This window comes from Gossypium hirsutum, chromosome D13 (genome assembly GCF_007990345.1).
Source record: "Gossypium hirsutum isolate 1008001.06 chromosome D13, Gossypium_hirsutum_v2.1, whole genome shotgun sequence".
Lineage (NCBI taxonomy): Eukaryota > Viridiplantae > Streptophyta > Magnoliopsida > Malvales > Malvaceae > Gossypium > Gossypium hirsutum.
In genome coordinates, this window is record NC_053449.1 from 46,435,754 (window position 1) to 46,507,842 (window position 72,089).

Consider the following 72,089-nt stretch of genomic DNA (forward strand, 5'->3'; position numbering starts at 1 on the left):
CGTTTTTCTTATTTTCTTTCTAAAATTTTCTTTCTTTTTACATATATTAACTAACCTCTAATCACTATATCACATTACTTCTTCCTATTTCACTCTGTTTTTACAAAATTTTCCATAATGTATCTACTTAACCCTCAATACGTATGGTCAGATGTCTATATTCATGCAATTTGGGACCAAAGAAAAAGGGTAAATATAAATTAATGTTTTTGACTTGGGTTTTACATGAAGGTTCGTCAAGAAGAGTTTTCTGGCTCAAAATAAGTACTAGGGATTGATAAATAGGGTTAGCTTTTTGGCTCTAATATTTACCAAACCATACCTTAGGTCATCCCTAGGTATCTCAATATTTACAAATTTAATCAATCAAACAATCATAACTCCAACTATTTATCATAGGCTAGCCTGTGTGACAGTCAGAAACCGTTTAATACAAAGGCCTTCTAACTACCAATGAGGACACGATCGTGTCACTTGCTCATGTGTGGCACATAGTCGTGTGTTAGCCCGTGTATGCAAAAATATGCCTTTTAATGCAAGCCACCAAAACCAATCTATCAAATAAGCCATGCTTATACAACTAACAACTTTTAGACCTGTCTAAAATGTGCAATATCATACCAAAGCATATCACAAATCAATATCCTAAACATCTAACCAATGTGCCTCAATGGCACCATTACACAACATGAATAAACTCAAATGATAAAATCTATCTTATGCCATTTTAGATTATAACCATATACATATGCCCTATATGCAATCAAAACACCAAATTATAACCTTCTATAATTGACCATATTTCCGCAACTAACAATGTATATGTTTGGCACCAAAAAAATTCCTTGTATCATGCTTATATCATCCAAATTACTATGCCTTATATTTTACCAAAACATCACTTATTTGAAAATCTCATGGAACATTAAAACATACCATTAACTCATATGGTTCCACCATATTTCCATACTAAATTACCACAACAATATCCACATATAAGTTAGGTCAACCATATTCAAAAGTTGTCATTCAAAATTTAGCTTCCAACAAAAACATAAATATACAATTCAAACCTTATTTACATGCCACATAACCGAGTTGAACAATTAAAAGTTTACTAAGACTAAAACTGGATAGTGTGACCTCCAAGTTGATCCGATCTTCACATTCTGTAAAAGAAAACTACAAGACAGGAAAACATAACAGGGTAAGCATTATATATGCTTAGTAAGCTCATAGATGTTCAAACAGTAACTTACCTTATTTCATAATTATATCTATCAAAATAACAAGTTTAACTAAGTTTCTTGTCACAACATATCACAACCGTCAGGTGAGTATTTAATATTGTAATACCCAAATTTTGCCCGGCCCGAACCCAATTATTAAAACCTAATAAATACCAGAAAAGAAAAACAAATAAATTAAATTATTAACAGTCCAGTTTTTACAACAGTAAGCCCAGTTAGCCCAAACCCGAATTACAAATACCAAATACCTAGCCCAATACCTTAAACCCAAATTAACCCAATTAACCCAATTATAATGGCCCAAACGGTCTAATTTTTTTCAGAAATCCCTAGGGTTTCTGGATTCTTCTGACGCCACAACATTCAGCCCCAACCAGTACCGCAACCACCAGGCCTTTTCCTCGCACGTGTTGCACTTGCGCGCGTGTAGCCGCTCCACGCCAACCTCTGCCTTCGTACGCGCTGAGCCACGTCACGCATCTCCGTACCCGTACCTGCAATGCAACAAACACCTGTAACACACAAAGCAACAGAGGATGAACGAAAGAAAGGGGGCAGAAATCGGCAGCAAAAAAAAAAAAGAAAAAGAAGAAAAAGAAAATTACATCTTTTGTAATTTTTTTACTTTCGGCTATAAAGCCATTTGTAAAGGTTACGAACAAAGGGGGATATGCATTCAAGATACAAAAAAATCGGAATACAGAAAGGTTTTTTTTTTGTTTTTGTTCTCTTCCATTTCGCTGGTTACTTGATTCATTCCTCTTTTTCTTTTTCTAGTTTTTATATTCATTAATCGTGGGTTAAAAGAGAAATAAGAGAAAGAAAGGGAAGGACCTATCTGGTAGCGTGATCTTAGCCCTCTTCGTCGCCATCGGAGAACGGGCTAAGTTCGAAAGCCGTCTAAATGTCTTCAACACATATAGCGGCGCAGGGTTGTGTTTTAGTTTAGGTTTTGTTTTAATATAGGTGATAGTTTTAGGGTTTATTTTAGTTTTAAATGTAGGATTTAAAACGTCGCTGTTTAGAGCCTATACAATGGCACTGAAACGGCGTCGTTTGATGACCCGATCCAAGCGGTGACCCGATCCGGGGTAGGATCCGCGCATACTGGACTAATCGGTCTATTTGCTTAATAAGTCCCTCCATGTTTAAGGGGATTGCGATTTGATTTCTTTTAATGATTCGTAATTTGTACCTCATATTTACTTCTGTATTCATTTAGATCCCAGTTTAAGCAGTGACGTTTCTTTGATTGGATTTGGATTTTTTCAATGTTTGCGTATAATTGCTAATTTGGTCCTTCGTTTTTGAAATAAATTTTAATTTAATACTAATTTATTTTTTTTCTTTCTCAAAATTCAACGTTTTAAATTATAATCAACTCTATTTTCATATATTATGGTATTTAATATTCTTTATAATATTTACTTTTGATAGTATTTTAATTCATATTTTAAAATGAAATAAAATTATCACTTTAGTTTATATTTTGTATTTTAAATTCATTATACACTAATATTCTGAGTCTATTGTGTATTTACTTATTTATTTATTTATTTTATATATATTGTTATTGGATTTAAAATTTGTTAACCATGGTTCTTGATTTTAAACATGTTTATGTATTTAATTTTGCTTTCAAACCTTTTTTAAGAAATCAATTTTTATCTATTCATTATTTTTAATATTATTTTAATATTGTCTTAATATTATTTTTGAACTAATTATTAGTGTAATTTCTAAGATGTGGTACACTATTCTTCTAAATTATTATCCATATGATTTAAATTTATCTAACATTATTTCAAATTCTTTTACATATACTTTTCGTCAATTTGATACATTATTATTTCTTTTATCGCACTTAATATATTTAAAAGAATTTGATATGTTACTTTATATTTCTCAATAATGTATTTTAGAATATAGTTCCAAATTTTATTTTCACCATGATATCTCGTGATTATTATATTTATATGTATAATTTATATGGAATTATTTTAATACACGTACATGTGTATAAAATACATCATAACTTGTAATTTACAAAATTTTATATTTGTTTTCAAATTTTGTATTCATTTCGATTATTTTAAGTGGTTTACTTGTGATTAAATTATCTTTATATTAATTATTCTCATTTTGTTATTTGTAAGATTGATTTTTAGTTTATTTGATTATCAATGTTGATGTATTATATGTTTGGTTGCTCCAAATTGTAAATTTAGCTTGCTATTCACCATTTGATTTGTATATTGATACTTTATTATATTGTTTGTAAGAACTGCATTTCATTAAAGCATTATAATCGTTTTATTTCAAAATTCCTAGAAAAAGGGGCTTGGTGATTAATAATTCTTGAGAATTGTGCCCTAACTTATTGGGCTTCAATTCTTCTCGATGAATTTATGTCATCATGTATCCATTTTATTAAAACCATACAATTGTTAAAATAAAGCTCTAAAGATTACAAAATGTTGGATCTTAACTTACTGGATGTGGCATTTTGTTGTCTCGATTTTAAAAATAAAGGCAATATTTGATGTTCAATAATTTCGAGAAATTGAACCCTAACTTACTGGATTCTGATGTCTCAATTGACTTAAACAATCAAATAACCTTCTTTAAACTCATGCTTTTCTAAAAAAAAAACACATTTAATTTCGAATATTGGATTGTAACACTCTAACTTACTGAGTGTGGTAATTTATTTCTTTGAAATAAATGCTGCTTATCATTCAATTTAGTTTGTTCAAGTTTTCTCATTAAGGATCGTATTTTAAAATCTTTTCAAGGTTTCGACATTAAGACATTAAATAATCAATTTTGGTACCAATTTTGGGCGTTACGAGGGTGCCAACCCTTCCTCGTGCGTAACTGACTCCCGAACCTGTTTTCTCAAAATTCGTAGACCCAAAATTATTTTCAAGGTGATCCAATCACACCTCAATAAAAGATCGGTGGCGACTCCCATTTTCATTTTTAAAAAAGTCGATTCCCATTTTCAAACCAATCAAAAAAATGGTTTCGACAAATATATAGTCATATAATCCATCAATTCAGTCATACCATTCAATTTAATATCGTTTCATTAGAACTATCAAATGAAATATGCCATTTGCTCAGTCAAAACATATAAACACATATAACTATATGAACACATTAATTTTCAATCACTAAATCGATTTAGTCAATACATTTCCTTCTAAAAATCATTAGCCTGATGAACTATAATAACATATACGGATATGCGGGTAACTAAACCACACCAGTAGGCACCGAAGTGCTTTAATAGTAGGCACAGAAGTGCGAATTAGTAGGTACCGAAGTGCAAAGCAATAGGCACCGAAGTGCAGAGCAGTAGGCACTGTAGTGCAAATTATGTAAAAGCGTGCAAATAAACCTATTGACATGCCAATATATCCTATCCTATGTTCATTCGGGCTTAATACACATATTAGAACAATTCTTTACAATTCAATCATTTATCACTTTTGTACCAATTGCATACAACCCCAAAGTATACTAAATAAACATAAAATATTTAATTCAAGAACAAAAATCACATTTAGGTATAAAAATATATCCCATGAACTTACTAGGTACAAACAACAATAGCAGAACTATCAGGGACTAATCTGTAATTTTCTCTTTTCCCCTATTATCTATCGGTCGATTCAATTTTTGATCTATACAATAATTCATTTTAAATTATCAGTATAAATTACCTAAATAATATTATTCAATGTATATGACAACTAAATTTTAATTTATACAATTTCCCTAAAGTTTTACATTTTATTCAATTTAGTCCCTAAAACCGAAACTATCATATCTTTCACATTTAAGCTCCATTTTTTAATTTGTTTTCAATTACATCCTTCTTTAACCCTCTATAAAAAATAATTATAGAAATCATATATCAAAATTGAAATATTTACATTTTAGTCCTTATTCTCAAAATTAACAAAATTTACTTTACAAATTAGTCCTTTATCACATTTAAGCTTTCAATCAAACTATTTAACACCAATAGCTTCAAAAATCATCCATGGAAACATTTCAAAACTTTAAAAATTTTACAAAATAGTCCCTGGGCTAGCTAGATTAAGTTACAATGATTTCAAAAACAAAAAATTTACGAAAAATGGACTTAAATTATACTTACATGCAAGAACAAAAGCTTGGTCAAATCTTAAGCTTCAACACTGGTTTCATTAAACGTAGGGGACGGTGGAGAAGAAAATAAAAGGATGAAGATAGTGGCCACTTAGTTCTTTTTATGTTTTAACAATTTTTAATTATAATCTAAAATTATAATTAACATAAATTTTCATTTAAAACCATATACTAACCGTCCACTATAATAGATTATGGCATAATTTCTTTTTAAATCCTTAAACATTTACCCTTTAAACCCTTCTAACTAATTAAAATCAATAACGATTGGCTTTTTTGGTTTTTACAATTTAATCCTTGTACCCTAATTAACCATTCAATCAACAAAATTAACAGAACAAAATTTAATATAACTATATAATAGACTAATAAATATTAATAAAGAATATTTACTAACTCGATCATCGAAAAATGGGGTTTCAAAATCACCATTTTTGATACCATTGAAAACGGGCTGTTATGTATTTTGGCTTGGTTGCAATTGGTATGTTGTTAAATTGGCTGTATGGAAATAGTTGTGTATGATTCCAAGTCACCCAAACTTGCACCAGGTTGATTTTTGTAGAAACAATATGTCACATCACGACGATGTAACCCCAACGTCGCGAAGAGGAACAACTCAGGATTCACATCGCGACGATGTGTACTTGAAGTCACGACGAGCCTAAGTCAGAGAGTTGTGTCGCGACGAGGAACCCCCAATGTCGCGACATCAACCCAGAGTTTTGAAATATTTATAGTTTGGTCCTATTTTGATCTCGGGTTAGCAAAAGAGTTTTCGTAAGCTTGTATGAGACCCGAAAATGATTATGTACCATTTTATACATATGTGTTATATATTTGAATCTTTAATGGTTTTAAATCGAATGTAATTTAATATTAGTTACTCTGACAACAAATATGGCAATGGGATGTGACAATCCCAATTAGATAAGTTGATTTTGAACAAATTAATTTAATTATATTTTATACCATTTGAATTTAATTTTTAATTAATGTCATTTTTATTTAGGTTGAAATTAAAAAAGAATAAAATATAACATGTTAAAAATAGTTTTTAATATTCAAAATAAAAAAATTAGTGTTTTAAAATTACATATTAAAATTAATAGTTAACTTGACAATTTTAATACATGAAAGTCATTATTCTTTTTATATATTATCATTATACACATATGAGTTAAATCAAATTCTAATATCAATTCTTAAAATACTTTTTATGTTTTGAAATTTAATTTTTAGGATATTTATGTAAATTTTCAAGATAAAATTGTACACTTACCTTTATTCAAACTAATAAAAAGTTTCATTTTCATTATAATTTAAATTATTCAATTTAATCAGTAAGTAGAATCTTATTGTTTTAAATTATTTTTTATTTAAACTAAAATAATTCTGTTATTAGATGACAAAAACACAAAAACACAAAAATGATGTATACACGAAAAATGCAGAGTATAAAGAGGTGTTACAATGAGAAAAGCACATATGAATAATTTATTTTATAACTGAAAATAAAATTATTATTTAATACATTGTTAATATCATTAATTTATTTACATTGATTTTGTAGTGATAAAAAAAATAAAGATGGAATAATAAAAATATATATATCTGCAGTTAGATTTGATCATGCTTGGCCTGAAGGTCTTTCTAAAAAGCGGGAGGATTTAGGCAAAAATATAAGCTCGAAAAATGGGTTTAGACAAAATAGGAAAATGGGTCGAGCCTCGAGTAAGTCTTTTTTTGCTTGGGCTCGGCCCAAATTTGAAAAAAAAATTGCTACTGTTTTGCTATTATTTTTCCACTATTTTGCTATAGTTTCACTACCATATTGTTACTATTTTATTGTTATTATTTGGAAATTGTATAACTCTTGTTTTATTTTTAATTTTCTACTATTTCAGAGGCATTTGTTTGTTAAGTTGCACTGATATTTAAGTATTAAAGACTTTTTTAAATTTATTTACAATTTGTTGGGAAACATTTATTTTTATGTTTTTAGCGTATTTGATGTATTATATTTTTTAAATTTATTTATATATATAAAATGATATAAAAAAATTAACACGGGTAGGCCAGGCCGGGCTCGGGTTTTAACTTTTTTATCTAGACCAAGCTTGGGCAAAATTTTAGTCCAATTTTTCGATCCAAGCCTGAGCCTATCAAATAGACTTGAAATTTTGTTATGGCCCGGCCCAGCCCATAATCACCTCTATTTGTAGTATCTCCATCTTTTAAACATCATATAGATATATATTTTTAATATTGTAAAATTACTTATTTATTATTTAAAATTATTTTTTTATTAATATTATATAATTTTATCATTTTTAATAATGGTTACATATGTTAATTATATGAAATAAAAATATTTTAATAAATAGTAAAAAAACATAAATGCGTATACTCACGTATAACACATGAAATATTAAAAACTAATATAATATAAAATCACGAGTTTGGAGAAATTTTTGAACTAACCAATATAACCTTTGTTGTTCATTATGTTACTAACTTTGTCATTTTAAGTAATTTTTTATTAGTTATAAGATTTATCATAATTATAAATATAAGTTTTAATTTTACTAAAATAATTGGTTAAAAAAATTAGTTAGTAAAAAAAATTTGTTTTGACTTATCAAAAAGAAACCCGATTTTATTAAAAGACTTCTATTAAATGAATTTTATAATAAATAAAAAATTCAATTGTTATATTAAATGATTTTATATTTAAATTATCATGTTTTCATTAGAAAAGAAAAAAAAACTAGTATTGTAAACAATAAAATTTAATTAGTTATATAACAAGTATTTTTATATTTCTTATATAAAATTTTATAAATAATATATTTTTTATGATATAATCTAATATATTATATTTTTATTAATTATATATTATATACAAATTGTTATGATCAATTTATTGGTTGTTAAAGAAAAAAAATTAAATTGTTAAAAGTTTAATTTATAATATATATTAATTTTTTTATTTCAAATGCTTTAATAACAGTTATAAATTTTTTTATTAAATGACATTATCAATATATACAAACTATATGAGTAAAATAATTTATGTAATAAAATTAAAAAATATCAAAATAAAATTTTGACTGAAGCGGTAAAAAGAAGATTTAATGAATGTTGGTGACATGTGTTTAAATATCATCATATGTAATTGTTTATTGTTTAATTAAAAGCATAAAAAGGCAAAAGTACCATTGTGATAATATAATTAATTTATAGATGAGAAGTTATTTTCGTAATTTCTTTTACAAAATTAATGAATGGTTGCCCAATGACACAAAGTTCGTTAGTGATTTAAATAATACTATAGATATTGAATATGTTAAAATACTTTAATTATGATTTGAATATTTTAATTATAATATTTGAATGGTTCAATAAATTAATATATTTTAATTATATTTAACAATTCAAATAAAAATTATTTTGCACTAATTATAAGAATTAAAAATATAATATCTAAAAGTTAAATGCATAAAATCTATGAAATACCTTAAACATATTCAAGTACATCCTAAAAAACCTTTTTTAACAGCAAAACTAACTAATTCTTAATTGGCTTTACCGACTTCTCCCCAGCATGCATTAAACAAAGTGTATGCCGTGCGCCATGATCATGTTTGGTGTATATAACAAATAAAGTTGGAAGGCAAGGCGAGCAATAGGCAAACGAAGAGACGAGACGAGACGAGGAAGGGAGGCTTTGAAGTAGAACATTTTAAGTGAAATTAAATAAAAAGAAGTAATTATTTAAAAACAGAAGAAAATTCCCAAAAACTCCAATCCCTAGTCGGGTTCGTTGTTTAGAGTAAAGTGGCTGGGCTCTTCGGCTGCTGTTGGCTGTTGGCGCCCTAATTTCAATTTTCTCTCTCAGAAACCCAAACTCTCAATTACTCAATCCTTCCATCAACAATTTTCAAACACCTTTTTGATCATGCCCCAACCGTCAATCCCTCCTCTGCCTCTCGCTCAACAACCACCCCCAGCCCCCGCCGCTGGGCCAGCCGCACCTGGTGTCCAAGTGCGCTGCGCCGGATGTCGAATGATCCTCTCTGTGGGCCCTGGCGTCACCGAATTCGTTTGTCCCACTTGCCAGCTGCCCCAAATGCTGCCGCCGGAGCTTATGACTAGGGCTCGCATTAATAATCCACCGCCTAACCAGTCATCGGTGCCCGCACATGGAATCGATCCGACCAAGATCCAACTACCCTGCGCTAATTGCAAGGCTATCCTCAACGTCCCTTATGGCCTGGCTAGGTTTTCTTGCCCTCAGTGTGGAGTCGATTTGGCTGTCGATTTGAACAAGATGAAACAACTCTTTCCTCCTCCGCAGCCCCGTCCACCTCTTCCTCCTGAGGAAGTCAACGAGGTTTTTTTTTTCATTTCAAAAAATTGTCTTAATATGATTGTTCACTGTTGCTTATTGAATCGTTTAAGCTAGGTTGAGTTTGATTGCTACTTTTGCTTCTTGCTTTTAGCTTCTGGAAATAGAAATCAGAAAGTGTTTTTCAATGCAAAATGAATGTCACTTTTGAATATTTAAAAATGTGAATTGTGATATTCTGTTTTGAACTAAATGATCGTACTTTTATTTAGAGCAATTATTTTATAGTATAGCAAGTTAGTCATTTCTTTGTTTTTAATTTCTTTGTGATTTTTCTTTTTAGTATTTGCGTGTGCTTTTTAGAAATATTTTTAGGAAGCGAAATCAAACAGAAAAAAAGACAGAACCGTAATATGACTGTACTAATGGTGTTTGTTAGTTTAGTTGTTTGATTTTTTTTTTCCACTGCTATTTTTTTTCTCTCTGTGCGTGGTTATGTGCTTACAGTTATATATGTTGTCCAATTCTAACTTTACCGTGTTATTTTTCATGCTATTGTAAGTTTTCCAGCTAACAATAACTATGCTGATACTTTTGCTACAAGTGATGTTAATTGTAATTAGAAATGTGAAAACATGACCTAGTTATTGAAGTTTGCATGAAACACGCCCCTTGTTTGTGAGCCATTTCATTGGCTGAATTTTTAGTTTAGACAATTAAATAATTTTTTTCCATTAGGACCACAGTCTTGTAATCTTAGGATATTCAGTGACAATTTAAATTTATTGCCTGAAATATAAAAACCAAAAATTCTTTCCATATACAAGTGACGTGTCTTGAACAAATTGTTGTACATAGTTCTTTTAGGTTCTAATCGTTGCATTGATGTCAATTTATAAGCTTGAGCTGTTTCATGTCAACCAAATGCATGCTAGAAATAATGGTATTGACATTCTACTTGTAGCATGTAGGTGTATCTTGGGAGTCACTGAAGATAAGAATAGATGATGTTACTCACTCTTTTGTATTTGTTTGCTTCCATAAGATTGCAAGTGCAACAAATTTGCCTGCTGAGCATATTGAGGGCATCTGTATTTAGTAAGACAAAATAATATTATAGAAAGTGTAACCTAGGAAGAAAGCTCCTTCATGAGAGAAAAAGAACTCTGAAATATTTCAGGAAAAATTAACTGATTGAAGGGAACAGTTTTGAAGGAATTGGATACCATAATGAATTACTATGCCTTTTTAAGTGCCAAGATACCAGCTTTTAGTTGGTCTTCATTGTGGGATTGGTGCATCCATGCCCAAAAAATTTCCTTTAGTTGTTAGATATGGATATACCAACCACTTTTACCACCCCTTTCCTTCAGACTAAAAGGAAACGGTAGTACATTCCCCTTCTAGTGGTTCTTCTTTCAGTATGTGCTGCACTTATGAGGATATCCCTGTCCTTATTCCCGTGCTTCAATTTTCTATATGATTTTAAAACTTTTCAGGTAGCAATTGAAGTGGAGAGAGAAGAAGATGAAGGTGGGCCAGTGGGAGAAACTTTTACTGACTATGTGAGATTCATTATAGAGGACTACACAAGTTTTCTTTTACCATCTTTCCATTTCTTTCTTTTTTTCGTGACTTTTCATTTGAAGCCTTTGGAATTGTTAACTCATATGAATTTGATGTGGCAGCGCCCTCCAAAACTATCTATTGGCCCTCCTCATCCAGATCCTATTGTGGAGACATCTTCCTTATCTGCAGTGCAGCCACCTGAGCCTACTTATGATCTAAGAATCAAGGATGATTTGGAAAATTCAAAGACCTTGTCATGCTTGCAGATTGAGACATTGGTCTATGCTTGTCAGGTCTCTTCTATGACAGAAATATGGTTAACAATTGTAAATATATTCTTCTGTTGTAACCTAGTTTTTGATATCCTTGACAGAGACACCTGCAGCACCTACCAAGTGGTGCTAGGGCAGGATTCTTTGTTGGAGATGGAGCTGGTGTTGGTAAAGGTCGAACAATTGCAGGGTTAATATGGGAGAATTGGCATCATGCAAGGAGGAAAGCTATGTAAGTTTTAGTTTGCAACATGTGTAGTCATGCTGACTGCTTTCACCATAGTTTTTACTGCATTCTGGTTGTATTGTAATTTATCTCATGTTCCACAACACATTTTTTCCTTGTCTTCACTATGATGATCTTATACAGATGGATTTCTGTTGGTTCTGACTTGAAGTTTGATGCAAGAAGAGACTTGGATGATGTTGGAGCAGCATGCATTGAAGGTAAATACCTAAAGTGAAGAAATATTAGAAGCTAATATATGTTACAATTGCTCTCTTGAATATATCCTTTAACAGGTTTGAGTGCCCATTAAATTGTTGCACTACTGCTTATGACATAAATATGGAGTGAAGGGATTTAATGAATGGGTTGAACAGATAGAAATGCTTTCTTTTTGTTATCTGTATATTTGTTTCCTTCGGAATTTTGAATATTTACCTAGTTTTGTTTTTTTTTTGTTATATTGTTATACTCCTGTGTGTATGCTTGCTGCTTCAGTAAAATATCTTTTTTTTTTTTTTTGTAGTTTTATTCTAATAACTTCTTATTTATCATTTTGATTTGCAAAACTTACGATAAATGGGGGTAATCATGATCCTAGCAAATGAGTTGTAAAAGGGTATATATTTTACAAAAACACCATTTTAATGATCAAGTTATTTAAATGTTGTGGTTTATCTGGTGGGAAGATCTAGAACATGTGTGTAGCTACACAAAAGTGATTATGTAGGACTCATGAAACTAAAATTATCTGCTTTTTTGTTTTTCTATTTTTCATCAAATGTTTACTACTTAAAATTCATTATAGCTTATCCTTACTCAAGATCAATGCTATAGATGTAAATGATAAGTTCTGAGATTTAACCCTATGTGGGGTACTTAGCTCAACTCTGTCTCTTTCTCAACCTATCAGCATAGTTATATGAAGTTATTGTAGTCTCAGAGGGTTATTTTTTTTATCTTTTATAAATCAAGTTTTCCTTCTTTCATCAAGCATCTGTTTATGAGTATTCCTCCTTCTGGCTGTCTGCTTACTGGTTGAAAGTTCTTTTGGTTAAATTGCATTAGGTAGTTTGTAACTTAGGGCTGCATGAATTGAGTTTGTTAGCACATTCATCATCAGGAGAGGCTATGTCATTCTTATATCAGGAAAGAGTGATAGTACTGTGTGTGCACAATATATTCAGCAATATCTACCTAAATCAATGTTTTGGTTCAAAATTTGGTTGTTGAATAAAAAAGAAAAAGTTTAGCGGTGTGGTTACACGGGTTGGATTTGCCTTATGTGAGATGTGTAAATATTTGTTTCTTTATGCAGTTCATGCTTTGAACAAGTTGCCTTATTCAAAGCTTGATTCGAAGTCTGTTGGGATCAATCAGGGAGTTGTATTTTTGACATATAGTAGTCTCATTGCATCTTCTGAGAAAGGTCGTTCTCGTCTGCAGCAGCTTGTGCAGTGGTGTGGATCAGGATTTGATGGACTTATCATATTTGATGAGGTACACTATTTCCTTTGGAACTGTTATGAATTCTCCCTTGTTGCTTCGGTAGTTTCTTCTATAATTTTTTCTTTTGTCGATTTCATCATGAGATAGTGTTCTGCGGTTTCAATATATTTTTCTATTTTTATTGCTAAGGGTCAATGGCTTCATTGTAGTGCCACAAAGCCAAAAACTTGGTGCCAGAAGCTGGAAGTCAGCCAACTCGCACAGGTGAAGCAGTTCTAGAAATTCAGGTTAGTGCTTTTTTTTATTTTTTATTTTTTTTGGGGGGGGGTTGTTTACTACTCCATTCATTGTACATTATTATTGATTTTTTATTATGGTTCTTTCACATGTTAGTAGAATTTAAGTAGGCTCGAGGAACATTTCTTACTTAGAACAAGTAGAAGAAAGAGATGGCAAATTAAAATTTAGAGGTAATCAGAGATAGACAAAAACAATTAGGGTAAATATAGGAAATGAGGGGAGAAGCATAAGAGTTGGGTGAGAAAACCCAGAAGAATCAGTTCTGGGAGAAAATCATGATTCTCAACATCTCAAATCTCAAATATTCATCATTCAAAAGCTAATTGAAACTAAACTATCTAAAACTAAATCTAAATGCTTGATACATGCAAAGCACTAAATATAACCTAAAGCCCATAATACTTGGTGAAAGTAGAATAATAAGTACTGTAAGATGACATCAGTGTCTTGTTTGGTTGCTTGTGTAATAACGTATGTAAGATGTTGTTTAATACACATGTATTAAAATGAGTTCTAATAACATAAAGGAATAAATAGTCTAATATTTGGTAGATAAATTGAAAGCTATGTATACACTCATTTTACTTTGTTCGGTTAAGGTGTTGGACAAATAATTAACCTATGAAATATAATATTTTCCATTAATAAAAAAGCTCAATAAATCAAACTTAGCAAAATTTATAACACTATCATCAACTTTAATTAGATCTATCCAAGGGTGGGGCTATCACTAAGTTCGATAGACCCTAACTAGCTCGGATTAGACTTAGACAAGATAAATTTGATCTCAAATTGACCTGCGACCTGAATAACTATTTATTAATAAAAAAATTATCCCATAAAACAGTGGAATCAATAATAAATAAAACAATGTCTGTGTCAACTTTTGTATAATAAAAAAATTATCTCATATTCTATAATTACCAAAAGCAAGATATAAAATTTTATATATTGAAAAAAAAAATACAGATAAACACTTTTTTGAAATCAATTGATGATATTCAGTATTAACAGGTGTATTAATTTTTTTGAAACCAAAGTGGGTTATTTTAAACTGGTGTATTAACAGCTGCGTTAAAATTATAATACTTATTCTGCAAATGATCTAGAATAGCCTCAATATATTTAATGAATATAATTGAGCCTGTAAATTTTAAAATAAAGTTCTAGGTAACAAATCCCTAAACAATGTTTTTCCATTGTCATTCTCCGTTGATTGGGGAACACTTGACCTAGAGTACGGAAAAACCTGAGCATTTTGGAAGGAAAATCATGGCATCTTCAGGTCTTTAATTTAGAACAAGGAGAAAGCAATAAATAGAAGTTTGAAGTGAAAATTGTAGATAGATAGCAGTTTAGGTGAATAGATGAAATGTGGGGAGAAAACTAGAAGGAATCAATAGATGGAGAAAATGATGATCCCATCCCAAAGTCTCAAATATCCATCATCCGAAAGCTATCTACTTAAAATAACATAATTATTTTTAATTAAACCCCAAACCCTTCTAAAACAAAAAATACCTAATATAACCTTAAAATCTTAATGCTTGGAAAATAAGTAAAATACTGATCAATATACAATAGCCTATATAATCTAAAATAGTGTAATAATATGAAAATATTACACTTGTATGGTCAAACCCGTAAAATATAAAATAATGGTAGGTAACTTAGTCCCTCAACTGACATGCTTTTCTCGACCAATGCTTTCTTTCCTTTGTTATCCTCTTATGTTTGGAAAGCTTAGCCAAAAAGCTCATAGGTAAGCTTGGAGGCGATCATTGGTATTGAAATACCTATAAAAACAACTACAAGAGAAGTTTGTGCTCCATATTTTTAGAACTGAGTGTCATAAAGAAAAATATACAGGTTGCTTTTGGCATATTTATTTAATACTACTAATGGATAGACTTTTGGAAATATTCAAAGTTATGCCTGACTATATTATAATATTTTGTATTTTTTGATTGGGTAGGAGAAACAAATTTTCAGATTGTAGTTCCACTATTTTAAACATAGAAAACGAAAATATGTAAAATATGGGGAGGGAATTGAAAAGTGATGCTTGTTGCTTAGTGGTGTGTCTTGTCTCGATTAAGTTTAGAGTTAGTTGTGACCTTATACTGACATTATGTCTCTAGCTTGCATTATCAAAGGTTAGTTTTAGGTTAACATGGTATTGAATTTTTGTTTATATTATTAATTGCTTGTAAGATTGAAGCCCATAATCATTGGCGACATGGTAGGCCTGTTTGTTTTAGTTCATATTGGGTTTGCACAAAGAGGGATGTGGTAAGTGGTGTTATCTAATTAAGATGTGTTATATAGCTTTATTTTCAAGTTTAGATTCTTTACATTTATCCAAGTAGTTTATGTTGGATGCTTAATTTTTTTAACTAAGAGCAATTAGTTTAATATTGGATGATCATTATGAGGAATAAACAACTAGAAAGGACGTTGTGAATATCGTTGGAATATGATTGTGATGTGGAGTTCCATATTAGCTAAAGCTTTTGAACCTTGTTATGTAGGATATCTCTAGCTCTTAAAATATTTAACATCTGGCTCTATAATCAGCCATGAAGAAGTCTTAAAGATATACTTTCTAACTAATATGATTGCCTTGGAAAAAGTGTTCATATACCCTCATGCTGGACCATACGCATATGCATGAGCTTCCAATAATGGAAAATTGTCTTCCTAGAAATTCCTTAACTGGTGCTTTGCATTTGCTAAAATTACAGGCTCGACTTCCTGAAGCACGGGTTATTTATTGCTCTGCAACTGGGGCATCTGAACCACGCAATATGGGGTATATGATCAGGCTTGGTCTTTGGGGAGCTGGAACAAGTTTCCCTGATTTCCAGAGTTTTTTAGGTTTAATCTTATGCCCTCTAGTGACAGTTTTCTTCGTTCCATATTCCATTTTTTTTATACCTTGTCATATTCCAGTCAAATATTTTGTACAACCAAGAAAATTAGTACAATTAATTAATGTTATGGTTTGTCAGCAAGGGGAAAATAAGAATAAAATTAAGGGTTATGGTGAGGAAGAAAGTACAGTGATAACTAGATTGTTTTTTGCTCACATTACATTTAGGTTATCTGTTGACTGGGAATTAATTTATCTCTTATTCTGTTTTCATGATATTTCATCTGTAGTTTTCAAAATACTTATAACCCCTCCCCCCCCCCCCAAAAAAAAAAAAACAAAATCAGAAGTAGATATTCATGATTCTTTACATTTTAAGTGAATATGTTGATTTTAAACCTCCTTGAGGGCATGTCAAATATTAAACTACTGAACCTTAGCACATCAAATCCTTTCGGTTGGAAACTCTACTCACCACCTGCCAATGATATTATCCAATATCAAGTAGCATCATTAAGCAAGAGAAATTATGGATTTTTAACTGAGCTATGCAAATGCCTGATGATACTTGTGCTACTGTGTCTTTGGACTTGGTAAATTGATTCTTTATATTTGAATCAATTATCCCTGTGTTTTTTTATTATGTCTGAATTGATTTTAGTTTGTCTTTCATAATTGCAAATTGATTGCTGAGTGCAGTAGATACACCAAGAAATTTGATCAAAGGTATTTCAAGTAATAATAATGACTTTAGCTTGGCATATGGAATGACTATGGTTCTTGATGGGACCTTCCATGTAGCTTTGGCATTATTTTCTGTGTGAGGAAGCATGATGATTCATCAACCATTTACAGGATTGTCCGGCGGTGAAAATTGTCTTATATTGGTTAGAAACTTTTAGATGTTGTACCATTGGCTCTTAGAATTTTGTATGAATGGTGGTCTTCAAATCCTTACTTTTATAGGTGGTTTTGTTGTCTAAAATGTTATGTTTTTTCTATTGCTGTTCTTTCATCTTGGTTTTGCATTTGTTGTCCATAGATAGAAATTGGTTATGAATGTATGTAGCTGATTCTTTCTTTGCTGCTGAAAACAAAGATGTGAAACAAGAAAAAGTTTAGATGTTTTATTCCATATATACTTGTTAAGAAGGGGTTTTCTTTATTTACAGCCAGAAAACTAATTCATTAATATTTTGAAAAATTTTGCTTATTACTGCATTGAAATTTGTTTTTAGTGCAAATTAAAGTTTTTTTAAAAGCATGTTTGTTGTTGGAAAATGTGAATTTGTGCACCATTGAATTCTTGTTCTTAAGATTGACATTTTATTAATTTTGTTTAGCTATATTCTTTTTCAAATTCCCCGTCTTCTCTTTTCATTCTTTCAGTACACATTAGCTTCTCTCTCTCTCTCTCCATAATTTTTTAAAATTCCCTTTTAAGTGTCTCCTACTAAGTGCTAAATCTACAGCAACATCTCTCATTTTCCCTAGTTGTCTTTTTCAGGTTTTAGATTTTTTGTTTCTCTAATCGGATTTGTTTTTTACTTGAATTCATTATTCTAGAATTGCTATCTAGTATTTTATTTTCCCTGGGAAAGTTTGAAAAATGCAATGCAAGAGCAGATTTAAATAGCTGAAGTGGATAGGTGTGACTTTGACTGGAAGATGAAAGTGTAAAAATATATGGCAAAAGATATCATGAACATATTTAGACTAAGTTGATGTTTCTAAATTATTGTTTGTCATTTTCATTCTTAATATTATATGACTTGGTTTTTTTCTTCAGTGGGTTAGTGAGAAGGGGGCATTTTAGTGAATATAAAAAAAAAGTCAGGAGGGAAAAGTGAACATTTAGAACCAACCAGGTGGTTAGTGTCTTTTAGGGTTCTTGAGAGGGGGGTTTCTGGTTTTCACCCTTAATTTTGTTGATCAATGTCACAGCTGTATGATATTGAAGTGCTCAAGAGTCTTTTCCACAGGTACATTATACATGATGTTAAAGTCAAGAGTCCATGTAACATTGCTGAACATTGAATTTTAAGCACTAGAAATCACTTAATAAATACCATATCTAACCTTGCAATTAGACAAATAATGAAAAAAGAAATTGTTATGCTAGTTGCTTTACTACAATTCTATTAGCATGGTGCAACAATATCGATAAATTTTTCCGACTCTCTATGTATTTTGCTTTTGTCCTTGTTTTTGCATATGATTAATTGGATTTCCAATCTCTGCCCTTTCTCTTTTCCTCTGTTGGGTTCGCAAGTATTATTTTGAATATGTACCATCACACATTTTTTTCCCTATTTCTGAATTCCCTGTCAAATTAAAATTTTATGTTTTTATCCTTAATTTTCAAATTCTTTTAACGATTGCATTAATGACTGTGTATATTATTTCTGTTTTGCGTTCTAAAATTGAGATTATTTTAGGCACCTTTTTTTTTGGCAAAGTTATCTCAATTTATTTATGAAAGAAGAAAAAAATTGCCTTCTGCAATTTAAAGTCATTTTTACTCCATGTAACCTTCAAAGAAGCCTATACTATGAAAATACTAGCTTATTTATATGTAGAAATAAGGTTTTGGCATTGTTATTAATAAGCTGCAATCAAATCACAAGTCAATACTGAGATGTATTCCTTAATAATTGTAAATATCTAGTTTTCTCCAATCTCAGTTTATGACTTTTCACATCATATGTGCCTGCTTGAGATCTAGTCTCTTTTGGTTATGTCCTTCTTAAATTGTTTCCCACTAGTTAGAATTTTGGCTGAAACTTTCTGTAAAATGAATATTTTCACAGTTGCTTTAGAGAAAGGAGGTGTTGGGGCATTGGAACTTGTTGCAATGGACATGAAAGCAAGGTAAAATGGTTAGAATGTCACTGTAAAGTAGTTACTGGATAAATTCTTTGTTTCTTACACAATCTTCTTCCAAATTTCAGGGGAATGTATGTATGTCGTACCCTGAGTTATAAGGGAGCAGAGTTCGAGGTTATTGAAGCACCGTTAGAAGCTGAAATGGAGGTATGTAAGTTTATTTCATATGCTTCCTAATGAAATTGTTTTTTGAATTATACCACCTCTTTCCAAATGAGTATGCCAGATATAGTTAAATCAATATCCTTTTATATATGACTATAGTGTATATTACATTGAAATTTTCTGGGAATCTCTGTGATAAGCTATAATGTGCATTTAGTCTCTACAAATTTCTCAGATCGGGCTCTGCTTTTGACGTTTTTGCAATCAAGGACAAATAATAACAGCATTTGTTTTCAACCATTAGTACTTATTATATGGTACTTATGTGAATGTTTTGCTATAAGTTAGAATGTGACATGGAGTTCCTATGACCAAAGTAGTAAACTGCATGCATGGAGCATTATGCCCTTTTGGCCACAAACCACTCATTGTATAGTCAAATTTCTTAAAACAATTAACTAGTGGGCAAAATATGTTTATTAATCCAAATGAAAGCCGTGAAGAGGTTGACAATACAAGACATAAAATGACATATAGATTTGAAATTAAAAGAAATGAAGCAAAGGCCCCACAAGAAAACCAGATAGATCCACACTGAAAGAATTTCAACTCTGTTAACATCCATTTCTGCAAGATGGCCACCTAGGATGTTAGATTCACTCAAAGAGTGTGCATAAAGAACAGCTTTTTGATATTTTCCTTCAAGTTGAACATATGTAGAATATATAAAAAAAAAAAAATCCGGTTCCTTTCCAGTCATAACCTTTCTTTAAACTGGATTCTTTTCTTGCAAACCTATCTCTCCGTTCTCAATTATGTTACTTCTAACCTTTGAAGGTAATTCTCTCTTTTCATTTATCTAATTTTCTCCGGATGTTCACTATATATACAATTCTATGTATGATCCTTCTTTCAGTTTTTCCCCTCTTAAAATATGTTGTACCTTGTCAAAATTTTCTTTTTGAAAAACATTATTGTACTTGATTCAACTTGCTTGATGTAGTTTTGAAAATCCAATGTCATAATTTTGTTCTTTGAAAAGATTCACATAAGGGCACATCATGAATATTGATGGAAAAGGACTAATGGTGTTTATGAGCAACATCAGAACTGTGGTTCTCATTTTATATGTTGTTCTGAATATTTTCTATTTTCTTCTGTTTTGCTGCTTTTTGAGCTAGTATTGTTGTGAAATGTTTGTCGTAAAGCTGCTACTGTTATCAATTATAATCTCCCATCTATTTGCTACTAGATTTTTTATCTTTAATTTTCTTTTAGCATCTGACAACAAGTGGGTGGGAATGGGCTGACAGCATTCAAATTCTTCCTCGTCTTGCTCACTTGGGCAAAAAGATGACTGATGGTCTTCTTAGTTTCTGATCATATATTTTTTCCCTAGGCAATGTATAAAAAAGCAGCAGAGCTTTGGGCAGAGCTTCGAGTTGAATTGCTGTCAGCAAGTGCTTTTCATAGTAATGAGAAGCCTAACCCCAGTCAATTATGGAGAATGTATTGGTCAAGCCATCAGGTATGAGAATTTTCTGGGTTTTTGTGCATGGCAAGCTAATTGTTTTCGTATTCTTTGTCAATCGCAACCTATCATATATGTATATTTTTTCATATAGTTGCAACTGTTCCCTATTTGGTGTTGTAGCGCTTTTTTAGACACATGTGTATGTCAGCTAAGGTGCCTGCTACGGTGAGGCTTGCTAAGCAAGCACTAAAGGAAGATAAGTGTGTGGTTATAGGCCTTCAGAGTACTGGGGAGGCACGGACTGAGGAAGCCGTGACCAAATATGTATGTCTTCTGCTTATTTTCTATCTAGTGATGTATGTTTTTATTTGTTTTTCTTTTTGTTAAGCACTCTTTAATTATTCATCTTTTCTCTTTTCATGAAATAGGGTCTTGAACTTGATGATTTTGTTTCGGGACCCCGAGAATTGTTGCTGAAATTTGTAGACGAAAACTATCCATTACCTGAAAAGCCCGAACCTCTCCAAGGTTTGATGCATCTGTGTTTCTAGGCTGGCTTGTTTCACACTCGGTGCTGATTGGATTATTGGTAATTTGCTGATCTTCTATTAGGAGATGAAAGTGTAAAGGAACTTCAACGAAAGCGGCACTCTGCAACGCCTGGTGTTTCACTAAAAGGAAGAGTTAGGAAAGTTGCAAAATGGAAACCTGCTAGTGATGGTGAAAGTGATGAAGAATCTGATAGTAAGTTTTTCTACACCAGGATAAGCTCAATTGTATTGAATCTGCAATTTAGGGACATTATGTCTTAAATGACAAACACCTCTGCTAGTCTGAAGGAGAAAAGAAAAAGTGAAGGAGAGGATTTACCCATTTATATTTATATTTCCTTTTATACCTGTTTTTAATAATTAGTTTCAATTCCATTTCTAGTTACACTCACAGTACAGGTCATTTACTGTTTTTTATAGCATAATTTGAAACGCACCTTTTTTGAAATTATAATGTGATTTGTAATTTTGATTTCTTTTCTTGCATGGTGATTAGTGCTGAAATTGTTACTCTGTTCATCTTATATTCTAATTTTTGTACTCAATGATATAAAAAAAACTGCTAATTAGGTGTTTTCATAGCTAAGTCTCTGCTTCATCAATGCAGCTGATTCTGGGCATGAGTCTACTGAATCTGATGATGAGTTTCAGATTTGTGAGATATGCAGTAGTGAAGAGGTAATTTGTTTTTTTCTTGATTATGCATTGACTATCTGCAATTCTTTACATCTGCTATGCTATCATTAATCCAGGAGAGGAAGAAATTGCTCCAATGTTCCTGTTGTGGGAAACTTGTGCATCCTGCTTGTTTAGTTCCACCTATTACAGATTTAGTCCCTGAGAAGTGGTCATGTTATTCCTGCAAGGAGAAAACAGATGAATACATGCAAGCAAGGCGTGCATATATAGAGGAACTTTTAAAGAGGTTTTTGTAGTTTGCATGTTGTTTCTTTCGTAAATACGTTCTTCCATTCTCCTCATGATATTCTCAAAGTAGTGTGGATTAGGGTTATTGTGTTGTTTTCATTTTATTTGAAGATGAATTAACAAATTTCCTATAAACTTTGGCTCAGGTATGAACAAGCGTTGCAGCGCAAATCAAAAATTTTGGATATAATTCGCTCTTTGGATCTTCCAAACAATCCCTTGGATGACATTATTGATCAGGTTGGTCACAGTTCTTGTTCTCTTCTCAAAAGTCTACAATGGTGTTTAAGATTGCTAATAATTTGTATGTTTTGGGTGATCTTTTGCCTTTTGAATTCTTTTGCTTGTCATTGACTATGTGAGATTCAAGGCCAAGGCATAGCCTGCTTTGCTTGCAAAATACTTTGAAATTTATTTTCTACCTGTACTTTCTCTTTTCAAAGAATGGTTTTGTTCTGCTTAATCAGTTAGTTTAATGTTCTGGAGGCTTTCTGAAACAATTTTTTACCTGAGTCAGCCTTTACCCATGTTACATAAATTGTTGTGACCTTTAGATGCTCGTAAAATTTCATGATATGTTCTAATTCTTGGAGGATGGTTAATTTGATTAGGGACTTCCACTACAGTGCATTCTGTAACTTTCATGACATGTTTTTGTTCATGGAAAATGGTTAATTCGATAAGGGACTTTTACTGCAGTGTAACATTTATCATGTCTCTTTGGTACAATGCTGGAGTGGCATTTACTCAAAAAGTCAAGTTACCTAGACCTGCAAATTGACAGTTTCTATGGACCCCAATAGAGAACAGTTATGAGTGATTACAAGTTCAAGGGAGTCTCCTATAAAGTAATTTCCTATCTAGAAATTATTGGGGGTTCATGTAACAGCCATGCAGGTCAGCGGATAATGCTAGACATTAAGATTGCATACTTGTTTTTCTTTCCCAAGGATTTAGTGAATGAATGCTATTTATTTGTAGTTATCTCCTGAACAACCTGTGTAGTTATCTCCTGAACAACCTGTTTAAATATTTTGATATTGCAACTTAAAGTATTGTGATACATTTAAAGAAAATTGACTAAAGGCTGAGAAATATATGGCCAAGAAGTCCTAGTTTTACCAAATTTCTGAAGTTTTGTTTGATTTTGGTCTCTTCAATGCAATGTACATAGGAGTCTTATTGCAGACCTTTTTAATTTGTTAGAGATTAGTCTCCTTCTTCCCCCCTTCTTTTCATAGTGGAAATTTTTTTTCCTGAAAAAAGAAATGGTGGAAATTCATTTGAATTTGGATGATTTGTCAGTTAGGGTTCTGACCAAAACATCCTGTTGAGAGAAGACTAGATGAATGCGCTGTAATTTGTCAACTATAATATCATATTAATTTCTACTACTATGCTGACACAAGGTGCATGTTCATTTTTTTTATGTTCCAATGCATTCTTAATTTCTACTCATTTGACTCATATCTTTAAGAGAAATTAATATCTTTAAGAAAAAGGTCAAAAATGAACAGTAAGCTGATTGACCCATCTTTGTTCTTCTCTGTGTTTTGAACCAAACTATGGCTTCAACTAAATCCCTTTGCTCCAAATAATAGATGAGGGAGGGAAGATCCTTCTTCGACAAGCTTAGCCTGTGGTAAATCATTCACACTTGAAAATAAAAGAAATTAAACAAGGAAGCAGGAGAGAAGTTTTAGTCTCAGTTGTCGCTTTAGCATGTTATATTGCTTATCCTGGTTGTCTGCTTTGGGTCCATGATATCTGTTCATTGGAGATAATTTGTCACCAATAAACTATTGTATCTATGTTTTCCTTATATTTTTCTCCTTTTTAACTATGTGTTCAATGAGTTTGCAGCTTGGAGGTCCTGATGAGGTTGCGGAAATGACAGGGAGGCGCGGCATGCTTGTAAGGGCTTCAAGTGGGAAAGGTGTGACTTACCAGGCACGGAACACGTGAGTTTAGTAATTATTTCTCTCAGCTTTAGTTGACCTTATACTGAAGGTTACCTAAGGTGTCATTCTCCCACCTATTTTTAGGAAGGAAGTGACAATGGAAATGGTCAATATGCATGAGAAGCAGCTCTTTATGGATGGTAAAAAGTTGGCTGCCATCATATCTGAAGCTGGATCAGCTGGTGTATCATTGCAGGCAGATAGAAGAGCACTGAATCAGGTATTGCTTGTACAAATAATCTTACCAGTTTTTCATACTGTAATGCACTTCATTTCTGAGAGATGAACTATAGACTCGAGTGAACTTTAAGAAATGTCATGTAACATTTGGTTTAGTCTCCTTTCCCATTGCCGCTAAGTGATATATTTCTGCAGAAAAGAAGGGTTCATTTAACATTGGAACTTCCTTGGAGTGCTGACCGAGCAATTCAACAGTTTGGAAGAACTCATCGCTCCAATCAAGCTTCTGCACCTGAATACAGGTGGGCTTATTGATCTGTCGAATGTGAAAAGTAGGCTATTATAGCATCAACTTGTTTGTCTTGAATTTTGCATTGTATGTCAACTTTTTCATCTTTTAATTTGTAAATCAGAGGTTGCTCTCGGTATTATCTTTTCTTAATGGCTTTTCTGTGCATTCTAGAATCACATCATTATGGTGGCATGTGAAATGATGTCAAGAAATTGGCTTTTTAGCATGATTGGAATGTAGATGTTTAAAAGATGAATGGTCATGGATTATTTTAAGGGTCATGGTTAGGAAGATGGACAAAGTGGCTTTAGAAGGTTTAATGAATGCATAAATATAAGGGTTTGCATGATATGTATTAAGGACTTAAAAACAAGGAATTGAGGGTTGGAAGGAAAAATGTTTATATTAGAATGTGGATCACTGGTAATGTAAATTTATGATCTCAAATATACTGTGAAAATGATAGTTTACCTACGTTCATATTGCTGGGTAGGACTTCATTGACTATAGTTGGTATTGTTTAGTCTGCAATTTAGTGAAGTTATATGAGTGGAATTTTTGTATGCCTACAGGAAATCAGTAGGAGTTGAATTGATCTGTTGGATTATTCTTTGATGGCAGTCTTTCTTTTCTCATGCATTGAGTAACACAAATATTAAAAGTGCTGTCAAACTTGACTAGTCAAAAGGCATATTTTAGTACAAAAATGCAGTTGGTTGCAAAGTTCATAATGGGGACTATACATGTATGTTTTGGCAATTTATTATTTGACTAGATTTGCTTTGCAGGCTACTTTTTACCAATCTTGGTGGTGAACGGCGGTTTGCATCGATTGTTGCCAAGAGGTTAGAATCTCTTGGAGCCTTGACACAGGGAGATCGCAGGTTAGTTCAATTTTGTTTTTGCAAATATGTTCTCAGAGACATTTTTCATCAAAAGAACTTACACTATGTTTGGATTGCATTAAAAATAGGGAAAGGAAAGGAAAGTAACATCCTTAGCTTTGTTTGGATAGTTTCTTCAATTTTAGCAAGGGAGTTGTATTTCCCTTGCTTTCCCTTGGGTTACTTAGTTTTTAACTACCCCAGATTGGGGGGGAAAGTTAGGGAAAGAAAAGTGAGGTTACTTTTAAGATGTAAATTACTTTTTTATCATATCAATTTTTTACGTAAGTTATTTTACAAAAGGACATAATTGGAAAAAAAATTAGAATCAATCATTTCCTTTACTTTCCATAGTTGAACCAAACAAAGATTGTAAATATTACTTTAGTAATTTTAGCTATCTAAACAAAATAAACATGCATAATATCCTTTCTTTAATCCTCCTTTCTTTTCCTTTCCTTTATAATTATTTATCCAAACCTAGGGTTAAGCCATGGACATATATGGTTACTGGTTTGGCTTCCCCCATACATCAGTTAAAAACTAATATTTGAATAAATTGACATTCTAAGTTCATTCACTTCAGTATTCAAATCGCATTTCACATAATCAAGGAACTTTTGGAAATTCGACTGTGTTTAAATTTTCAGGAGGAATTTAACTTTAGTGGTGTTTGATAAAATAGAATCAAGTATTTAATCTTTAGTTTTGGAAAAAAAAAACGTTATTAAAAAATTGTTTGGTATTCTACTGAAAATAAATATTTTCCTTTGTTGATCTTTTATATAAATCAAATGTAGAATGTAAAAAAAAGAAAAAGAAAAAAGGAAAGAACGCAAAGGTTAATGTAATTAAGATGACAAGTTTCCCTAATAAGCATGATTGAATTTATTTTATAGCATTTTAGCTAAAGATTTTAAACACATTCTCATTGAAAATTTACATTTAAGTTGTTTTAAAAATAAGTTACCAAACACATTGGAAATATTAAACCATCAGAAGTTTTCATTTTCGGTGGTTTATCAACTTGAATTTTTTTAAAGTTCTTTCTGCTCAAATTTATGCTATTAGACGCCTTAATCGTTCTATAACCTAAACATCTATATGAATGGCTGGTTAACTTTTATAATTACGGTTTCTTTGATTTTTTTTCTTATAATATGACTGATAATTTGCAGGGCGGGTCCTACATTGAGTGCTTACAACTATGATAGTTCTTATGGTAAAAAGGCATTGATGGTGATGTATAGAGGGATTATGGAGCAGGTTCTTGTAATGTTTTTTCAGTAGAACTACATGTACAAAGAAAAATGATGGGGGAAATAACTTTATTTGTGGTTTCCAGGATAATCTGCCTGTTGTGCCTCCTGGATGTTCATCGGAAAAACCAGAAACAATTCAAGATTTTATCACAAAGGCAAAAGCTGCCCTTGTTTCTGTTGGAATTGTTAGGGATACGGTTCTTGGTAACAATCTTATTGCAATTCAAATGAGTAAAACATTTTTTAATCATTTATGTCATTTTCTGTTGATCTCTAGAAAATAGACCATTAATCATTGACTTCTAATGGCCTATTTATTTGTTTTATTACCATTTATTTGCTATAGGTAATGGGAAGGATAACGGAAAATTCTCTGGCCGAATAGTTGATTCAGACATGCATGACGTTGGTCGTTTCCTAAATCGTCTATTAGGACTGCCACCTGATATTCAGAATAGGTATCTTGTTGGCTAAAACACATTCTTTGTTGTTGTTAGGTTGCATTTAGTATGCTGACTACATGCAATTGAAATGCAGGCTATTCGAGTTGTTCATCAGTATCTTGGATGTCCTGATTCAGAATGCAAGAATTGAAGGAAATCTTGATTCTGGAATTGTTGACATGAAAGCTAACATAATTGAATTACAAGGAAACCCAAAGGTTAATTCTTGCCAGATTTAGTGATTTACTTTGTGTAGTTAGATTAAGCTAACTATTGCCTTCCAACAGACTGTCCACGTTGATCAAATGTCTGGGGCATCAACTGTGCTGTTTACTTTCACATTGGATCGTGGAATCACATGGGAGGTATTTCTTTCTTTTATGCACTTGGCTTTGTGACTGGTTTGTTTTATTAGGACAAGTTTAATGCTCATAGCTCTGTGATTTAATTGTGTGGTAGTCTGCAAGTACCATGCTCGACGAGAAGAAGAAGGATGGACTTGGTTCAGCCAATGATGGATTCTATGAGTCTAAAAGGGAATGGTTAGGAAGACGTCATTTTGTTCTAGCATTTGAGAGGTATTCTTTTTCCTTCTTGCAAGACTTGATCGTGTAGCATGAGTTAGAATTATTAATAACACAAGTCATAGGAATTATGTGCAGGTCTTTAAAATAGTATAATTATTACAGTTGTTTTAACTGTATTTTGTTGGAAACATTGATTGAACTTTCCACTTCAGTTACAAATAACTTTTTCGCACTAAAATCTATTTCAGTTCCGCTTCTGGAATGTTTAAGATAGTCCGTCCAGCCGTTGGAGAGTCAGTAAGGTATTACTTTAAAGCTAAATTGTAACCGAGTCTCAGATTGAACTTGTATTAGAATCTGTTTACTTAACCACTTCAACTTTCCAGGGAAATGACTTTGGCAGAACTGAAGAACAAATACAGAAGAATCTCATTGCTAGAGAAAGCTCGTCGCGGGTGGGAAGATGAATATGAAGTTTCATCCAAACAGGTATGTTTAAATGCTATTATAATTAAAATAAGAACAAGAAACAATTGCTATTAAATGGTCTGCTATGAAGCATTGATTTGCCATTTACCTCATCATACCGGTGTCAGATTTTGTGCCTGACACAGCAGAGTACATACATGATATGCATGGATCCTGCAAAAAATAGGTCAATTGATCTCCAGCGTGGAAGGGATAAGGCTGGAGGTTCCACATTTGGTCTTCCAAATGTGGAATCTACAATTTTGGGCGAAAATGGGAGGAACCACAATGAGTGCAAACCGAACAATCCATCATTAAAATCAATATTTTAAACTCAAAAACATATTAAATCAGTTTCAACTTCATAGAAGTTCCTCTTTGAAACTTTGTCCTTTTATGTTTTAGCTTTTTAAATTTATTCTCTGGCTGATATAAAGATTTATAAGCACTGGCACGTTTTAGATCACATGCATTGCAGGCTTCTGAATATGGATTGAGATAATTTTGGCTTTATTTGGATTGGGCATTTTACCTCCGATTTTTTACACTACAGAATTTGGGGAAAAGAAATTTAATAATTAGAAAGTTCTGTGAAAAAATTGATATGGAAGTTATCAATGTTTGTATTATATTAATTATAAAATAAATATAAAAAAGATTCTTTGTTTCTACTTCTTCATCGCAAAGTCCAAAATTATAGAAATATCATGTCATATCCTTTTACCTGTGTTGTGGGTTCATGTCAAAGCTTCCTAGATGGTCTCTTTTTTGGAATGTTGAGTGTTTATATTTATTGGTCTCTGTTGTATCCAAAGTACTGAAATCTTTCTCTTAGAATAACTAATATCAATATCCTCCTTTTCTTGGATAAAATCTATTATATAAAGAAAATTCCTTGGTTATCTAGAGATGCAGTGATTAGGAAAATCTTCAGTTAATGGCACTTGATAATCTATTTCAATAATAATCAGCCTAAGGATTTTAGCTAGGATGGTTAGGGTATAAGCACCTAAGTTGGTTTATAGCTTACGGGTATTTAGAAAATATCAAATTTCACTGTCTTAAAATATTTTATTTTGATATGATGCAAAACTTCTAATTTTTTATAAATAACAAAAAAATAAAAATGAAAATCAATTGATAATCTTTCAAACATGACTGGTATAAATTCAGCATAATCCGTTTGATGAAATAATATAGTGTAAAAGGTTTCTCAATTGTTGTAAACTTGGTCTTTTAGACTCTTAGAACATGAAAAAAAAAAACAAGTTTTTCTGAATAATGAAAATAATAGTTTTTCAATTGATAACATTTTAAAGACCAGTTGACATGACTTTTATATTATAAATTCACTGTAGTCTGATTAATCAAAATAGTTTAGTGTAAAAGGTTTCTCGCCATTGTAAAACTGGTTCATCTTTATCAACAGGTCTGTATTTTTTTTTAGTTATTTTGATAAACCCAAATTTGCTGAACATGACCTTCCCATGGATTGTTGTTTCATTTGTGTGCAGTGCATGCATGGCCCCAATTGTAAGCTTGGCAATTTCTGTACTGTCGGCAGAAGAATCCAGGAAGTTAATGTTTTGGGTGGCCTCATTCTTCCGGTTTGGGGCACAATTGAGAAAGCCCTTTCTAAGCAGGTAACTTTATGTGTGGTCTGCTCTTAGTAATTAATTCCTTGGAAGTTGCATAATGAAGAATTTTCTTTTCCAATCTGAATTTTGTGTGCTTTGTTCTGAAAACATTTTGAATAATAAATACATGAATTTGGTATCTTTTAAGATAGATGCAGTATTTGTATTTTAGTAAATCAGTCGTTGAATAACTGCCATTTACCAAAATTACAATTTTGCTTTTTCTTTCTTTGTTCATTCCTAGAAATCACTTCGTGCAGCTATTTGTTGTGTGGGGCAAGCCATGTGTACTTTTATCTGCAAAATCTGCTGCCCACAGTTCAAAAGATAGAGCTCATAAAGAATGTCATGGTTTTAGAATCAATCAGTTGTAGGAGGCAATGTCGTTTGGGGATATTATATTATTGTAATTTAGGAAAGAGCACTCAAGAAATTTAGTGTTAGGATTGAGGATTTTCGATATTTATTTGATATATGTCTTGAGTCTTGTCAGTTATCTGGCCATCCATATACTTGTTTGAGAATTGAGATCTGCATTCTCTGTTGTCTAACTAATTTTGCTTCACGGTTTAGTTTGATAACTAGAGATTTTCTTTTGTTTAAATTATATGCCTTATTTAAAATAGTAAAATTTTTAAGATCTTGTGGAAGACTCAAGTTTTCTGATGTTCAATTTTGTGATTTTATTTTGTTAATTACTTTCCAAGAACTAAAACTTATTGTTATCTTTTCAGGCCCGTCTCAGCCATAGGCGACTTCGTGTTGTACGGCTAGAAACCACTGCAGATAACCGGCGAATTGTTGGTCTTCTTGTTCCGAATGCAGCAGTTGAAACTGTACTCCAAGGTTCTTTCTCAATCATTCACCTTTGTCATACACTTGTGAGCATTTGCTTGCAGTACAAACACTCTTCTATAAAGTACACCTTCACTCATGCAGAAAGGGCTAGTGTCAACATTTGGAGTTAAGGGAGATGGTTTCTCTTTAAGAATTAAATTTTCTACTTCTAAAAACAATTAACTTAGTTTAAAATTATTTGCATAGAAACCATTGTATTGTATTTGATGGTCTAGTACTAAGCAAAGAAATGATCATGCAGGCAACTAGAGAAGTAAATGTTAAAAGTGAGAATTGATATGAATAATATGTTTTGATTGCAAGGGGTTTCTTCCAGTAGACATTGAAGAGCTTAAATGCTAATTGAATTTTTTTTATAAAGCTGTTGTGGCCGTGAAACAAGAGTTAATAAGAAAATTAAAGATAAATTGCAGACTCGAAAAACCTGGGGGCATCATAATCCTGGTGCCCTTTGCTTTATCTCTGCATTCAGAACATGCATGCAGACGGCAAAAGGACAAAGTCGAGGATGTTGTTTAATCTTTGTGATTTTGTAAATTTCATCGAGTCTTCATATTTGAGTGGGAACATTTATTCCTGCAGTTCTTGTCTGTTGACCTTACTTCTGATAAACATGAGTAAAGGGCTGATAAGAAAAATGAAGAAAACCTTGGTGGTTAAACAATAAACTTGTAAAAGCCATGGGAGCCATGATCCTCGTAATCCACCAGTTCTATTTCCGGGCACATGCTTGATGCATGCATACTAAATCTGATATATTATGTAATTCTTGTGATTGTGTTGATTTTATTTGGGCTTATTATTCTTTTATTTCACTGTTGAAAGCTCTTAGTTCTATGTTCTTCCTAGAAGAAAGTGAATTGAGTTGACAAATCTTCAAATCTTTTAAATGACATGCATATATATATATATCTCATACTGAGATCTCTGTAACTCTTTGGATGCAGATTTGACGTGGGTTCAAGATATTGAAGATTAAAAGCAAGTAGCGGCCATTCTTCTCCTAAGTGTGAGTTTTGAGACGGCTTTTGTTGAGTTTTGTGACAGGTTTTTGAAGCATAAAAGGAAATTTAGTCAAAGGGACATAGAGGAATCCTATGCTAAGCTTCATAGTGGAAGAAGCACCATTATTTGGAATCGTGCAGCCTTATTCATACTGATTATTTTTTTGCTATAATTTTGTATATCAATATTTTCGCCAAGGGCAAACAGACTGAATAGCTCCCTAGGTTGTGTATTCATTGTAGCAAAACCTGAAATAACTTGAGAGCTAACTTGTAACTAAATGTTTGTTCAAGTTATAGCTGCAATAGATTAATCATTTTTTGTTCAAAATCCATTCATTGTCCAGAAGCACACAAACTGTAAATATATGGATAAAGCGAACAGTGAAAGACAAGCAGTACAATCTCATCAACAACAATTCTCTGACCAAATCATAGACTTTATTTGTTTCTGAAGCTTGCAGATAAAAGACTAGTATTCGCAGACAAATGGAGCTCTGACATGATGGTCGCAGCAGTAAAGGCCGGGTTGCTGAGTGAAGCCCTGTTTTTTGAGCATCTGCCTGGCCTTCAGAACAAGCTCTTTATTAGTAATTGAGCCATCTGAGTCGGCAATTATGGTTTGAATAGCATTGCTAAGTGCTCCATAAGCTTTGCTTGCATTCCCTGATGGGCTGGCATCCGCTGAAGTTTGGTCGGTCTGGCAGCCGCTGATAAGAATTCCACTGTCAGGAAGAGAGTGCTTACCAGCTCCTGCATAAGCCTCTTGCTTGCTACTCACTTCAGTCTCAAGTGCCGGTTTACCGTATCCTTCGTCATCATCCAGCTTTTGTTTAAGAAACTGTAGTGCCAGATTCCCAACCTTCCCCATGAAACCACCCCCTTCACCGTCATCGCCACTCCCCTGCAGTTTGGTCATAATGATGTTCATAAACTTCTTCACTTTGGGGCTTGCATCTTCGCCAAACATATCAAAAAGGGTTGGCCTTAGCTTCCCAACATCAATATCATCTTTGCCAGTTTTCTGCTTGAGCATTTCAATTAGAGTTGAGAGGGGCAGAGATCTGCTTTTGACGTAGCCACTGTCATCATAGTCTTCATTCACTCCCCTGTCATCCACCTCTTCCTTATCATGGTGGTGGTCGCGGTGGCGTAATCTAGAAGGAACATGAATTCCACGAGATTCAAATGCATCTAGTACAGTGTGGTGCAAGAAGCTCCTGAACCCACTTGAACCTGATTCTGATTCTGGTTCTGAACCTTGGGGCTTAGAGCTATCACCAATTTGCTCTTTGGCCTCATCAATCAATCCCCCACTGTGGCATGAATCTGATACGATTGTAATGCGGCTACCTTTTGGGACTTTATCCACCAACTCTCTGAAATCATCATCTGTTCACAACCAATACCACCATTGACCTTTTATCAACTCATTAACCACACCATAGACAAACCATGGGAATAATTATCTATTTAGATCGATCAAAGCAGGCTTTACAAGCCAATCAGTCAGATAACACAGAATTCCAGAACTCAGACCCTATAATCCAAAGCATTTATGTTTCTTTAGCAATGCAATGGAGTATGAGGAGTGCGTGGTTGTTAACCAGAGTCAAGCCCACGATCGTATCCACAAATTCAGTCAAAACCACAAAAAGTATGGATCATACATACTACTCTTTCTTTTCTTCTATTTTCATTTCCAAAAGTATCAGTAACAGAAGAACTGGAATGCCTGAGTCTAACAAGGACAACCTAAACTAGAACAAAACTAAATCCGATGATGAGAAATACAGATCTATAACCTATGGCATGCATAGTGAAAAGAGAGAGAGAGAGAGAGAGAGAGAGAGAGAGAGAGAGAGAGAGAGAGAGAGAGAGGAAAACCAGTGATGAGATTCATATCGCAGGGGACAATGCACTCATCGTAGCCAGTATCATCATCGTCCCCAGTCTCAGCAGGAAGCCTAGTCCCATGGCCACTGTAGTGCACAAACAGAAAATCCCCAGGCTCAGCCGATCTCACAAGATCATTCAAAGCCCTTCTGATGTTCTTCCCTGTGGGCTGATCATAAGAATTATCGGTGTCTATCAATACCGTGATGTCTTCTTCAGAGAATCCATAGCGTTCTATAAGGCATTTGTACATTCTCTTCACATCGTTTATGCAGCCTTTCAGTTCAGCCTTTGTGCCTGGATAGTTGATTCCAATCAACACAGCTTTCTTCCCCATTGAATTCTGGTTGTTTTTGCTTTGATCAAAAGAGGGTAGATTTCAGAAAAAAGCTTTTGTCTTTTGTAGAGGGAGATGATTGACTCTTGGTTGGCAAATATTAATGTATTGCTGTTTTTATCATTTATCATCATTTTTGTATGCCTTTGTATCGCATAATTAGAGTTTTCATGGGCCTCGAGGCCTCTCAAAAGTGAGATGGTTTAGAAAAAAATATAGACTTGATAAATGGATTTAGGTAAAAAAAATTTGAGTTTAGCTCAATTTGGCTCGAATTTGTAAAAAAGAAAATTTGTTGTTTTTTCATTATTTTGTTACCATTTCACAATTATGTTGCTACTATTTTATTGTTATTGTTTGATTATTATATAACTCTTATTTTATTGTCAATTCTGCTACTATTTTAGAAGTTACGTCTATCTTAGTGTTATTTATGTATAAAGATTTTTTTAAATTTATTTTAAATTTATTAGGGAACATTTATTTTAATGTTTTTAGTATATTTGATGTATTATATTTTAAAAAAATTATATAAAATAAAATAAAATAATTTTAATACGGCGGGGCCGAACTGAGGCTGGGTTTTAACATTTTTATCTAGGTTGGGCTTGGGCAAAAATTTAGGCCCATTGTTCTGGTCGAGCCCAGCTCAAGCCTATCAATTAAGTCTAAAATTTTGTTAGGCCCGACTCGACCCATGGACAACTCTACACGTAATTATAGTTCTAGTATTTATTAAGTTACCTAATGGGGAATTAAATTCCACATTGATTTCTTTCTAAAATTTTTTATTAATTTATATATGATTCAACTTTTAATTTGATATATCTATTAAGTAACTGAATAAATGGACATAATTTAATTACCTTGGGATACTTTGTTTTAGACTTAATTGAATTTTAATAGCACAAACATCAAGTGCGAAGCTAGAAAATCATTTTGGGGCCAAAATTAGATTGTATATTTTTACGATAGTATAAATGTAATTTCACTGTTTTAATAATTTATATATTTATAATTTTTAAAGGATCAAACCAAATTTTTATCATTTTTGAGGGGGTTAAAGTACATTTTTACTATTACTAATTTAAAATTTTATAAATTATAAAGGAGTTTAAATGGAAAATTTTCCATTTTAGGGGGAACTGAGGCCCCTACTAGTCCCCCTAGCTTTGCCACTGACAAACATTAAGTACACATAACAAAATATAGTATCCATCATTATTATCTTATTATAATGAATTTGCAAATGTGATATATGATGATTGTATATAGTTTAAGTCCTATACTCTTATCAACCAAACCTATGGTGCAATGGCAAAGAACTTTTGTTGTAATGAAGTTCTAGTTGGTACTAGTGTCACAGGGATAGATTTTTTGTCCGGCGATCCTTTCGCTCAAAACTCGCCTAAGTCAGCCTTTACTCCCAAAAGTGAGGATTCCTTTAGAATTCCTCTAAAACACCAATTTGTATAGCGGAAGCAATTGTGCCAAAAGAAGCTTCAAAAGAACAACAAAAAGCCATAGAAAGAACGCACACAAAGTGTTTGAGTAAATGCTCAAAGAATTCTATTACTCTTAGAATTCAACTTACAATGGATGAGATACAAATGAGGGGGAGGCTCTTTATTTATAGTTGAGCTCCCCAAAACCGATGGTTAAGATCAGATTACATCGACGGACGAGATTAGCCTATCGCTTGATTTTAGGGATTTACAAGATTACATAATATCAAATAAAATCTACAAGATATAATTCTCATGTTTACTAAAAATAGCCTATGTTGCCATATCTTCATTATCGGGTCAACCAGGCTTCAATCTGACAGGCTTCTCCAACAGTTCTTGGAATCAGGCTAGTTCTTGTGGGCTAAATGAACCCCATCTAATCGATAGACCTCCAGAGGGCGCATTCTGTGCCATGGTCATGGGCTTTACACTTTGGCCCTTGACATTCTCCCCCACCCATTCTCGCCACGCCCTCGTTGCGACTTCTGAATGACACTAACTTGAATCACCTTGGAACTCTCTCGTTGCCTTGGCTTCTTCCCGAATTGTCTTGCGATCGAGTTGTCACTTCCTTTGGAACCTTTGCCTTAGCTTCCGTCGCCTCTTAACTTGAATCGTTGCACTCGTTGGTACATCTCGTTGGCAAGAAGTCTTCTCTCTAACTTGCCCCAATTTTGACTTGTTCCTATTGGAATCCCTTTGATTCTCATATCTTGGCTTCGTATCGCCCATAGTCCCTTGGCCTCCTTGCTTAAGAACTTTAAAAGGGCCCCTACAACCTTGCCAAGCCAACAAGTCAGAATTCAAAACACTATTAGAGTGTTCGCAATGTACATTACTTGTAGCATTTACTCATTTCGACTGCTTTTGCATTGCTTCTTCCCCTCTTCGATAGAAAACCTACCTTTCCCAAAGGTGGCGGCTCCACAGTCGACTTCACAGGCCTCATATCGGTCTCATACTCTACTAACTTTTTCGAATGGGCTTTCGTAGCATTTTGTTCTATCGATTTAATATTTCTCCTAGACGAAACATCTTCGACTAGGTGGATTGACTACAACACCTTGGTCCTAACCTTCATATCCTAATGCACCGGCACAATAATTTTTTATAACGGGCCGGTGACAATATGAATTTGATCAGCCCATGGATAAAAAACTGCCTGAATCCTGTCAAGGAAATTTAAGCCAAGCACATAATCGTAATCATCTAAGTGGATTACCTCAAATTCTTCCTTGTCTTTCCATTCGCCGATTTGTAGTTCCACATTTCGAACTACTCCCACAGTTGGGGCCTCCTCAAAATTTACCGTCGTGATCTTCTTACTTGATTTCCTAATCAAGAGATTAAGTTTCTTCGCAACCTTTTCCGATATGAACAAGTCTAATGCTCCCGTATCAACAAGAGCACTCCGTTTCTGACCTACAATGTTGATGTGCACAAACATCAACCCTTCTTCACCATCCATGTTCTTACGAAAGAGCACCATCAAATTAACCTTCGATGTTTTTTTCTCAATAGGCTTCACTTCTTTCAGCTTATCTTTCTTTTCAACAGCCGAAATCATCGATTTCTTCAGACATTTTCGCGCTATATGTGGTTCTTGACAAAGGAAGCATTTTATCTTCTCTTTGTCCCTTGGGTTGTTGGATCCCCACTTCGCATCTTATGGTTTCCCATTGCCACCTGTGCTATCGGTATTGTTGCCATCATCGCTCTATCCCTCTATATCTTCCTTATGGTTTCTCTCACCATTACCCTTTCCATTGGGCTTAGATGACTCGAATTTATCTTTCGTTCGACCAAGCTCAACAAAGGACTCTGCTTTAGCCATGGCTACAATAAGTTTGGTGATTCCTTGCTGATGTGATCCGGCCCGGATTAATTGGGTTGATTCACTTGATTGCCCGATCGTCGACGAGGAATAGTTGAGTTAACGGAAATAGGATGAAATAAGGCTAAAGATGCGGAAGCTTTCAAATGGTTTTAAAGGTTGGCTAAGGTGATGGTAAATTTATAAGGGTAGTAGCTCGATTTAAGGATAAAAATAAGAAAAATGGAAGTTGATAAATGAAGGCTCAGTTTTGTAAAAAGATATTATAGTTGGGTAAAATCTAGGATAGTCGGTGGAATGGATAAATGAGCTTAAACACCAGAAACGATTCAACACTAAAAGTGTCACCCCGATTTCTATTCGGTCAAGGTGGGATTGCGGAATTGTAGAAGGTTGAACGCCACACCAAAGCAAGGTGATAAGTTCAAAAGAGAACGATAGACACCACTAGCACGCTAGATAAGTCAGATCGAAACTCGTACGAATTTAGAGAGGAGAAAACTCACTCTTTGAACAAAGTTCATTCAAATGATCAAAAGTCAAAAGTCCTTTACAAATGAAAGAAAACAAATATTTATAGGCACATAGATGACCATTCAAATTCGGCATCTAGGTGTTCACACAATAATAAAAACGTTCACACTAATGTATTAAAATAGTTCATAAATTCGGCAGATTCATGCACTAGCTGAATGGACACTTTCTTCCCCCTTAGTTTGTGCATGAATGCTTAGTCATAAAGAAAGGCTTCAAGTGACTTGTATGTGCACCAAAAGGTTGCATTCATCTCCTTGGGACGTTCATGCACTTGTATGGACCATGTATCTTCATAATTAAACACTTTAATGGCATGTAAGTTCATAAATGGTAGCATGAACCTAGTAAATTCGTTCTCCCCTTTGTGCATGCACTTAATTCAATCAATGTGTTGAATTATTGAGTTAATTCCTTCCCTTGGACGTTCTTGAACCCATCCATGCATGTGTAGTAGCCTATAGGTCAATTCAAAGTGTGAACATGCTCAAGGAGCTCTATGGTCAACATAGAATTAGTTAGCAGCTACTTCTTGGCCGAATAAGTGCCTTGGAAAGTTAAGAGACAGCCACCATACATGCACTTAAGCCATTCATGCATTCTATCATCCCATGCATTTGATCCATTCATGGACTAGCCTTTAATGTCCATACATGCATTCGACACATGCATGAATTTGTAGAAACATTGCATCTAGCCGTACATGCACCAGCATTTAATACTTCTTCATTCATGAGTGTGGAATGCCCAAAAGAGATGTTTCTTCATTCATACATTGTACCGTCCAAAGGAATGTACCTACATGAAATAAACAAGTCATTAAGACATCTCATGAACACTCATAAATTCGGCATGATGTGAACACATTAATGTCATGCATTAATTCGGCTATGTGAACATAATCAATTTATATAATGACAATGATATATTAATAACAAATATTAATATAAGACAAGTTTAATGCTTAAATGAATATGTGCAAATTTTATTTAATGTATTAAAGACAAAACCGAGTTTAAACTAAAATGAGCTAAGTTTTAGCTCGTGAGCTAAAGTTGAGCTGAGGCTAAACTCCTAAGCTGAAGTTGAGCTAAGGTTTAGCTCGTGAGCTAAATATGAGCTAGGAGTGAGCTCGGTTTAGCTCAGGCAAGTTGGATCGAGCTTGAATAAGCTGGATTTGAGCTAGACGGAGCTCGTGGAGCTGGAAACGAGCTGGGATCAGCTTGCCAACATGTCAATGCTCGGCTTGACAGACTTGCTCGATGAAGTTCGCGGGGCGTGCTCGTATCATTCCCCCCCCCCTTTTAGGCGACTTGTCCTCAAGTCGAGCTGTTTGTCCATGGGAGAACTTTGACTCATGCATGGTTTTCCTCGGTCAAATGGTATGGAAGATGTCACACAAACCTGAAAAATTCTTACCACAGCCAATAAAAAGAAACTCAAAGGAGTCAAATTCAAATGTGTTCGATAGTTCATAAAGTATTCATTCAATCGAACATATGCCAAAAATCTCAATTGGACAAAGCAAGCATATATAAATTTATCAAAGAGTTTCGTTAGACTATCGTTACAAGCATAAAAACTAAGTTGGATCAAGGGATAATTGGTTAAAAACGATGGTAGGCACTTAAACACATTATTCCTCATCCAAAACATTTTAATTTCTTTAATCGAATATAGTAACTCATTTGGTCCTTTGTCTTGCTCATGCAAGGTATGCCATGGCCAAAGGTATGCTAATTCTTCCTTTCGTTTTTGAACAACATAAGGGGAGTCTCCAAATTCCAACGTAATAATCACATCATCACAATTCCAAAAGGAAAAATCCATCACATCAAAGTATAAATAATTTCCAAACAACCAATCAATGGAATTTTCAACTTCAATCGAAGTGAGCAAAGATATTTGAAAATTTTCAGATGACTTACCTTGACGAATATGAAGAGAAGAAAATTGAGGATTGGGTTTACCTTTCTCAGTCAAAATGAATCTTCTCTCTTTGGATAGATAACGTAAGACAAACCTATTACTTCGATAAATTTGAATAGGTGGTGACGCACCATGACATGTCTTGCTCCTCGAGGGGTGGAATTCACAAAAATAAGACGGGTTAGTATTATCGAAAACTATGGACTTAAATGGAAAAGGAAAGTTACCATGGAAATTTGATTCAATTCCAAAAACATAGGTTGGCCTTACCTTCTCGAAATGAAACGAAAATTTCAAATGTGGCCAAACAAGGTGATTAATAAATGAATCAAAATTGAAACCCAAATCATTGAATTTCACCTTCTTATCAAAAATTCGAACTTCAAGCAAACATAATTTCAATGTAAAGGATGCAAAGCGCTTAATGTTTCCATAAAATGAATTCATGTAGCAAATACCAGGCTTGAACACACGAACTTGATTAGGAATTCCAACAAGCAACATATTAGAAGAAGATATAATCAACTCACCACACGAATTATATTTCACTAGTTTAAACACACATGTTGATTTGACAAAACCGAGCATACCAAAATGCAAAGGTTCATACTTCAAGAGTATTAATCGGGAATGCAAATCACTACATGGAAATTTCACACAAAAACTCAAAGATTGTTCATGAAGAACACAATTGCACATATCATGTGAAGATCTTTTAACATGGATGCCAAACAAAGAATTTTTAACGAACATGCAACTTTTCAAACAGGCAGATTTATCACAAATCAATTGAGCAGGCATATTTAGACATAAAGATTTAACACATGAGTTCAAAAAGTTTGCAGGGTCAAACACATGAGAATTTTTACGTGACAGACTTTGATCAAACATGTTCAAAATTTGCTTAGGAAAAACTAATCCAATGTTGTCAACAAATTTGCCAATGTAGTAATCGTCATAAAAAAAACTGTATATGGCACCTTTTAAAACAAAATCGTTAACAACAGTAAGTGAACAAAAATTATCCAAATCAAGTGACTTTGATTCGATAAACAAAGAATCCTTACCTTCCTTACCTTCAATCGCAAGTGGGTGGTAGTCATTCACGAACTTACCTTTTTCGAACAACCTAAAACACCTCTCGTTTGGAAGGTAATGTAGATGGAATTGGTCGCACAAACTTCTAGGAACCTGAAAAGTTAACTCACAAGAAGATCGAACAGGTGGGTTAGTAGAAATAATCCTCAATTGCTCACTTGTTTTCTCACTCGATTCTTTTTCTTCTGGATCACTCGTTTCTTTTGTTTCAATTTCTTTTTCATCTTCTTTTTCACTTTCAAATTTCTTTTCATTTCCTTTTTCATTTTCTTTTTGCTTTTCAAAGGCTTTTTCAAAGGCTTTTTCAAGTTCTCTCAAGATTCGCTCATTTTCTCTCTTACTTGCCTCTTGCCTCTCTTTTCTTTTTATTTCATTTTCTTTTTCTTCTCTTGCTTTTTCTTTTTCTTTTCTTTTCTTTGTTTTCTCTTTACAAGAATGTACAAAAGAACGATGAGAATACAAATCTTGTTCGAAAGATGAAGAACTATTTGCATATGATTCACAATCAAAACTTCGTGAAGAATACTCCGGGTAAGATTTCTTTGAAGATCTAGTAGGAGTATGTCTTTCTCTTCGAACGCCATCTTGGAATGAATCAAAATCGTAATCGGCTTCTCGTCTTCTCAAATTTCTTGATGAAAAGGACTTTCGATCGAAGTCACTTCTCGAATTCGCTGATGAATATGCGTCATAGTATAAATCTCTTTGTCTCGAAGTAGATGGCGAAAAGGAATCACGATAGGAACTTTTTCTTAAGTAGTAGTCGGGGGTTAAGTAGTAGTCGGGGGTATATCTCCGTGGGGTTCTTGGTTCCGTTTTACGACTTGAAGAAACTCGATCACTTTGGTCTCGTTTAGTCACCATTCTTCGCTTTTCTTGAACCAAATATTGGTATTCCGATTCGGTGAACTCTTCGTATGACATGATTTTTGTTGCTAAAAAGAAAATGTTAGATCACAAAACAAAATAAAAAAAAATGAAGTACCTCACCACAAACCTCACAATTTCGCTCGGAAAGAAAATTGGATAACACTCCACTCGTGTTTACACTTGTCTAATGGCTTTTGCTCGCTCTAATGTACTCACCACTCGTTCCTTTTTCCGCTCGTCTCACTCTCGTGAATTCGTATTTTGTTTCAAGAAGACTTATTGCGGCTTAGAGGGTCGGCTTCAAATGGGTTACAAGGGATAACGTCGGGTGTAGGGTAGGCTAAACAAAGAAAAATAAAAATCAAAGTATGTGTGGCGTTTGGGGGGGTAGAGGGAATGGTAAAATGAATGGATGCTCGGAAGCAACAAAAAAGACAAAATAAAACTCACAAGACTTTTCACTTTTGTTTTTTTTCTTCTTTTTTTTTAACTCGATTTTTTTTGTCACTTTTTTTTCCTTTTTTTCGATTTTTTTTTTGAATTTTTTTTTCTGAATTTCTTCTCCTTTTTTTTTAAATCCAATACAATAGTAAACAAAATACAAGGAAGAGAAAAAAAATTAAATTCCAACTCAAAAATTTTTTTTTTTTGACTTCCTTTTTTTTTTGATTTTTTTTTTCGTTACGAACCTACTCCGAGCTTGGTACGAACGTCGGCATTCCTCGTTTTAGTAGCTCTGATACCAAATGATGTGATCCGGCCCGGATTAATTGGGTTGATTCACTTGATTGCCCGATCGTCGACGAGGAATAGTTGAGTTAACGGAAATAGGATGAAATAAGGCAAAAGATGCGGAAGCTTTCAAATGGTTTTAAAGGTTGGCTAAGGTGATGGTAAATTTATAAGGGTAGTAGCTCGATTTAAGGATAAAAATAAGAAAAATGGAAGTTGATAAATGAAGGCTCGGTTTTGTAAAAAGATATTATAGTTGGGTAAAATCTAGGATAGTCGGTGGAATGGATAAATGAGCTTAAACACCAGAAACAATTCAACACTAAAAGTGTCACCCCGATTTCTATTCGGTCAAGGTGGGATTGCGGAATTGTAGAAGGTTGAACGCCACACCAAAGCAAGGTGATAAGTTCAAAAGAGAACGATAGACACCACTAGCACGCTAGATAAGTCAGATCGAAACTCGTACGAATTTAGAGAGGAGAAAACTCACTCTTTGAACAAAGTTCATTCAAATGATCAAAAGTCAAAAGTCCTTTACAAATGAAAGAAAACAAATATTTATAGGCACATAGATGACCATTCAAATTCGGCATCTAGGTGTTCACACAATAATAAAAACGTTCACACTAAGGTATTAAAATAGTTCATAAATTCGGCAGATTCATGCACTAGCTGAATGGACACTTTCTTCCCCCTTAGTTTGTGCATGAATGCTTAGTCATAAAGAAAGGCTTCAAGTGACTTGTATGTGCACCAAAAGGTTGCATTCATCTCCTTGGGACGTTCATGCACTTGTATGGACCATGTATCTTCATAATTAAACACTTTAATGGCATGTAAGTTCATAAATGGTAGCATGAACCTAGTAAATTCGTTCTCCCCTTTGTGCATGCACTTAATTCAATCAATGTGTTGAATTATTGAGTTAATTCCTTCCCTTGGACGTTCTTGAACCCATCCATGCATGTGTAGTAGCCTATAGGTCAATTCAAAGTGTGAACATGCTCAAGGAGCTCTATGGTCAACATAGAATTAGTTAGCAGCTACTTCTTGGCCGAATAAGTGCCTTGGAAAGTTAAGAGACAGCCACCATACATGCACTTAAGCCATTCATGCATTCTATCATCCCATGCATTTGATCCATTCATGGACTAGCCTTTAATGTCCATACATGCATTCGACACATGCATGAATTTGTAGAAACATTGCATCTAGCCGTACATGCACCAGCATTTAATACTTCTTCATTCATGAGTGTGGAATGCCCAAAAGAGATGTTTCTTCATTCATACATTGTACCGTCCAAAGGAATGTACCTACATGAAATAAATAAGTCATTAAGACATCTCATGAACACTCATAAATTCGGCATGATGTGAACACATTAATGTCATGCATTAATTCGGCTATGTGAACATAATCAATTTATATAATGACAATGATATATTAATAACAAATATTAATATAAGACAAGTTTAATGCTTAAATGAATATGTGCAAATTTTATTTAATGTATTAAAGACAAAACCGAGTTTAAACTAAAATGAGCTAAGTTTTAGCTCGTGAGCTAAAGTTGAGCTGAGGCTAAACTCCTAAGCTGAAGTTGAGCTAAGGTTTAGCTCGTGAGCTAAATATGAGCTAGGAGTGAGCTCGGTTTAGCTCAGGCAAGTTGGATCGAGCTTGAATAAGCTGGATTTGAGCTAGACGGAGCTCATGGACCTGGAAACGAGCTGGGATCAGCTTGCCAACATGTCAATGCTCGGCTTGACAGACTTGCTCGATGAAGTTCGCGGGGCGTGCTCGTATCACTTGCCTACGCAACTCATGCTTTGCCCACGACTTTAACCCATCCTCGAACCAATATAACGCTTCTTTCTTGCTCAAGCCGGATATTTGAAGCATCAACTCGTTAAATGCTCGAACATACTCCCGAACAGTACTTTGTTACGTGAGACTACGCAACTTAGCCCGAGCTTCCTTCTCGGCATACTATGGGTAAAACTGCTTCTTCAACTCTCTTTGGAACTCCTCCTAAGTCCTAATTGTGTTCTCATCACATTTCTCATCCATGGACCTACCACGCCACCATAAGAGAGCCACATCATTAAAATAGATTGAAGTAGTGTTTACCTTAATGTCATCGTCCTCGATGCCCATCACTCGGAAATATTGCACCCTTGAACTTCTTTGGTTTGGGAACATCTATTGCTTGTTTCTTCGGCCTTGAAGACAACATCCCATTACTCAAAGTAGCTTTGTAAATCGTGAGCTCCTCCTTAAGCTCTTCGATTTCCTTTTTCATGGCTAGCAGCATATCCTCGAGAGTATCATCCCTCTCTGCAAGCTTTTTTGCAGTGGATTTGACTAATCCATTCATCTTTTTCGCATTGGCACGGAGAGAATCTAACACAAATTCTCTAAGTTGCTCTTCCATTGAGTCAAACCCATCTATGTGTCCCTCAACCAACTCAAGCGTCTCCTTCATGTTCCCTATGGACTCCTCGAGATTACCCACTCGATTTCTCAAAGCTATCAGCATGTCCCTTAAGCGACTTGCTTTTTTAGACCTCCCACGGGTCTGTATTGGCGCATTTTGATCAACTTCTTTCAACATCCCAACAGTGCCTTCGAACCAATAGCTCGAGTACCACTTGTCACGGGGCTAGATCTTTTATCTCGCAATTCGTTCGGCCTTAGGTGATCCATTTGCTCCAAACTCGCCTAAGTCAGTCTTTATCCCAAAAGTGAAGATTCCTTTAGAATTCCTCTAAGACACCAATTTGTATAGCGGAAGCAATTATGCCAAAATAAGTTTCAAAAGAACAACAAAAAGCCATAGAAAGAACGCACACAAAGTGTTTGAGTAAATGCTCAAAGAATTCTATTACGCACATAAACTGTCGAGTGGCGTTGCAATGAGAAAGAATGGTCATCGAGATGAGGACTCTATTTTTGGTAAAGATAAACCATTTGGTACCTATTTTGATGCTTCCAACCATACCTAACATTACATCAATCAAACACCGAATGCAATAGGTTTAAAACATACTCAAAACCATACCAAATGAGCTTAAACATTCAACTTAACTTTCTTACAAAACATTCAATTCAAACTCACCAATTAAGCTTAGGTATTTCATTTCCATGGCATACATTTCAATCAACTATCCAAACATCTAATATTTACCTATACCAAACCTGTAACAGCCCAATTTAAACCCTAGTTAGATAGTGGTTTCGGGACCACAACTCTGAGTTAGAATAGTATTTTTATATTATTTTCTGTGCTTATAGCATGTGAATTGACATGTGTGAAATTTTCGTGAATTAATTTTATCGTTTGTGTGTCGATTTGTGAAAAAGGACTTAATTGCAGAAAATGCAAAAGTTGTGTGCCATTTGTTAAAGTGCTGAATTGACATGGCTTTTTAAGTATGAGCTCCTTAAGATGCAATTGGACCATTGAATTAATGCATGGACAAGTATGGACATTAGTTAGTGGATTTTTAATGTTATATGACTAAGGTTAAAATAGTAATTGTTGTGTTATTATTAATTAAATAAAAACAAACATGCAAATGGCCATTATCATCTTTGTTTTTCCCGAAACACAAAATAAAAAGAAATTTTTGAAGCTTTATTAGGTTCGGCACTTGTTTAGCTAGATTAAGGTTGTTCTTTGCTCGGTTTTTGATAATTTTTATGTTTTTGAGATCGTTGATTTATATATTACCTAGCCCATGTTTTAATTTTTGGAATTGATGATGATTTTGAGAAGTACCATTGTTGATAATGTGATGAAATTGTTGTTGTTGATGAAAAATAAATATTTGTTGATAGATTATTAAATTTTGTTAAGTAATTTTTGATAAAAATCTAAATTAGGGATTTATTTGTGAAAATGAAAACTTAAGGGGAAAAATGTGAAATAAATGAAATATGTGGGCTTATATGAGCTATAGGAACATTCGTCCAAGCTAGGATATTGTTAAATTATGTGTATTTTGTGTTTTGTGAAATAGGGACTAAATTGTGAAAAATGTAAAATTTTAGGGGCTAAAATGCAATTTTTCCCATTTATATGTTTTTCGAATAATTTTTTATGAAATGTATTATTAAATAGCCGAATTTGAATTTATATAGATCAAGAACAAAAGAAAAAGGAATTAGATCGGGGAAAGTCGAAAGTAGTCGAGTAGTCGATTCCATCCGCTTGTCTTCGTTCGAGGTAAGTTCGTAAGTGAATAAATTATGTTAAATTGAATGTATTTATTTTTATACATTTCTGAATTAAATTCAACATAGATTAATTAGTTACGAGCTTAATTCAATTGAATTACGACATCCAAAAGCCCTTACGAATCATAGGATTCCAATATGTGATTTCGTGTATGACCACGTATGGGACGATGGCATCGATTTCAGATTTACATGTAAGACCATGTCTGGGACATTGGCATCGTATATGATTATGTGTAAGACCCTGTCTGGGACAGTGGCATCATTATTTGATTACATGTAAGACCACGTCTGGGACGTTGGCATTGTACGAGCTTTTTGAGCTATCCGAGTATCCTTTTGATTCCGAATGGTTCAACAGAAAATGTTACGGCAAAACCTAATGTGAGTTTGAATTAAACGATTCAGGTATATTTGAGTTATATAAATTTTGGAAGTAAAGGTAAGTATTGTACTATAGCATGATAATGTGAATTAATTGCTTAAATATGTTTATATTTATGTGTGTTCAAGATTGGGAGTTTTCAGCCTACCTGTATAAATTATATATGTTCTTTGTTAAACTATTTGCTTATGGCATACTAAGCTATTTAAGCTTACTGTGTGTTCGTTCGTTCGCTATTTTATAGATTTTTGGAGGCTAGTTACGAGCTCGGGGATCGTTAAGGAAATCCGTCACACTATCGAACGCTATTTTGGTATTTTTTTTAGAAGCTTGAATTTTTGAACTTATGGAATGTATAGGCTAGTATTTGTTTTGGTTGGTCTTGAAATTTGTATATGTTTATCCATGCAGAAGTGGCTTGATCTTAAAGCTAATGATCAATGTTTAAGTAAATTTGGTTATGGTATATGTGTGTGGTAATTCTGATATATGGATGTGTTTTGGTTATGGATTGTTAATGATGCCAAAGAAAGTGATATTCGGTCATGTGTTAGCTTCAATCGCAAATATAGATGATGATTTTAATCTAATTTATGGTTCGGCAATGGTAATTTATTCATGTAGTTAATTGTTTAGTTTATATTTTAGTGTTGAAAATTGGTTGTATTCGTTATGTGGGAACTATGCTATACTTGGATAGTTGACAATTTGAATTGGTATGATTGCATTAGTAAAATGCATAGAAATGTTGAATAAAGTGTATATGTATATTCGGCTAAAATATTAAACTCATATTATTGAGTATCTGATATGGTTATGTTATGTATTGAAGTCAGATTGGATGTCTGAATATGCGGATAAGTGATTAGTTATGTGTGTATGTTAAGCATGCGAATTAGGTGAATTTTTGGTGTTATATGTGTTTAAAATGGTTCAAATTAATATGTTCACATACGCATAAACTTGTGTCAAGAGAATAAGTATATTTGGTCTTGAAATAAAGCTTGTTTAAAAAAAGTATATGCAAAGTGATATGTTTAGTATGGGTGTTCGAAAATGATTCAATTAATGTATGTTTATATGTATAAACTTGTAATGAGAAAATAGGTATGTTTTGGTCTTATAAATTGATGTATAATTTTCTTATACATAGGTCTAGAGTTAGTAATATTGCACATGCAAAATCGGTTAAAGTTAGGCAAAATTGAATGTGTATCTATATACGCATATATGTGTCTTGGATGCTAATGTTTGGATTGTTGACTATTATTAATTGAATGAGTTGTGCATGATTTGAGTATATTTTTATATGGCAATTGTTAATTGAGTAGAGGAAAGAATAAATGGCATGGTGTGCACATGATTTTGCTTGAATGGTTTAATTTAATATGGTTATATGCGCATGAGTATTTTCTTATATTTGACATTCAGCTTATGAAATGTATGTTTTGAAATTTTATAAGCTTAAAAAGTAAATTTTAATATACGAACGTTAAGCATATAGTAGTATTAAGCTTCGAAATTTGAGTAGGGTTAGTGAATTAAAATGATTACTTTACGGAGCATGAAATGAAATGAATACCTGTTTTGAGTTGTGTTTTGTTCTATAATGCCTCTCGACCCTAATCCGGCGATGGATACGGGTTAAGAGTGTTACAAAACAATTCCAAAACATGCTAATTTATGTGTCATACATGTCTTAACATCTTAATCAAAGTACATTCGTTCACTAGGCATCACAAATGCCAATTCATGCATTTTAAACCATAAGCAAACCAACAACTAGTTCAATATATATCAATCATCCAAATACCAACTTGTCAAAACCAATTCATTTCCAAATACGCCAATTAAATTTCCACATACACATCTCAAACCATTTCAACAAGGCATTAACATTTCCAAAATCATGCATTAGGTAAGTTTCAACTATTATCAACATTCAAAGCTAACATTTACAAAACACCTATGTGCATGCCACAATTCCAGACTTAAGGTAATCAAAAGCTATTGATTCAAAACAGGATAGTGTGAGATTCAAGGTGATTCACTTGACACGTCCCACAAAGTGACAATTTACAAGGAAAGGGGAAAAACAACTAGGTAAGGATATAAAATACTTAGTAAACTCGTATGGAAAATAAAGCTTACCTTGATCATTTAAGCATAAACAAATTATTTTATTAGCTACCAAATTAACTTTCCTTGGCACTTGAGTACATATTTATACATGTAACATCACCACAAATCAAATAAATTAGTTACGTTCTCAAATCGTAATACTATTAACATTTAAAACATAATCAAATAGCAAATTATATGTCAAGTATCTTCAATACTATTTCATTTTCAATTCACGATTTAAATTTCATTTTCAATCAATTGAACATTGTCCAATATTACTGTAGCAAAATGGACTTGGATACATGGGAATCTAATGTTGCACAAGCTGATAGTATTTTTATAGTTGCCCACACAAGTTGGCATTATAATTGAATTGCTTACACAAGCCAACATTATAATTGGATTGCTTAAACAAGCTGACATTATAATTGAATTGCTCAAATAAGTTGACATTATAATTGAATTGTTCACACAAGTTGACGTTATAATTATGGTTCCCGTCTAGGCTAAACCTATGATACGCATAATTCAAAATTCTACAGCAAATGCTAAATCTCGTGTTAACATGTAAATCCCTAATTTGTCACTCATATAATCCTAATGACATGTCGTACGTATCCTAACATATTACTAAGTCTACTCAAGAATTATTTCTATATAAATATCAAAAACGAGTTTTGTACATATTTCATATTTCATTTACAAGGCATAACCATTAAATAATCCTATTAACAACTCCTATTATTTCCATACAACCAATATTTTCACGAATTTACAATTTAGTCCAATATACACAATTGTGCCAAATTCCCTAATTCTACTTAATTCTAACAAATATAATTCATTCATAAAAAAAATAAGGAAGCAAGTTCCATATGAACTTACTTGGCAAAATAGCAACCAACGAGTCTTTAAGGACTAATTGACAATTTTTCTTTTTCCTCGATTATCTCCGGTTTGATTCAATTCTCGATCTATACAATTATTCAATTCAACTTATTAATATAAAAAAAATTTACATCATCCCATACTATACATGAACCAATTTAATTTCATTTTCAGAATTCCCCTAAAATTTTAAAATTTATTCAATTTAGTCATTAAAATCGAAATTACAATATCTTTCAAGTTTGAGCTTCGATTTCGAAATTGATCTTAACCACATCGTTCTATGACCTTCTATTATCTATTATTACAGAATTTTTACTTCAACTTCACAATTTATACACTTTACTCCTTATGTTCAAAAACTAACAATTAAACATTACAACCTAGTCCTTTTTCACATCTAAGCTTAAAATCAATTTCACATTAATATCTTCAAGAAATAAGCAATGACAACTTTCAAAAACTTTAAGGACTTAACTTTCAAAAATCCATACATGGCCTAGCTAAATCAAGCTTTCATGACCTCAAAAACATAAAAATTACAAACAAAGGACTTAACTGAACATACCAATTGAAGGACCGAAGGTTTGGAAGCTTTAAGTGTTTTGTTTCTTCTTCCCATAAAAAAATTAGAAGATGAATGAAAAGTGTCATCTTTGTTTTCTTTATTTTATCTTTTATCCTTTAATTATAAGTTAATTAACCCTAATTAATTTAATTAAATTTTAATTAATTAATCCTTAATCATGTTTAACTAATATTAGTGAATGAAAACTTAATTTTCCACTATTTGATATAAGAAAATGGTTTAATTACCATTTGGAACCCTTAGCTATTTATTCTATATAACTTAATTAACTATCAATTTGCCAAAATTATTGAACCAAACTTTAATATATTTCTATATTAATCTCGTAAATATTCATATTTAATATTTACAAACTCGAACTATGGAAATAAGGTTCTGAAATCGCCATTTCCAACACCATTGGAAATCGAGTTGTTTCAGTAACCTTTTACAATAAGTCTAGCTTTGTATCATTTGATATTGCCATTTGAGTCACATTTGATTTTAAAACCCCATTTGCATCCAACTCACCTTGAACCTTTTAGTAATTCATAGGTTTCATCTAATCTTTCTTGGAGTCAAACCATTTATTAGTCTCGTCACTCTTTACGACTCATGAAAATGAAACTGGATTTTTACAAATTCTAACATCACACAATCATCTAGAATGATAATTTTTTCTCTCTTTGAGATATTCTTAATAGCACTATTTGTGGTTCATTTTCATTAAAACTTTGTGAGTTAGTTTCTTCTAGGTTTGTTTCAAAATTGAAATGTTGTTCATCATTATTAGAACATTCGCTAATTGTTGGAACAACATTTGAGGTAGTTATGGATAAAGGAACATGTATAGTTGTAGAAAATTCTACTTAATTTCTCATATATCTACAACTTATTTTGAAGCACTCCCACTAACTTTATCATTCTCCGAGAATCTAACATTACCAATTATTATGATTCTCGGACTATGATTTGGAATGTAAAACTTATGTCCTTTAGGTTTCATTAGATCATTAATAGAATATTCACTTATCTTACAAGAATCTAATTTTCTTTCATGTGGATTATATATTCTTTCTTCTACTTGGCAACCCTAAACATGTATGTGCGTTGGCTAGATTTCATTTTAGTCTACAACTCAAAAGGAGTTTTAGGGATTGTATTACTAGGCGCCATATTTCATAAGAATACAATGGTTTTTACTACATGCATCCACAATGACATAATCTTGAAGGCTAAGCTGAGTTGAATTACTTGGTTATAAAGGCTTGGATTTTGATTTTTAAAAAGGAGATTTTTTATGGATAATTTTTGTAATTTAAAATGTTTGGGTTGTGAGTGCATTTGCTCGAGTAGTTTGGTGGTTAGTTATGTAACATGTAACAGCCCATTTTTCAATGGTGTCGGAAATAGTGGTTTCACGCCACCAAAATTGGACGAGTAATTTCATAAATATTATTTAATATTTACGAGTCAAATATGGTTTTAAAAAGGTTTTTAATTTGATAATTTATGTTATATAAGCGATTTATTAAGTTCAAGTGGTAAGACCCTAAGGTCAAGTGGTTTTAGAAAATGAGGTATCGGGACCTCGTTTCTATAAACCAGGTTGTAAATATTTTTATAAATATTTAAAGAGTGTAATTTAGGTGGTATTAAAGTTTCATTTAAAGATTTTAATGTTTCAATAGGTAACTAATTAAAAAGGACTAAATCGTAAAAGATGTAAAATTCGATCACTATTTTATTTGAGTGATTAAATGGTTTATTGAATAAAGGAAAAGGGACTTCAATGGTAATTAAACCATTTAGGGAGTTAGTGGACATATATGGACATGGATTTGATGATTTGTTTAATTATTAACCAAGGCTAAAATGGTAATTTTATAAATTAAATTAAAAATAAAATAAAAACAAAAGGCTAAATTATCATCATCTTTTTTGTTTCTTATTCAACAACTAAAAAAGCCATGGAATAAGGATGAAGCTTTCGGCCACGATGGTTTCCTCTTGCATGGTAAGTAATTCTTACCCGTTTTTAATAATTTTGATGTTTTAGATCTCGTTGCAACTAGGTCCAGCTAGCTCACACATTTGATTTTGAAACTATTAAAGATTTTGAAGGTTGTTATTGATGAATCCATGTGACTTTAGTTATTAAATGATGAATTTGAAATGTTGGTTGATATTTAAAAGCATTTTGTTAAGTGATTTTGATGAATTTTCTGATTAGGGACTAAATTGTTGAAATAGTAAAATTGCAAGGATTTGGTGTGAAATTATTGAAAATTTGGGCTTTTTTGTGTACCATGAATATTCAACTGATGTGAATTGGCATTAAAAAATGGTTAATTTGCATGTTTTAGGCTCAGTGACTAAATTGAATAAAAGTAAAATGTTAGGCGTAATTTTTTAAAAATATAAAAAATGACTAAATTGCATAAAATACATTATTTTACTGTCTAAATTAATATATTGAATAAAATTATTAATTTAGATCAAGATCGAGTGGAAAATCGAGGAGAATGAAAAATTACCAAAATACCCCTAAACTTTGTCATTTCTACAATTTAGCCACGTAAGTTCATAATTTGGTTAGTTCAATTACTTACTATTTCGATAAATTATTATCTATTTGTGTATATATGTGAATCAAATTTGTCAGCTTGAAGGAAACAAACAAGACTATGGTTGGACTATGGCAATGTTTATATAAGACCATAACAAGGCTATGGCAGTTTTTTAGATGTAAGACCATGGTTGGACCATGACAATGTATATATATATGTAAGACCATAGCTAGGCTATGGCATTCTAATGATAAAACCATAACTGGGTTATGGCACTATGAGCGTAAGACCATGGCAAAGCCATGGTAGTGCACATGTAAGACCATAGTTGGATTATGGCACAATATGAAACGTGTATTGGGGTTTTAATCGTCTTTATAGTGTTCATCGAATATTAAAAGGGATGGTTTTGACCATCGATTAAAGAAAATGGATGGTTTCGACCATCGTTTAGCACACTTGTGTGAGCTCCGGTACTGCTATGTTTATGTACCATATCTTACCATGTGATGATATTGCTAAGTTATGTGTTTAATCACTAGCTTGTGACTATGGCAAATGTTATGTTTATGTCTTTTGTGTTATGCAAATGAAATGGTAAGTGTTCAATATGAACCAAGACATGTGTGTATGAAACTTATTGAAATGGTGATACATGGAAAACATGATATGTTATTAAGGATGATAAATCTAATTGGATCATGCTCAAGTATAATGGTTAACTATGTTAAGTTCACATGATTTATATTCAGTTATGCTAACATGTGTTGTTGTTGGTGCTTAGGCTTGTGCTAAGTTTATGATTGAATTATATCATATTTAATCTTAATGAAATACATTGAAGCGGTAAGTGCTCAATTGGTAACGTGCTTATGCCCATGAAAAGGTGGAATAAATCAAAGTATATAATTTCTTATGCAATGGTTGATTATGTAGTTGATTCTAAAAGAGCTATATTTAAATGCACTAGCTTGTAGTCATGGTTGATGTTATGTTTATAACTTGTGTGTTATGCATATAAAACGGGTGAGGAAAGGTAATGAAATGGTAAATTCATAGTTAAAATGAAATTTGAAAAAAAAAGAGTAATGAGTTTGAATGATGTACTATATGTGAGAAATTTACGTATGCTATGGACGAATCTATATATATCATAGCTTATGATAAGCATCAGGGAAAGGAATGAAAAGAAAGCAAATTGAAAAGTCTATAATCTTACAGAAATATTGATTATCTATTAAGTCCCATAAAATCCTGTCATGTTCTAAATGATAAATATAAGCGACATTAATGAACTTATTAATTTGTGAGTTGATAATCATATCGATTTATGAATCTTGTGGCATTGGCATATATTTATGTTTATTCTGTAAAGGTTATTATTGAAATGGAATATTATGCTTAAAGTTTATACTAGCTTACTAAGAATTCATTGCTTACGTAGTTATTTTCCTTCACTTTACAGATTATCAGAAGCTCGATCGGGTTAGAAGCTAGTCAGAGATCCATCACACTATCCATCGAATTTATTAGTAGATTTTGATATTTTAGTCGTGGTTATAATAGCATGTATAGGTGGACTATATCTAATGTTTAATTGATGAGTTTTTTTATGTATATGTCATTTTGGTTGATGATTATGCCATGAAATGTTGCCTTGAATTTGAGGTACTTAAAGTACTATTGATGTATTGTTGGTTGTAGTTAATATGATCAAATTGATGCATGGTTTTATGGCCAAAGTGGTATGTGTTGGCATGTGGTTTTATGAGTGATGACATTTTGGTGCTTAAATGATTAATGTTGAAATGGTCAACTAGATGTATGTTTTTAATGATCAATTTGGTATATTTTGTTAAGGTTTGACATATGGTCAATTGTGTTATTTCTTAGCACGATGATTTGTGGATGTGTATATTGATTTATGCCAAAACATGTATGTGTTTAGGTTGATTTTAAGATTTATGTTATAGGTGCCTTTTGGGCATATTGGTTGTATACAAAAATGCCATATTGATCTAGTTTTATTATGCATGTTTTAGGTACATTTTTGAATGCTTGAAATAGGTGCAAATGGCTTGTATGTATGAACATGTTTTGGGTGAGAGAAATGGCTTGAAAATGACCTATTTCTTATCAACATGGCCTAAGGCACGGGCGTGTATCCCCTGTAGGTTTTTAAAATTTACATTTCAAGAGTTACACGGCCTAGCACACGGGCATGCGGCTTGGCCGTGTGAACCAAGTCAAAGAGTTACACGGGCTGGAACATGACTGTGTGTCCCTAATTCGAATGTCCACACGGCCGTATGACCCGTGCAGTGTGAAATTTTCCATCTTTTTCTAAGAAGTATTAAATGTTTCTGATTTAGTCTCGGATCATTCCTAAAGTGCTTCTAAGGCCTCAAGTGCTCGAATTAGGGACTTTATCCATATGATTGATTGGATTTTTGCAATGATTATGAAATGTTTGAAATGAATGATTTGAGTTATTTTATTATGGTAATGCTCTGTAACCCTATTCTGGCAACGGATACAGGTTAGGGGTGTTACATAACACCCCTTACCTGACTCGTTCATCGGGTTGAAGCAACAGGGATGTCACATTCATTTCCAATTCAACTCCGATCCCTGATGAGATTATATTTTCTTTTATTCAAATTTTAAACTCAATTCACTCTTAAAGTATGTTTTACACCTTGTTTCGAATTAAAATCTATTTTCAAACACTTAAAAAATTTATTTGTTCAAAATGATGTAAAATAGCCCTATAAGGATTTAAGTATCGATACCTTTATGTAAGGTATCTATACTCGGGTCCAAGTATCAATACCCTTACTTGGTATCGATACCAAATTTTGCTTCGAAGTTTAGAAAATTTTACCAAAAATCCAAAGTACCAATACCCCTATCAAGGTATTGGTACCCTTCTCAAAGTATCAGTACCTTTGACATAGTATCGATACCATTTCATGGTCCGATGTTTTAAAAGTTTTAACTATAAATTTTCCTAATTGACCAATCGTCAAATGTAGTAGTTAATTCGGGTCAATTTCTCACTTAAGGAGCTTCTTTTCTAGGCAATTTAGGATTTTCTATATTGTTTTCGATAATTAGGTCGTATGATTAAATATTAATAAAATAAGCATTTTTTAACACATTTGGTAAGTGTTGTGACCCAATAGGCCGACACGAGACTTAAATTGTGATGATATGTTTAATTAAGTGTGCAGGATAAAGATGTAAAGGATATACTGACGTGGAAGTAAGGGACGCATGATACACAAGCTTCTAGGAACATCAAAGAACAAAACAAACGATGCAAGGTAGAAGTTGGGTGTCATGTCGCGCCATGCAAGGGGTGTGACGCGACACAGGTCGATGTCCTGCCCAAGTAGTTTGGGGTCATTTTCATCCGCACAAGCAAACTTATACGAAGACCTAGGATGTACTGAAGACCTAATTTGGGTTGCTGACACTTCTATAAATAAGACATCAGGGGTTTGATATAAATAAGTCATCTTAGAACCCTTCAAAAACCCTAGTAGTTTAGGAGTAGATTTAGATTATTTTCTTTTCGGCTTTTCAATACTCTTTTTTTTCCTCTTGAAATAAGTTTTGTTTCAAAAGTTTATTTATTTAATAAAAGTATTCCAGTTTATATGTTTTTTTTGCATTTGATTTAATCCTTTATTCTAAACAATCGATTCGCTACTTCGTTCCTCATTCGATATTCAATCCACGATTATTGAAATCTCTTTTCTCTTTCGAATCGATCATGTCCTCACATGATTCACTCAATTGAGATTGAGTAAATAACATGAGTCGCTAAATCCCTTAGGAGAGATTAACCAGTGGATGGGGATGTGATTAACGAAGGGTTTAGGGTTTCCAAAGAGGGGTAATTGGTATGAATTACGTGTGCTTAAACCACTAGGATTGACAACCCTAGAAAGTTATCATAGGCTAGACGAGGTCGGGAGTTAAGTCGAATAGAGTAAATCGTAATTATCCTAGTTGAGAAATTAGGGTCGGGAGATAAGCGAGTGCCAATCAATCGATTATTTAATGAGAGACTGAGAGGTAATAATTTGTTAATCGGTAGCTAATCCACCCTAAAACCCTACTCTGAAGCTAGTTAATCTTCCTGATTGGTTTATTAATTTAATTCATTTATTTATTTTTCTTATTTATTTATTTATTTATTTTCGTTCTTTATTTATTTTAACTATCGTAATCTAGGATTTAATTACTACTACTGAGACTTATTATTGTAAAAATGTTTTCATAGTTTATTCCATTCTCCCTTGGGTACGATCCTCAGAATACTTCTAAAGTATTTCGTTGTACTAAACTATATTACAATTTGACTTGTGAACTTGTGGACACCGCCTCTCCTAATTCTTATATTTTTGGTGTTATATTTTAACTATAAACGACTCGTTTATAAGCGGACAAGTTGTTGGTGTTATTGTCGGGGAGGTTTCAGCAATAAATTTTGAAAATATATTTTTAAAATTAATAAGATAAGTAGGAACGTTACGACCTATAGATATGATTTTTAATTTTTGTTATTTATTTTTATTTCTATTTTTATTTTCTTTTTAGGTCGTTTATGACCCGAAGCTTTAGCACTCCAATTGAACCATACCCAGATTCGGAGCAAGTACTTAGGTGCAACCTCGAGAAAACCCATTATTCGAAGAGCCATGAGAGAAACAAGGAAATAATTGGGAAGAACTCCTAATGGCTCAATAGATGTTGCGTGAATACGCCCTACCGACACTAGACAAGGTGCGATGAGGCATAGAATAGCTGACAATTAATGCAAATAATATTGAAATGATCCAAAATCCACTACAGTTCAAAAGGAACATGGTTGAAGACCCGAATTAGCACTTGAAGCGGTTCCTTCAACTATGGGACACCTTCAAGTACAACGGGCTATCCGATGATGTCATGCATCTTCGATTATTCCCATTCTGGTTGTGCGATAATGCCGTTGATTGGTTAGATTCGTTAGAACCCAGATTCATTACCACGTGGAATGATCTTGCTGAAAAATTTCTTTCCATTTTTTCCCAATTAGTTGAACCATTCAATTGAGGTGAGAAATTGCCAATTTTAAACAATTTGAAGGTGAATCCCTATACAAGGCGTGGGAACTATTCAAGACAATTCTAAGGAAGTGCTCACATCAAGGACTGCAAGCATGGCTCCAAATCCAAATATTCTACAATGATGTTGACGGACACATTAGATCTAATTTAGACGAAGCATTCGACGAATCTCTCATGTTCTATACGCACAAACGAGCCTAAAAAATCATTGAGAATTTGGCCATGAATTCGTACATATGGCCCAATGAGAGGTTTATGTACAAAAATAAGCCTCCAATGGTGGAAGTGGTGAGTGAAGAAAACGATGATGATCGATTCCAACGAATCCTTGAAAAGCTTAACCGTTTGGAGACTGTCAAACTGAAAAGAGTAGAGCCACATTATGAAAACCAACCAAAGGAGCCAAGCTACATAGATAATAGGAGTCAAGATCCCTATTCAAATACTTATAGTCCCAGTTGGAGGGATCATCCAAACCTCAAGTGGAAAGGTAACCAAGGAGGTTCAAATCAAGCACAAACCCGACAAAAATCCTCCTTACCAACCTCCACTAATGTAACAAAGAATCATGGGGAATGACCAAGCTGTACATGGTCAAAGATTTGACCAAATAAAGATAGAGACACAAACAATGAAGACAGACATTTGGCAAGCTCAAGCTATATGTGGATGAATCATATCTTGAATGGATAATCTTTATGACCAAATGAACCAGATAATGGAGATGTTCCAAAAATAAAATGGCCAAAATCCCCCTAGAAATACGGAGAATAACCTTCGGAGAGATGGGAAGGAGGATGTCAAGGCGATCGCAGTGCGATCGAGAAAGGAATTGAAGTCACCAAGCAAACCCATCCATGAAGACGAAGTGAGTCCCAAAGATGTCGACGAGCCCATAGAAAAAGAAGCTGTTCACCATGAGTAAATTAAGAAGGTAGTCGAACCAGTGCCTAATTCGATAATCTCCACTCCCAGCATAATAAAAATACCCTCGAAATTACAATATCCAGATAGCTTTACGATTTTAATAAAGATAGGGTTTCAACATTGTAGCAAACCCCTTTACGATTTAGGCGCTAGTATAAATTTAATACCCTTGTCAATTTATCGAAAACTCAAATTCGGGGAGCTAAAAAACATATTGATCACGTTAAACTAGCTGATAGATCCTTGGTGAACCCAAAAAGGTGCACTCAATGATATATTGGTCAAGGCACGGGGATTCATAATCCCCGTCAATTTTGTACTCCTCGACTGTGAGAAAGATCGAGAAACCCACATTCTGTTGGGTAGGCCATTTATGGCCACTTCTAAATTGGTGATTGATCTCGAATGAAACGAATTAATTATAAAGATCAATGACGAGGTAGAAGTGTTCAAATATGGTTACAATTCTCAAAGTGACGGATTAGTTAGGGAGGAATGTCATGTTTTAATCCCTAAAGGCCCTGATCGAAGGCATTTCCCCATTATCCATGTGTACGTACTTATAATGCGAAAGAATGAGGCAAATGGCAAGACTCCGATGGAAAAACGAGTAATTGGAAGAGTTGAGATGGTCACGCATGATGCTTGAAGTCAACGGTGAAGGTTAAAGAATTGCCGGACACGTCCGATAGCACGACATAGCATTAAACCATTGAACTTTAAAAAACTTGTAAAATTTTGTAAATTAGTCTTAAATTTTCATTTTTAGTTAGATTTTAAGATAATTAGTGTAATTACATGTTAGAATTAGGAGAATTTAGATTTTTGGACATAACAGGACGAAATGAAGCTAAACGGGGACAAAAATAGATGATCAGAGGATATTGACATAACCCAAAGGGTTGGGCAAAATGTCGTGTTGTGCCATGCATAGGCCATGGCACGACACAGGTTCTTCAAAGAAAGGCACCTAATGTTAAAGTGTCGTGTCACACCACACGCAAGTTGTGGCGTGACACAAGCACTTTGAAGCTAAATAAGGTAACTTTAGGTCCTCATGTTGCGCCACACATAGCCTATATTTTCAGCCAAAATTGGGCTATTTCAGGAATAAAGCTCGTAGAAGTTCTATTTAAATCCATAGATTCTAGGCATAGAAACACACATCTAAAACACAAAAAGAAGATAAAACACTCTCTTGGAGCTGTCGCGCGTCTTCACTGTATTCAAGCTTCAATTTTCCACATTCCCAACCTCCGATCCACATTAGTAAGTGTTCTCCCTTTCTTTTCATTTTAGTTTTCATCTTTTATTTTGTTACATTCCTCATCAATCGGGAGTCAAGGTTCATCGGCAACTACCTGAGGTATCGTGTTCTAAACTTGATATTTATCACTTTTAACGTTTGGGTTGGTCATTTTTTTACTTTAATTTGGAAATTACACTACAAAAACAACAATGATCCACTTAGGCACCAAGTAATCCTGATGCAAACTACGTCCATAATACAGAAGTCGAATGGTTTTTACTTCAAATGAATAGACATTCGTTCACACAAAAGTGTGAGTTCGGTCCCACCATGTCTTCTTGTGAAAAGATATGAGATCTAGTTCGTTCCCATCAATGAAATAACTTTTGTGCAACCCCGACTAAACCAACAATTAACGCTATCGTCAATGAATTTTATGCCTCCCTAAAAGATAAGGAGAATTGCAAGAAAAGGGGTTAGACGATCACCCACAGGACTGTCCACTGCAAAGAGGTGTCGATTACACCTCAAGATATTTATCGGTACTACGATGCCCGTACTATACCCATGATTTTCTAAAGACCTTGGACTTATTCACGTTTGAGGATTTTGACATGAGGGTATTATCGACTATTTGACAGAGGGGCATGGCGAGTGGACTTGTCATTCCAACTTCGAGGTGCCGCTAAAATTCAACACAGCCATCATGTTCTAAATGGCTAAGATATGTATGCAATTTATTTGCACCCGCCTACTGCCTACCAATAATGCCTCTGACGTTACCGACTATCGAGCGATTATGCTTTACTTTATCTTACAGAAAGATGAAATTTGTGTAGGCTATTGAATCTACGAGGAGATGCTCAAGTGCATATGACACATGAAGCAAAGTATGTACTTCCCTCATCTGATTACCACCTTATGTCAGTGATTTGACATCCTCATGTTACTGATCGAGCCATTCAAAAGACCTACGAGGAGCATGATTGAGGACAACTTGTACGGCCAATTCCTTGAGCTCTAATGCAAGCAAAATTGGGAGAAGGAACAAAGAACAAAACATAGGAGCGACACTCCAGAACCAATGAAGAGGATGGATAAGGCACTCACGTCAAAGAGGACAAGCTTCACAGACATGCCAATATCGAAGTGGTAAACCTGATGGATGCAAGACATGGGAGGCATTCTGATCCACATTGCGGAACAGAATGGGTGGCCCACACCAGCATCACTATTGGATATGTTTAAGAGGTTCCTACAAGGCAAGCGAAGAGGGCACCGATGAGGATGATAAGGAGGAGGAGACCCTTATCACACAACCGGACTATGAGCGAGTATTTAGATCAAATCGCTCATCAATAAAGGGCGTGGTGATCCACGACCTGAGCTAGCATAGCCCGACCCAAACTTCAGGAAGGCGGGCTATGAAAGCGTCAATGGGGTGTGATAGGGGCAAGGCCTAGATGGTAGAAGAGTAAGAATCTAAATCCAACTAATTCTGAACATTTTTATATATTTGGACTTTGTACTCTATTTTTATTGTTGGGATGATTTTTATTTTTTTTCTTTAGCTTAACTAGTTAGGATTTAGTAGTTATATATATATATTTGTGTGTTTTTAATTATTATTTTTGTAGGAATCCCATAATTTTTGAAGGCATCACCATTACGAGCCAAAACCGAAAGGAGGAGTAATCTCATTAATTGAGTTGCACATATCACGCCAATTGGATAGCCTCTTTCCTTCACATTTTTATTGCACATTAAGGACAACGTGTTGAATAAAGTGTGGGATGACTTGGGAAAATTTTAAAAATTTTCTTTTCAATTATTTTGTTTCCTTTGTTATAGTAATTTTTAATTTTTCTTTGCATGTTTATGCTTGAGCTTGTAGAAATAAAAGTGATTCGTTAGGGCATATCCCTAGGTTGTTTGTTTAAATTGTAAATTTAACCTGAAATTAAATAATTTAGGTTGTTTATATTTAAACTAATTAGTTCAATTTATTAGACTGTAAATAGGAAAAAAAGATTAAATATATCAAGTGATAAAATTAAATACGAATATGTAATATATTTGTAGAAGTATAGGATGTTCGAATTAAAAAGAAAATACTCGATAAAATCCATAGTTATTGAAACGGTGCAATATAACTAGTATAACCCTTATAAAAAGTGCCTGAGAAAAATCTCGATCATATTGGCACAAATAAAAAAATCATAAGGGGTTATCGGGGAAATATTACTGCATTAGAGTTCAAAGGATAGAAAAAAATTAACCGAGAAGGAAAAAAATAATCGAAATAACTATACTCTGCAAAAATAAGTACTATATTCATATATACATTCTAATAGAGCTCTATGTTTTATTTTCTTTGACTTATTTACATTGTAATTTATTGAATTAATCTATTTAGGTGTAAATAACTTTGAATTATTTAAATTTCTAGCTAGAGTTTCATGTTTAGGCAAATCTTCCTAGTGTCGATACTCTGATCCAATCTCGTGTATCAAGCCGACTCAAGTACACTTTCTTTTCTTTGCATGTTTATTTCTTGTTTTCTGTTTTAGTTTATTTTCGGGTTTTTTATTTTTTTTGGTTAGTTTACTTGAGGACAAACAAAGACTTAAGTGTGAGGGTATTTGACCTGCCGTCAAATATAGTAGTTAACTCGGGTCAATTTTGCACTTAAGGAGCTTGTTTTCTAGGAAATTTAGGATTTTATATTTCGTTTTCAGTAATTAGGTCGTAGGACTAAATATTAATAAAATAAGTGTTTTTAACACATTTTGCAAGTGTTGTGACCTCATAGGCCGACACGGGCCTTAGGTTGTGCTGATATGTTTAATTGAGCGTGCAGGACGAAGATAAAAAGGATCAATTGACGTGGAAGTAAGGGACAAGTGATGCACAAGCTTCCATGGACGTCAAAGCACAAAACAAACGACGCAAGGTAGAAGTTGGGTGTCATGTCGTGCCATGCAAAGGGTGTGACGCAACACAGGTCGGTGTCCTGCCCAAGTAATTCTGGGCTATTTTCATCTGCACAGTCAAACTTATACGAAGACCTAGGACGTACCAAAGACCTAATTTGGGTTGCCAATGTGATAGCCCAAAATAGGGCCTAATCGAAATAGTGGTTTCGTAACCACCAATTTGAAGTGAAATAGTTTAATTTTATAATTTTTTATTAATTACCAATTGATTGAAATATTGTGTGAAAATATTGATAGAAAATTTTAATGATTTAGTGCCTAATTGAATTTTTAGGACTAAATTGAGAAAAGACTAATTACTGATTAAAGGACTTAATTGAATTATTGCATGAAATCGGAAGTGTTTATGTGGCAAATATACCATAAATTAGTGTTCTGGACACATAAGGGTAATTCTAGAAAAATATCTAAGTAAGTGGGTTAAGGGCATTTTTGTCAGAATTGAATAAAAGACAAAATAAGATGAAAACAAGTGTTCATCTTCTTCAAAAATTAAAGAGCTTGCTGCTGAAAATTTCATGTCCCAATAGCTAGGGTTCTTGATTTTTCTAAGCTCAATTGTAAGTGATTTCTTACCCCGTTTTTAATTATTTTTGCATTTTTATGCTTATTGAAGCTTGAATTTCATGTTTCTACCATTTATTTTAAATGGAATTAAAGTTTAAAAATTGACACATTCATGATATAGTTGTAATTTGATGAGTGATGATAGATAATGAATGTTTGAAGTGTTAATTACGAGTTTTACTAGATGAATTTCGATAAAAATGTTGAAAAATTACTAAATTGTGAAAGATAGTAAAGTGTGCATAAAGTTGTGATTTTGTGAAATTGAGGGCTGTTATGAGCATGAAATATGATTTAGTGAGGTTTGAAATTTAAGAAATTTAGTGAATTTTATTTTTACGAGCTTTGGGATGAAAGTGTAATTTTTGAAAAGTTATGGGAAAAAATGTAAGTTTGCCAAAATATTGTGTATGAATTGAATTTGAATAGAATGTTGATAAAATATATTAAATTGTGTTAATATAGATCGAGAAAGAAGAAATAGTGGAAGTGATCGGAGAAAAGAGAAGGTTATCGACTAATTTACGAAAATAGTCATTTTGCATCCGAGGTAAGTTACGTGTAAATAATAGCAATATATTTTTATAAATTGTGAATTATATTTGATATGTGAATTAAATTGAATGTGGAAGGAAAATTGTTCATGAATTATTCAAGTGATAAAGTGTTTAAAATAAAGTGTTAAGTGTAAATTTCCCGTTGAACTTAGGAATAGAAGTGGATACAAGTGACATATCACTAGAGACCAGTGTTATAGTGTTACAGTGAGTCCCGGGTGCTTGGTGATCTAGCATGTGTTGCAGACACCTGACAGCTTGTATGAGCAGGCCCGTGGACATTTCCAGTGTTATTGATCAGTGGTAGCTTCGGCTACAATTCAGTGGTAGCTACGGCTACATATCAGTGGTAGCTTCAGCTACATTTCAGTGGTAGCTACGGCTACATATCAGTGGTAGCTTCGGCTACATATTAGTGTGGCACTTATGTGCTAATTCTCTACGTATCCGTGTATATTCCGAGTGTTCAACGGGATTAATAATGAGTTAAAGCGAACATGAAATGAAGTGTGTATACAGGTACATTTGAAAGAATGAGCATATGTGATAAAGGTTAAGTGTGTAAATGTATGTGCAAGTGAATTGGTAAGATTGTGCATGTGTAAGTGATTGAAATTGCTAAAAAAATGTATTGATTAGTTATTTGTTAAAAATTGTTAATTATTAAATGAGTACTTATTGTTTACATGTAACTTACTAAGCTATTAGTGGCTTACACATTTCTTTCTTTCCTTTGTTTTATAGTGTTTTGAGCTTGCTCGAATTGGGGATCGTCGGAGCCTCGTATCACACTATCAACAAACTTCTCGGTATTATGTGATTTCAAAACGTTTAAAGTTATGGCATGTATAGAGACTTACTCATTTTGAGTATGTTCATATAATATGGCTAAAGATTAGCTATTGAAATGGTTAGTAAAGAATATGTTTTGGTGTTATGTATGCTTAAGTGGTAACTAAAACAAAGAAACTATAAAAGAGTAAAAATTTTGCAAAGAAGCAGTTTTTAGACAGCAGCAGTGATGTGAATTTGAAAAATCACCAAAAATAGTAGAAATGGAATTAGAGAGTGAATGATATATAGAATTAAATCTTATAAAGTCTATTTTTACATGATAGAAACGGTGTAGGCAAAGAAATTTTATATTTTGAGATATTTAAATTTTAGTGAGACAGGGTCAGAATGGTTTTTGAAGTCCTTTGTTCTGAATTTAGAAAATCAATAAAAATTATACAGAAAGAATTATGAGTTATAATTTATATGTATAGATTCCTTAGTGAGTCTATTCTCTATAGAAACAAGCAGAAACACCATATAAATTCTGTACAATGAGATAATTTATTTTTAGTGAGTGGTGGTCAGAACCGTCGATTAGTGAAGCAGGGGAGTCTTCAATGAATAAACTGTACTAATTGGCCAAACTAAAAATTCTAAAAATTTTATGGTAAGTTGATATATGAGTCTAGTTTCAAGGAAAATTTAAGGATTTAAATTTCAAGTTTCATAACTCGAGTTATAATTAAATTAGTGACAGCCACGCAGGTGGACAGTTTTGTTGTGAATAGTGAAATTAATTTTAAAAATAAATTTTTATGCTTCGAACTAGTAAGTTAAGTTAGATAATGCCTCCTGCTAAACTCCGGCAACAGTCTCGGGTAAGGGTTGTTACAGCCAACACTTCTATAAATAAGACATTAGGGGTTTGATGTAACTAAGTCGTCTTAGAACCCTTCAAAAACCATAGTAGTTTAGAAGTAGATTTAGATTATTTTCTTTCTGCTTTTTAATACTCTTTTGATTTCCTCTTGAAATCAGTTTTGATTCAAGCGTTTATTTATTTAATTAAAGTATTCCAGTTTATAGTTTCTTTTGCATTCGATTTAATTCTTTATTCCAATCAATCGATTTCCTACTCTGTTCCTCATTCCATATTCAATCCACGATTATTTAAATCTCTTTTCTCATTTGAATCGATCGTGTTCTTCACATGATTCATTCAATTAAGATTGAGATTATGAATAACATGAGTGGCTAAATGCCTTAGGAAAGATTAACGAGTGTATGAGGATATGATTAATGGATGGTTTAGGGTTTCCCAACAGGGGTTAGTATGTATGAATTACTTGTGCTTAAACAACTAGGATTAACAACCCTAGAAAGTTATCATAGGCTAGACGAGGTCGGGAGATAAGTCGAACTAGGTAAATCATAATTTATCTTGGTTGAGAAAGTGGGGTCGGGAGATAAGTAAGTATCAACCAATCGATTAGTTAATTAGAGGCTGAGAGGTTATAATTGGTTAATCGATAGCTAATCCACCCTAAAACCCTAATCCAAAGTTAGTTACAAACCCTAAAGTTAATCGATAGGTTTATTCTTTTAATTTATTTGTTTATTTTTCTTATTTATTTATTTTTATCTCATCAACCTATTTTATGGTTTATCGTAATATAGGAATTGATTACTACTACTTAGACTTATTATTGTAAAAACGTTTTCATAGTTAATTCCATCCTCCATTAGGTACAATCCTTGGAATAGTTCCAAAGTATTTCATTTTACTAAACTATATTATAACTTGACCCGTGCACTTGCGGACATCACTATTCCTAATTCTTATATTTTTGGTGTTATATTTTAACTATAAATGATAACTCATTTATAGGCAATCAATTAGCCATACAACTTTTACCTCAATTTGATTAAGTACACAAGATTGTGAAAGTATAAAAACTCAACATTTAGGTCCATCAAACATTTACTTTCACATCTAACATGTCTAAGTACATGCCATAATTAAACAAAATGCTAAAAGCATACTTCCATCTGACACTGAGGATGTGATGAGATGAGCCAACACCGACCTCTGACCTAACTCTTCAAGTCTAGTTTCAACCTATTTGTTTAAACAAAACGCTTCAAGCTCACGAGAGCTTAGTAAGCGTATCAAAAATCATACGAGAGCTTAGTAAGCGTATCAAAAATCATACCATGCAATTAAGATTAACTTCTTACACAATCATATATATAAACAAATATATATAAATATATACTACTATCATTTCATTCAATCACTATATACAAATTTTGTTTCCATATTAACTTTATTGAAACATCAATTCTACATGTTTCAATTTACTTACCTATGTCACATTAAATTCATGTACCTCATATTGCTATTGCTTGATTGTAGACTTAATAGAACACAATAGGATATACAGAAATATCGTTAAGAGGCACTGAAGTGCCACTATTCCTTGCACAAACGTGCAAATGTCACTTTGCACCTAAGTGCCACTAACAGTTGTATCGTAGTGCCGTTTTCACTTGCTCCAAAGTGCCGCTATCACTGGCACTGTAGTGTTGCTTTCACTTGCATCGAAGTGCCATGAACACTTGCGTGCTTATTCACTTTCCTTATGGCATGTCGTTTATATCCTACTAGTTCTCATATTGTTTACATGGGCATTTAGTACACACAGTTTCACTATATTCACTCAATAATTTTTAAATAATTCTAACTTTATTCCTTTTACGATTTAGTCCTTTTATTTATAAACGATCAACTATCACTTATTTTTACTCAATGTGCTATTTCATAATCATCAAATATCTCACCTACATACTTCATATAATTATTTCTCAATAATGAAATAATTCAAATTTTACTATTTTTACAATTTAGTCCTTATTTAAATAAAATCAACACTCATCAAATTTCACTTGACATTCACCTTATCAAAATTTTACATTTCACACGAATACCTCATATTAACATCTATGCCACTCATTTAAATTTTGTACTCTTTTCAATTAAGTCTTTATTCTTCAAATTTCTACACATATTTTTTAATTCACTATAAGAGAATACTTTTACTTGCAAATAATTTTCATAGTTCAAAATATCATTTTTTATACAAAAATAAATCATATAAATATTACCAAACCCATTAATCAAGTTTTCAATTAGAAATTTAATTGAAGCAAAGTAAAATTCTTAATGTACTTACTCAAAATGCTTGTATGAATCTTTTTCCTTATTTCTTAACTCCTTTGCCATACACATTTGCCTTTATCCCCAATTATTGTTCACTTCTCCATTCTTCCTCTTCATTACATAATACACATACACAATATTTACTCATCAATAAAATAATCATATCAAGAAGATGAAATTATAAGGGGGATTGCGTTCTATCCATCCAACGTCGCCTTTTGGCGAACAACTCTTCTCCCTTAGCTGAGGTTATACAAATGGCTCATATTCAAGCCGAAGATCTTTTCGAGGTCAAGGTTGAGATTATCCAACAAATGACAGACCTTGATCCAACGGGAGATTGGATGGGGTAGGGAGCTTGGGCCCTCGAAAATCCGCATACTGCCACGGGGGAAGAGTCATTGGAAAAGCTCTATGCTTAGACGATCTAAGAGAACTCATCATTCTTACCTTATTTACTCAAAGTCCTTAACTTTTCTTCACTTTTTTTTCTCCTCCACAATGACTATTAGCTAACTTTGCAATATCATAATTTCACTATGGGGTTGTTCTCTTAATTTCACTAAAAAACTATAGAGGAATTTAAAGTTTAAAGCTTGGAGATGGTTTTAAATGGTAGAAAAAGGGCTAAAATGAGAGAAAGGAAAATTTTGGCTAAAATGGTGGTGAAGGCGACGTGAATGGAAGATGGTAGAGATGATGTTGGAAAGATGTCCATAAACAAATATCTACCCATCTTTTCTTTCTTTTTTTAATAATATTTAATTAGAAAAAATATAATCATCATCATAACCATCAAGTGGTGCCCATCCACTTTCAATATCATCCATTCCTTTTTGTCCTTTCATGGATAAATTACACTCCAAGTCCCTGCTCTTTTTCTCATCCGTTTAATCTAACCATCTCCTATTTCTAGTTTTTACATTATAGCCCAACACTTCTCGCACTTCTACAATTTAGTCCATTCCTTAATTTAATTTCTCTAAATTCTAAAGCCTTTTTAATTTCCTATAATATCTAATTATCCTCTCCACTAATATTAATATTTCTATTTCTGCCTTCTTTGAAAATTTCAAATATGTATCAACCTAATTTGACACTATTCACTTCTCAAGGGATGTCAGGGATGTTACATTCTTCCCCGTTAAATAAAATTTCATCCTCAAAATTTACCTGACACCGAATAGTTGCAAATATTATTGCTTCATTATTTCCTCACTTTCCTATGTCGTTTCTTCCACATTATGATGTCTCCATAGCACTTTCACTAAATGAACTTGCTTAGTTATTAATTCTTTTACTTCCGAGTAAGAATCTTTTTCCACGGAGACACTTTCAAAAATACTTTGTCTCTCACACTATATGCAATATTTTTTCTCTTAAAACCTACATAAAATATTCTTGTCTATCTAAAAATGATTTTCAATCAATCTCTAATTAATTTTCACCTTCTCTCTCTTTTTCTCTCTCTCTTTCTCCCTCTCTCCCTCTCCTCCTCTCCCCTTCCCTCTCTCTCTCTTTCTCCCTTTCTCTTTCTCCCTCTCCCTCTCTCTCTCCCTCCCTCTCGCTCGCTCTCTCTCCCTCCCTCTCTTTCTCTCCCTCTCTCTCCCTCCTTCCCTCTCCCTCTCTCCCTCTCTCTCCCTCTCTCCTCTCTCTCTCTCTAGTTTCATCTCAACTATCAACACTTATTTGTCATTCGATTTATCTTGTCAAATCATCCCAATTAAAGATTACACATTTTGTCTTTTCCCACTTTGCAACTTATTTCCCTATACTCATTTACCATTCAATCTTAAAATCTTTCCCTAAATCATTTGGTTGTTCACTATTTCATTACTAGTTTCCGGAGTACTTTGATCAATTTTTATGCTCATTTAATTTCCCTGATTTAATCACCATTATTTAAAAAAATTTAATTTCTTTAAACCTTTTCTATCTCTAAACATTTCTATCATCTTATTCCTTCTTATTTCTCTTATATTACACTTTCTTATTATGGTTTCCCAATACTTCTTTTTATCAAAATCTCACAACTGCTTAATCTTTATAAATTTCTAACTTTTTCACAATGTCTACTTCAAATTACTGTCGCTTATCATTTGGCCTATAATTTACTATCAATCTCTTGCAAATTAATGATTTTCTTTTACTAGATTAACAATATATATATTAATCTTATCTCTTAAAATTTTGCATTGTATCAGTAGTATTCTTGAGTCACTTACTTTACAAAAAAAAATCTTTTTCAAGCCTCATGTGGCTCACTTTCTTTGAAAATTAACTTTATAGTATTATTCATACTACATCTTCCTTCCCTAGTGATCACTTAGCTTTTATACCTTCCATTAGACTTGCATTTCGTCACTTTATATTCTTGAACTTGATATCACTTATTTCATTATTATATTTGTTATAATTGAAAATCAAAATCAAACAAATGAAGAATACAAGACGGAGAAATTCAAAAGCAAAACCTAACCTTGAAAACAAAACTCTCTCGCAAAAACACAAAATTCCCTTAAAGCCCTCTCAAGACTCTCTCCTATTCTTCTCTCAAAATCTAATGTTATGAAGAAGTTTATGCTAGGGTTACTAAGGCCCCATTTATAGGCTAAGATTAGATTTCTAATCATACTAAAATATCTCTGGTATAATCAGAGTTTAACTGGGAAAAGTAACTCTGCTGAGAGTCTAATTACATAGTTGCTTTAAATTATAATTTGTCGCGTTGTTGTGACGTCGCTATCTATTGGAGATGTCGCGATACTAAAGTCCTCGTGTAGCAATACGGGCTGTGATAAGGGCCTAAAAGTTTCTGAAAATGTGAGACACACTCCACTAATGCTAATAGGAATTATGAGGAAAGGCTTATAAACATGCTCAAAAAGTATGAGGAACAATCAGGACAAAAGTCAGATACAAAAAATCAACTCTTTTCTTTAGTCCAAACACACAAAAAATCACCTCTAAAATTCATATAATATAAGACACACTCGACGAGAAGGCAAAAAGAGTACACACAATCTTGCTAAATTTAGTCTTAAATGTTTCTAATGATTTGTATCGGTTTGAAGATTATACTCTCTTATCCACCAAGTCATTTTTAACTGATGTTGTCAACTTTTAATGAAATGTTGATATTTACTCCCCACAACAAATGTTAGACCAAACTACAGCAATAAAAGCAAACATTTTTGTTGGTATGCGAAATTACACGAACCAAAAAGGAAAAAT

At 33.1% G+C, this 72,089-nt stretch overlaps 2 protein-coding genes and 1 long non-coding RNA gene across 5 annotated transcripts; 2 read left to right on the plus strand and 1 right to left on the minus strand.

The window, feature by feature from the left end:
- The first annotated feature begins 9,117 nt into the window (after positions 1-9,117).
- Positions 9,118-32,258, plus strand: LOC107919805 (protein FORGETTER 1). Of its 2 annotated transcripts, none has more exons than XM_016849172.2 (32): positions 9,118-9,825; positions 11,280-11,345; positions 11,469-11,642; positions 11,723-11,853; positions 11,992-12,068; positions 13,166-13,347; positions 13,506-13,583; positions 16,341-16,473; positions 19,279-19,339; positions 19,420-19,501; positions 20,859-20,987; positions 21,114-21,257; positions 21,362-21,461; positions 21,546-21,677; positions 22,092-22,162; positions 22,237-22,409; positions 22,558-22,651; positions 24,275-24,372; positions 24,457-24,592; positions 24,748-24,854; positions 25,633-25,728; positions 26,907-26,994; positions 27,074-27,194; positions 27,337-27,448; positions 27,528-27,651; positions 27,721-27,798; positions 27,893-28,011; positions 28,209-28,262; positions 28,347-28,449; positions 29,943-30,071; positions 30,800-30,911; positions 31,871-32,258. In XM_016849172.2, exons 1-32 carry the CDS (start codon positions 9,391-9,393, stop codon positions 31,900-31,902), a joined length of 3,771 nt encoding a protein of 1,256 aa, XP_016704661.1. In that variant the 5' UTR covers positions 9,118-9,390; the 3' UTR covers positions 31,903-32,258. The 2 variants fall into 2 exon arrangements, with proteins under 2 accessions (XP_016704661.1, XP_040964889.1); XM_041108955.1 differs by having other exon boundaries at positions 9,126-9,825; positions 27,074-27,221.
- Positions 32,259-32,266: 8 nt separating this feature from the next.
- On the minus strand, positions 32,267-34,297 carry LOC107919806 (metacaspase-4). Its single transcript, XM_041108957.1, has 2 exons — positions 33,815-34,297; positions 32,267-33,319 (listed from the first exon to the last, which is right to left on the minus strand). The coding sequence occupies exons 1-2, from the start codon at positions 34,158-34,160 to the stop codon at positions 32,400-32,402; spliced, it is 1,266 nt and encodes a 421-aa protein (XP_040964891.1). The 5' UTR covers positions 34,161-34,297; the 3' UTR covers positions 32,267-32,399.
- Positions 34,298-60,609: 26,312 nt separating this feature from the next.
- Positions 60,610-62,921, plus strand: LOC121225087 (uncharacterized). Of its 2 annotated transcripts, XR_005922908.1 has the most exons (5): positions 60,610-60,758; positions 61,001-61,280; positions 61,380-61,466; positions 61,578-62,212; positions 62,376-62,921. It is a non-coding gene; the product is annotated as an uncharacterized lncRNA (long non-coding RNA). The 2 variants fall into 2 exon arrangements; XR_005922907.1 differs by having other exon boundaries at positions 60,610-61,280.
- Positions 62,922-72,089: the final 9,168 nt, after the last annotated feature.

What these genes read in the sequence shown, in the direction of transcription:
- LOC107919805 (XM_041108955.1), top strand. Translation starts at nt 9,391, where the DNA reads ATGCCCCAACCGTCAATCCCTCCTCTGCCTCTCGCTCAACAACCACCC. An exon ending in TGTATTGGTCAAGCCATCAG is followed by an intron (nt 20,988 to 21,113) that starts GTATGAGAATTT and finishes TTGGTGTTGTAG; the next exon opens with CGCTTTTTTAGACACATGTG. An exon ending in TCTTATTGCAATTCAAATGA is followed by an intron (nt 27,222 to 27,336) that starts GTAAAACATTTT and finishes TATTTGCTATAG; the next exon opens with GTAATGGGAAGGATAACGGA.
- LOC107919806 (XM_041108957.1), bottom strand. Translation starts at nt 34,160, where the DNA reads ATGGGGAAGAAAGCTGTGTTGATTGGAATCAACTATCCAGGCACAAAG. An exon ending in CGATATGAATCTCATCACTG is followed by an intron (nt 33,320 to 33,814) that starts GTTTTCCTCTCT and finishes GGTTGTGAACAG; the next exon opens with ATGATGATTTCAGAGAGTTG.